The sequence below is a fragment of the Rhineura floridana genome, chromosome 8 (genome assembly GCF_030035675.1).
Source record: "Rhineura floridana isolate rRhiFlo1 chromosome 8, rRhiFlo1.hap2, whole genome shotgun sequence".
Taxonomy (NCBI): Eukaryota; Metazoa; Chordata; class Lepidosauria; order Squamata; family Rhineuridae; genus Rhineura; species Rhineura floridana.
Genome location: NC_084487.1, coordinates 31,575,009 through 31,638,989, shown reverse-complemented (window position 1 = coordinate 31,638,989; position 63,981 = coordinate 31,575,009). Strand labels below are relative to the sequence as shown.

Below are 63,981 nucleotides of genomic sequence, written 5' to 3'. Positions count from 1 at the left end.
CAGGCGCCTTTCCGGGTTTCAGAGTGCCAATCAGAAAGGAAATTCACTCTGTGTAACCGGTGGCCAAAAGGGTTGGGTAGGAGAGTCCGCAAGAGGGAGAAATATTGAGGACTGGCCATTCTGAGTTGTGAATAGGTCAGCGAAGTATTGCTCCCAAGTGCTAGCAGGAATATTACAAGAAATAGGGTTGGAAGAGGTTAGGGCATCAGTGACAAGCGACCAAAATGTTTTTGAGATTTTAATCTGGGAGGCATTAATCAGAGCTTTCCATCCCTCAAGAGTAGCCTGTCTTTTTTTAACGGTTATCAAATTATATTGTTTTTTGGTAGAAAAATATTCTGGGGGGAGTGAGTTTAGGTTGTCTCTTCTGTAATGAAGGTATATATTTCTAAGATTCAACTTGGCATCAAGACAGGCTTTATCGAACCACCTAGTGCGGTCTCTCACTAGGTGGGATTTGGGGATTGGTGGGTTAGATTTCAGTATCGTGCTCAAAGCCAAAGTCTTTGAGGAATAGGCAGTTAAGACAGAACAAGGATCAGGAGCATCGATTTGGTTTTTAAAGCTCCGTCCCTGGTAAGAGTCTATAAAAGAGGTGATCTTGATTTGCATCCCGGTTGTCCGTTTAGTTCTCCAGTGCTTCAAGGATAAAATTTTATCCTTAGGAGCACATTCAACTACCGGGGAGTCTTTTGTGGGGAGCAGGAAAGAAAAATTTAATGGAAGATGGTCACTATCTTGCCTGAACCCCACGGCAAAATTAAAGATATAACAAATCAGGGGGTTAGGTATCAAAACATAGTCAACTACGCTGCTGCCACGGCCTGAGACGAAAGTAAACTCTGCACTATTGTCAACCTGCGAGAGGCCATTCAGGATTGCCAAGTTAAAGCAACTGGCCAGACGGGTGAGGCAGATTCCCCCATAATTCACCTTCACATCCTTGGATGACCAGTCATTTTTAAAAAGGAGGTCTTCCGTGTCAGCAGCTCTCCAAAGTCTAGAGGGAAAAAGTGAGTTATTATTGGAGCCTATCCTTGCATTGAGATCACCCATTATTATAAGAAGGGCTCTAGGATAATGGGATTCAAGACCTACTATATATTGTTCAAGGTCCTCCCAAGCTAAAGAAGTTTCTTTCCTGGAGGAAAAAGGGGGGATATAGACATTGATTAAGAGGAGAGAGGTAGATGAAAAAGTCATTAGAGCCGCTATTGCAATATTTCCACAAGGGGGAAGCTTTTTGATGTTTACGCAGAGGGTGGTAGATAGCAGTATTATCAGGCCGGCCTTAGGCCTACCTCTCCTATTGGGGGGTTCGGCAAGGAGCTCAATTGTTGAATAACCATCCATAAGGAAGTTTTTAGTACACCAGGTTTCCTGGAGGAAAATTACATCAAAGGTATTAAGAAAGGCAAGGATATCACATTTATCTTGTTTAGAAGCCCATCCTGCGATGTTCCAGGAAAGAAAGTTAAGATGGGCTTTAGTGTGGATACTTGATTTCCCAGGCTTAGGTGGATGGAAAGGTGGGGACCCTGATTTTAAACTGGGCAAAGGGATGGGAATGAGTTTTAGAACTTTCTCTTGTCAGTTTACTTCAGAGATCAAATTGAGTTCCCCAGTTGTATCCACATAAACGGACCCAGTTTGAATTGGGAAGGTAGCGTACGTTGATTCCTTATTGTTGAGAGTAGTCATAGGAGGAATTGGTGGTGAAGGGCCCAGCTCTTCCGGGCCTAAATATCTGGATCGTAACCAATCTGATCCTGACTGTAAAGGTCTAGATGGGCGATCCTGGGGATAATCCTTTGGGGGTTCAAGACACTCTGCTACCGTTGAGATGGTGTTTGAAGGGGCTCTAAAAGGAGCTGTGGTAGAGATATTAGGTGCCAAGTGTGTTTTAGTCCAGGCGATCAGAGGGTCCAGTTCCCGGGGTGTCGGAGGCTCCAGGGGTCAGGATGGTATCGGTACACACTCCTGTTGGCTGCTGGGATTATCCTGGGACATGACATGAGTAAGTGTGTCCCGTAGGCGGGAAAGTCTTGATGTTATCTCCCTCTGGGTTTGTAGTGGTAAAGATGCGAATGATTCTAAAAGGTCTGCTTCCTCTGTAATATGGATTGAGTCAAAGTTTAAGGGAGAGTCCAAAAGCAAATTTTTCCCGGTAGGCTCAGTAACAGGAGGTCTTTGGATGGTTTGTAGATTATCTTGGCAAATTGGGGGGTCAGATAGTATATTTTTTCCTTGAGGATGTTGGATAATGTGGAACAGGTCAAAGCGTTTTTGGTTCACAAATAATCGTGTGGGTATTATTCCAGCATAGTAGAAGTAATCCTTAGCTGTATACAAAAGCTGCGCAGACTCACAGGACCCAAAAGTTGACATAACACATACATGATGGGCATTGTATGATAGATATTTGATACCTGTGATGTCTTTGATGGAGCCACATTGGGGTGCAATCGTCTTTATCAGACGTAGAATAAAGGCTTTTTGTAGGTGGAAGGTCTGGGCACCTGATGGCTTCGGAAAATTTGAAAGAATCACTCTCTGGTGGCTTAAAGTCAGCTTCCAAAGTTGGTTACTGATGGGATTGGGAGTGAACCTACGTTTGACTCTATCATTAAAAGGAGAAGCATGATGTTGTTCCATGGGTGGTTGTCTGGCACCTTGAGTACCATTTGGAGGAGATAGGGGAACTGATTCAAGTTCATGACAGGTTGCAGAAAGCGGGGGCTCACTAGGGTCCCCAGCTAATCGAGGTATGGGAAGAGGATCCAGGATAGGTGGATTCTTGATAGGGCAATCCACTTGGGCATGCTGAGTAATTGGTCCGTTCAAGGAAGTTTTAGAAGAGGTTGCTTTGATTTTCCAAGCAGATCAAAGAGCTTCTTGTAGTTTAAGCCCTTAGTTTTGGTGTAAGGTTTCAAGCCCTTTCCCTTTAATTTGATGTTCTTACTCTTTTTCTGGGGCTGGGATTTGGATTTGACTTTTCCACTGCGAGGTTTAGCTGATTGGTTTTGCTCTTTACTTGGCACTAAAGCGGGGTGAGGCGCTTGTAGAAGCCGGGTGGGAAGATGTATTTCGCTACCAGGGTTTTCTCCTTGTTTGTAAAATTGATAGCCCAATCCTCCATGAATTTGTCTAATTCCTTTTTCAAGCTATCCAAGCTGGTGGCCATCACTACTTTTGTGAGAGAATTCCATAGGTTAACTATGCATTGTGTAAGAGTACAGTAGGGCCCCACTCATACGGCAGGTTACGTTCCAGGTCCCCACCGAAAAGCAAAAACCACCGGAAAGTGGGGCCCTACTGTATTCCAGCCACTGCGCTCCAGCTGACAGCGATCAGCTGTAGCATGGGGAGCTCCAGCCGCCACGGTACAGCTGATCGCCCTGCTGGCGCTGCTGCTGCATTAGTGGAACGTTGAAAAGCGGGGCCCTACTGTGCTACTTTTGTCTGTCCTAAATGTTCCAACATTCAGCTCCATTGGATGTCCCCACATTCTAGTATTGTGAGGGAGAAAAACTTCTCTCTATCCACTTTCTCCCCACTGTGCATAATTTTATACACTTCTATCGTGTTCCCTCTTACTTGCCTTTTCTCTAAACTAAAAGGCCCCAAACGTTGTAACCTTTCCTCATAGGGGAGTTGCTCCATCCTAGTAATCATTTTGGTTGCTTTTTTCTGAACCTTTTCTAGCTCTACAATATCCTTTTTGAGCTAAGGTGACCAGAACGATACACGTATTCCAGAGATAAGGGCTCTGCTGGCCCCTAGCATAGGTGGTGATCATGGGAGACTTGAACTCATAGTTTTATTTGAAAGGATATTATCATCATTAAACCACTGAAGCACACTGGCCAAGGAGTGACAGACAGGGTGTCGACAGGTAATTTCCAAGACACAAGATACTGATGCTGTCGCATTACTAATGTAAAAAGCTTTGAAACACATCTCTCAAATGGCAAGAAAAGGTTTGTGTAATTTGTTACAGAATTACACACATCCCATAAAATATTTTCAGACTAATCAGGCACAAAGCGTGTATGTGTTAAAAGTGAACTTTAATAGAGTAAAAAAAAAGACCATTACAGTATGTACAAAAGTCCTCCTTGGGTTCCGCAGAAGCAGTGCCAATCCACAAACTTAAGCGCTTTTCCTCTTACTGAGAAATGAAGAAAGCCACAGGTACAATTTACACTGCTAAAAGGAAGGTGCTTAGTTGAGCTTAGTCAGAAGAGGTTGGCCACCAATCAAATCATATTTATGCTTCATCAGAGATAGAGTCATCACAGTCTGTGCTGTCTTTATGGCCAATATCAAACTGGTAGCTATATACTCTTGTCAGCTGAAGACTCTGCAGAATCACCTAGTGAAGGGTGCCACTCTTAATTATTATGCAACACACTATATGTATATATTTCTTTTAACTGGGAGAAGAGGGGATGGACTCTTTCTTACCAACACTCAAGAGGTAGATTCAGTCAGTACACCTTCTTACTAGAAATACTTCCAGCAATCAAGCACAGAAGTATCATAAGCAGTTATAGGACCAGACTATACCTGGGAGAAATACAATCACCTCCTGCTGTGCTTTTGGTGTTTCATTTCAAACTTACAATGGAAAGTCCCAAATTGGATTGAGGCAACAGTTTTGTGGGGAGAGCTTTAACCTCTTTACCCAATCAAGGTCTCTCTGTCCCCATGCCCGAGTTATTAGCCCCACTGGTGGAATGTCAGGGCCAACTAATACTTAGCCCTTCCCTCAGTGGCACTAAGAATTAGCTTTGCAGGTAGGGATGAGAAGGGAGAAACAGTTAACCCTCTTCCATAGGGCTGCTATCCTGATCCAACTCAGAAAAAAAAAGCAAAGACCTTTTAACGTGTTTTGTTTTTTTCAGTATCAGGGGAACCAAGCTCCTGCATGTTGATTTGGTAGCCTTTAATCATGGTCCACTGTGGCAGCCAATTCCTCCAACAGAAGCAGCTGGCTTGAGGATGTATATATATTTACAGTATACTCCACTTGCTCCACAAAAAGCTTGTGTGATTCTCTAACAAAGCAAGCAGCTATTTTTCATGACAGCTCCTCCAGCTGTTATTTATGGTAGATGTTTTGGTGTGGTTCACACGTGTCTGTTCGTCCTTTGACTTGCACAGGTGAAGGGAGCCATCACAGCCCCAAACTTTAATAGTGCCCAATGTCACCTCAAGCACTGTACTTCTCCAATGTTAGTTCACACATTCAGCTGCCACGGTGCTGAATGATCTATGTGAACTGTGCAGACTATCCAGTGATATGGACTGTGCTTGTTTATAAAAAGTGCACCATATTCACCATGGAGTGTGGAGGCTAAAGCTGATGGAGATTTAAATATTTCAGTACCATGGTGATAACCCCTCTAGACACACACACAAGCTTAAAATAGCTATGGTGTTTTATGGCAAAAGACCTAGAAAACCAGTAGTGATCTCATAGGCAAGGCAGTGTGCATTGCATGTCATACAAAGAACTAGTAATCCCCCCATTAGCATTTACATAGCAAACTGCACTGTTTCTCCTGTACAGCAAAGGGAACATCATTCATATACTGACAGCAAACTCATTTTCTCCAAGTGCCTATCCTTACACAGCCAAAACAGCACACACACATACAAGAGGGAGGTACCAGGAGGCTTGGGGAAACCCCAAGGATACTGTGCAGAAATACAAAAACAATTTAGAGAAAAAAACTAATGGAAGCCCCTAAAACAACCCAATGAACTGAGCATGCTCAGTGCACATGGAATGCTAGCAGGCAAAGGAGGAGAGAAATTGAGTATGCTGGAAAAGGTCACGGTTGCCTAGTTGGAACCATGAACAGGAGCACTCCACACTGCAACATTTGGTTGTAGGTCCCACTTGTAACTCCTATTTACGATTTGTGAAATAGATAAAATTACAAACCCATCACTGATCTGCCCCCCCCCCGGCAAATTGACCCGACTCTTCCTCAGTTTTCCAAGCATTCAAATTTGATACTTCAACCAAGGCCTCATCTTTAAACTTTTTAAAAGAAGAATAAAATAATATATACAAGACAAAGCAGAGAATATTGATGTAGTACAGGGGAGCTTTCAGTTTGAATCCCGCTCTGGTCCTCAAGTTGATCAAGCACCAAGGATAAAATTGCCTCCTATGGCTGGTGAGAAGAATGGCCATCCATCCCTTTAAACTTCCCACTGGGAGTTCTACTGTTATTTAATACTGCAATTGCAGTCACCATAAGCTGCCTGCAGGGCCTGAAACGTATTGCATACTGTTTTTCCCTATGGCATGAGAGCATGCGGTTGGTGTTTGGGGGGAGAGGGGGGACAGAAGGAAAAAACTGCACATGTGCAAAGATAGACATCTTGTATCGGGATCTGCAGCAGATTAGGTACCTACACTGTTCTTGAGGGATAAAATTCTCTTACGCACATGGAAGAAACGGAGAAACAGCCACTTGCTTGTTCATCTAGGACAAGTAGCACCAGGCAATTTGCTGAACATTTCCTACTTTTATTCCACATCCCTGGTTAAAGGAAGATGACCTATACAGGCAAGAGCCAGGGAGGGCAAATTTTTAACATTTATATAGCTCAGCATGTTTCCTCTAAAATAGCTGGTTTCCAGTTTGTTTCTGATGTAGTTCAAAATGTCATATTTTTGCTCTTCTCTTGAAGCTTCTGCTTTGTTATTTAAAAAATCTCTCTTCTACTCATGTTTCAAGGAGTTTCCTGCTTTCCTGTTGTGAACAATCATCTTAATACTGTTACCTAAGTATAAAAGTGTCAGAAGAATTAATTTCCTTCCTCTCCTTTTCTTCTAAAGATGGAAAGATTATAAATGTTTGCAAATTTCAAGCTGCGGAGCAAACTATTCTCCTGTCCAACGTCCACCCTGACTGGCATGAGGCAGCCAGGCTTAGAAATTGGTGCTCCTACACTTGCCAGCTTTTTTTATTATTAACTAGCCCTGCTCCTATGCCTTTACCAAGCAGTCTACTCCTGTGCATAAATTAAGCAGGGAATGTTTTCCTAGCACAGCTGCAAACTGACATGAAAGCCTTGCTCAGGTACTTTTCTGTGTCTCAGGCTAATGTAAGAAGGCAACCAATTTACGCTGACCAAAAAGTTAGCCTGCTCTGACCAGTTACTTCCTTTCTGCAGAACACTGCTTTAAAACTCCTCCTTAAGCCCTGCATGATGTCCTATTCCAGAAATTTACAGCAAAGTCACAGGTGTATGGCCCCCAATCCATGGGGTATAATACAGAAATTCTGGTAGAGAACAGACCCCTACGGCATCTTCCCTTTTCTATGTATAACCTATCGGGCCCTGGTTCTGGATCTACTTAGCTCCATACATGCTATTCTAGTAGTGTGTGCCCAGCTGCAGCTTAGCAATTTGCGAGAGAAGCAGGACATAGGCAAAGATCCTAGACCCAAAAGGCTTGCTTTGTGTACAAAACAGCACCACCACATAATGGATACCAAGGGGAGAGACTGCAGCAACTGATGATTCAAGTCATTTGTTAAGTAAAGCAGCAACAAAGCATTTCAGTTCTTATCTTTCACTACATAAAGTAAGTTACTCCAGTCGCAACTCCCTGCACGGGAAAAATCGTCTCTGTAGAACAGCTTAGTATGAGGTAGGAGGAAAGGGTTAAGACGGGTGGGGAACCTGTAGCCTTGCAGATACCATTGGATCACAAATCCCATAAGCTCCACCCACCATGGGCCAATGGTCAAGAATGATGGCCATGGTAGTCCAACAACATCTGGAAGGCTACAGATTCCACACGCCTGGCTTAAGACATTGAAGGAATGTGTCTTCTATACAGAAAAAGATGACTGCCATCACTTTTACGGCCCACAAATGGATTATTTCATCTCATCCATCCTTCTCTTAATATATGGTTTAAAAAAAAGTACTCCCCACAAAGAGCAAAAGCAACACACTAAAAGTCCAAAAGAAGTTCCAAAAAGCAAAGTGGGAAAGAAATATTGTAAAGACAGCTGTTAGCAGAATATAAACTGACTAGGTCGAAGAAATCAGAACCAGAGAAGGCTCAAACATAGTGTCTGTCCTCCTCCAGTGAAATCCAGCTCCCCCCACCCCTGCCCACTCAGCAAAGAGTCACTCTCCAGTTAGAACAGCTGAGACCCATCTGACAGGTCAAATATGCACTATCTGAAAAAGCAGGAATGCCAGGCAGTCTCAGAGTCTAGGGGAGAAGCAAGGCGGTGAAGGTGCTGCAGAAGCAAGCCACAAGGCAACAGATCCTGAATTGGTGCAAGTTACTGCCCATGGTCTGTGGCACAAGTCAGACTAAATTCTAAACCCAGAAGGCTAAACAAGACTGAGTGTTGCAGCCAATTAGCCATGATGCATAAAGCCCAGTTTTTCCTGCAAGCAAACCACTGAGTGGCTGTGCAGCGTGGTCACTATTATCTACCTCTCCTCAAAGGAATTACTTATCCCCTCACTATAGGACAGCAGAACTGCAGGGAGAGATTTACCACCACCCCTCAGTGCTTGTCAACTACCTTTTCAGTATAATCACACCACCACTGCTCCAATGGGAGACTCACAGAGAACCTTCATAATGGAGATTTATGTGGTTATGGTGAGAAGCCTAGACAAATTCCTGTGTAACAGACCACACAAATTGCCTTGTGCAAGAGAGGCAGCTCCTGAAGTTGTAACACATAGACTGCATACATCATGATGGTCAGGTAATAAAAACAGAGAGCAGAGCTCATTGAAGCAGAAACAATCCAAACTAAAGCTGAGATGATGCTTTCTATAGCTGCAGATTGTGCTGGCAGATTTTGCAAAGCACTGCTGAACATAAGGGATGAGGTCAACTGCTCTGGCTTCAGATGGGAATCGCTTGGCACTGGACCTTCCCTCTGAACCCACAGGGTGAATTGCAAGGTTAATCATGACTCAGTGGGGACTAACAAGATATCCTTTCAAGTAGGATCTACTAAACAAAGCTAGGCAAAAATAGTAATAGTAGTAAAGATCCCCCCTGCTACTCAGTCAAGAAAAGGAATGGACTCTTCAGAGTTATTTTGCTTTTGAGTAACTGGGCACCGGATAAAAGTAAACCTGTCCCATTGGTGCCACGGCAAAAATCAAACCCTTTCAAGCTTGACCACAATTGAACTAGAAACATGTCATACAGGTAGAATTCAAGGATCTTAACGTGCATAAAATAGATCATGGGTGGCCCCTCCAGATTATGTTGGATTCCCAAATCCCATCAACCCTAACACACACAGCCAAGGAAATCTGATGGGACTGAGGAAGGTCAACTAGTCAAATCATGAAGGCTCAGAGCAGCATTTTTTAAAAAATCACACTGGTCCCCAAGAGAGTAAAGTGCTTTTCCCACACACCAGGTCTGGTTTAGGCTCTCAAAATGCCCTTTGTTGTGTTGTTTTGGGAGATGGAGGGAAGGAAGGGTGGAAAGGAAGCAGACCACCAGTTTTACACAAATCAAAGAGAAACAATATGCTTGAGCAGCCTATCCTAGAAGAGAGAAATCACAACAAGTTATCTCTGAAAATGATAGTTAATAGCGGGAGGGGAAATATAAATAACACTTTCTGTAGGGCGTTTTCTTAAATAAAAGGCAGTCCTTGATGATTCAAGCTGTGGCGAGGTCCAGCAAGGCTGCCTCCTGCTTCCTGTAGGGCATTCCTTTCACACGTGTTGTGTTCTCCGTGTCCCACTCATCTGGCTCCCTCCACTAAGTACAACAAGGGTTATCAATGACCAGCATGACATCAATGCCATAGACTTCCAGTAGGTCCATGAGGAAGCTACGGTCACCTTGGGGGTCCAAGCCCATTCCTCGGGCATGGTCAGCTGTCAAGGTTTTGTCCTGGGTGGCTGATACCTCCATCAGTGTCTGAAATATCCGGTTGTTCTGCTCCATGAAGAACCTTCAGAGATAATGTGAAAGGGAGGTGTGTGAAAATGTGTGAAGCCCACAGGAAATCCATTGCCCAAAGACACAGACTGGGTATTTATTGCTTGCCCTCTTGGTTATCCTAACCAACATGGGGTCCTCCAGACATTTTGGACCACAACTCCCATCAGCCCCAGCCAGCATGACCAGCGGGCAGGTATGATGGGAATCACATCCCAAAACATCTGGCGTACACTGGTTTGGGGAACACTGCATTAAACTGTTGGATTTCAAAACAGGAACTGGGGCCCAAGGTGATACTTCTAAGAATATTGAGGATGGAAAGAATTCTCAGGAAGAGGCACCTGACATATCAAGGAGGTATCTGAATGGGTGTCACACAGAAGGCGGAACAGACCTGTTCTCTGCTGCTCCAGAGGGCAAGATTAGAAATGACGGGTAGAAATTACAGGGAAGCAGACTCTGGCTGCAGCTGAATGGAACCGTAGTCCAAAACATCTTGAGGACCCCAGGGTGATGACGGCCACCCTAGTCAGAAGTAGGTTCAGCTAGCCAGAAGCCAAGCTTGCAACCAGTTAAAAGCTGACCCACTTGGCACATGTACTTGCAGAAGAAATGGCCGCCTGTATGTAGCCTCCCGAGAAGCACATGGACAGCTAAACCTCAAAACAGATGCTGGAAGGAGCACTGACAGGTCAAATATGCTGCCCAACATGTTTCAATTAAAATATCTTTCTCAGGAGTGACAATCTGCAAGTTCTTTTTTCCCCAAAAGGTGCTTGCTTCTTCTTTGGGGAAGGGCCATAGCTCAGGGGTAGAGTATCTGCCTTGCACGCAGAAGGTCCCAGGCTCAGCCCCTGGCATCTCCAGAGAGGGCTGGGAGAGACTCCCTGCATGAAAACCCTGGAGAGCCTCTGCCAGTCTGTACAGGCAATACTGAGCTAGATGGACCAATGGTCTGACTCTGTAGGCGGCAGCTTCCTATGTTCTTAAAAGTTCTAATTTCTATTTCTTTCACTTGGGCATCGATATTCTACCTTTCTAGTGCTTATGTGGCACTTGGAGCAACCAGCAACGAGAATCAACTACAGAATATAGTAACTTTCTATAAATACTATTATCTCGTCTCTAAACCGTTGATTCTATCTGTATTTTGATAAATTCTAACCTGTCCAGGCTTTTTTTAAGTCTGATTTTATCTGCATTTTCTTGTGAATATTTTATAGTGTTTTATGTCAGCCGGTTAGAGGTTTCTGATTAAGTGGTACATAATTGTTCTTAAATAAAATAAATAAAAATTAAAATACATAATAGAAAAAACCCAGACAATGTTGCATAACTGAAAAAACAGACCACTGCAGTGGAGAAAACAGAGGCATTGGATTAAAAGATAATAATAAAGTTGCCTGTCTGGAAATGCCTGCCCAGACAAAAAGGGTTAAAAGCTCCTTATGGCAAAAGCACCACAAGAGAGGGGGCCAACCAAGCTTCATGGGGCAAAGAATTCCACAGTTTAGGTGCAGCCACAGAGAAGGCCCTTTCTGTCCCCATCACTTGCTGAGCAGCATATTTGAGTCAATACATTCTCTCCTCCAGCTACCTCTCTCTGTGCTTCTCTGGCCATCTTTGGTGCTGCCCTCCTTATCTCTTTTTGCATCTACGGCTTCCCACTACATGATTATACCTAGAATTACCACTTCTTTGCTGCCCCAGATTTAAGAGGAGCTATCAAGGGACTCTCAAGCTAGGCTTAACCATCAGGTCATCGACTCTGGCTGACAAAGGCACCTGAGGGCCCTCCTTTGCCAATCCGTCTCAAAAACATTTTCCTGGAGATTGAGCATTCTGCATGCAAGGCATTTTGTTCCATTCCCACACCCTGGCATGCTACTGGGCATGCTGGGAGCATGGAACCCTTGAAAAATGCCACTGCAGAAGCCACTGGAAAACCACATTCCTCATGGGCTACTTTTGTCACTTGGCAGGCAGTGTTCCCAAGGGTAGGGATGAAGATCTCCCCATACTTGCCACCTCTTCTGTAGCTCCAGTAAAGAGAGGTAGAGTGGGAGAAGGATGGTGGGAGTGAGGGTGGGGTATTGTTGTTCATGTTGCTGCTGCTTACTGGGAGGCACAGGGTGACATGGGAGGTAGTGGCAAGGTCGGTGTGGTGCAACAGGGCCAGTGCCTCTGCCTATGTGTTTGAACCTCCCCACCGCTTCACCTCACCCCCTCTACCTACCAGTAAACAGCAGCGATACAACCAACCAGAAGTCAGGTGTCCACTACTGGTGGGGGCTCAATCCAAATTCAGAATGGCTTGGAAATAAGCCAAGTTAATACCTGATTTTTTTGGGGGGGGGGGGAAGCTCCGCTTATTTCTGAGGCAAACACAATTCGTGCTGAGATGTGTGTGCATGCAACTTGCTCATCACCGGCATGAACTAATGCTCTAAATCAGAGGTGGACTGACCCTTGAGGCTTGCAGGGTCTATTTTGTTTGTTTTTACTAGAACCGCAAGATCCACCAACAGGAGTGTGGTACAAAAGATATACCAACAGAATTAAAGGATTTTGAGCTCAGGAATTTGTTTTGAGTTCCAGAACTGAAGAAAGTCTCAGACTTCTTCCTTCTAAACACGAACCTGCTCTTGGTTACCCCCAAGCTTTCTTCATTTCAGCAGTGCAGTTCGGGGGAACGGGGTGGTGGTGCTCTTTTGCTGCTCATGTTGTTACATAATTGAGAGTCCAAAATCTTTGCTAATCTACTGCAACTCACCAAATATCTATCATTTAAGTTCAGAGCCATCTTCTGCCCACCCTTCTAAAAAATTGCTCATGAACAACTCACAGGATGAAAAGGTCCTCTTCACAAGAACTGCAGTCTCCATCCACTTCCTGGGAGTACATCAACATCTGTCTGAATGATGGAAACATAGCTGTCACATCAAGATTTCCATACCTGCAACAGCTCCCCTATAGCTTTCCAAAGGCAATTCAGTGATGGTATTGATCTATAAAGATCTGGAGAGCTGGGACCTTGCATATCTCAGGGACCATCGCTCCCCCTATATCCCAACTTATCCCTAGATGACCAAGAACAGCTTCCTGGCCATTCTATCCACACGTATCCAACCACAGCAGTGGTAGAGAACCTCAGGCCCAGGCACCAAATGTGGCCTGTGCAGTATTTCTATCTGGCCCTTGGAACTCTTCCCAGACTACAGCCCTCAATAACCCTGCTCTGTGCCCTTCTCTTGCCTGGCTCAAATGTGTCCTTGTACTGCCATAATGCCTCTTCTTGGCTAGATGGAAGACAGAGGGATGTGCGTGGAGTGTAGGTGCCTGTAGAAACCTCTGATTTTCACTGTACAAAGAGGTAACATCTGTTGCTCCACCCACTTTTGCCTCTGCCCCTGCTCACTACTGACGTGGCCCCTGGAAGGTTGCCCATGAGGGAATTTGGCCCTCAGGCTGAAGAAGGTTCCCCATTGCTGAACTTACAGCAAACTGATGAGCATTTGGTGGATGCCTGTGGTTAGAGGAAAGGCTACGTTTAAACAGCAGACTTTTTAATCTGCATTTTTTAGAATTTATTTTCATCTTCCTGGTCTTGAGTCTGGTCTTCTCAAAGACCTCTGGACATATGCACTGGAGGCAGAATGAAGTGACCAGAACTTGGGTATAATACAGAAACAAGGCTGAGAGTCCTACACTTAAGCAACTTCTAAATTCAGGGGCTACCTCTGATCATTAAGCCTCCGGTACTTTTCTTTGTCTGCACTGTTAATTTTCAGGAGGGGTTGCAGATGTTCGTGGTGTGTCTTCACATTCTGGTTATCCACATAGACATCATAGAGATCCTGCTTTTCCTCAAAGATTTTCTCTGTCGTGCCTGCCGAGGATAGAGAACAAGTTAGTGAAATCAATGGAACAGGTTAGTCACAACTTGACTGCAGCTAAATCAGACTGTGCAGGTAACTTTTTAAACACCATGGCAGTCTTTTCCCCTTGCTTGAAAGAAGAAACTCAACCACACACTATCCATGCCACCCCTCTACCAGTAATCCACAGCTCACATGTCACCTATAAAGCCTCTGAATGACCCCTCGAGTTTCCGTTCCAAACTGTCTGCTTCTGCACCTCTCCATTCTGGTTTTGGTTGTACAATGCTTTTACCAAGTTCATAAGCAAGAAACTTATCTCACCAATCCTTACCACAGTCCTGTAAGGTGAGCTAGCATTACCCACTTATTTCATTTGGGAGCAGGGGCCCAAAGGCTTGGAGGTGGCAGCTTGCGTGCTTGCTTCAGGCTGTCCACTGCATTCACAGCGGAGGTGTACAGGGATCTCCCAGCTTGTTCTCCTAACCCAGGGATGAGGAACGTGGGGCTCTCAAAATACTTTTGGACTCCAACTCCCATCAGCCCCAGCCTGCATGGCCAATGGTTAAAAATGATGGAGACTGTATTCCAGCAACATGCTAACCACACTGGGTAGCTCTTGGCAACCCAGGCTCAAATTGTTCAAGGAGGGGAAGGCACACTGGACAAAGTGGAAAACACACACCCCAAGGTGGATCGCACAGAGAAAGCAGAAAGAAAGTAGAATCACACCTGTTGAAGGCCGGAGAGCAGGAGAATATGGCGGAACAGGTATTGAGGGAGGCAAACCAGACATTGCACTCCATGCTTTGTTTTGATTTTTAAAAAGGGGCCCAGACTTGATGTTCACACATCCCAAGAGAGAATTTATATCAGGGACAGCCAGCGTGGGTACCCTGCAGATGATGCTGGACTCCAACTCCCATCAGCATCTGTCAGCATGGCCAATGGTCAGGGATGATGGGAACTATTTGTTGTAATGTGCCTTCAAGTTGATTACGACTTATGGCAACCCTATGAATCAGCAACCTACTATAGCATCTGTCGTGAACCACCTTGTTCAGATCTTGTAAGTTCAGGTCTGTGGCTTCCTTTATGGAATCAATCCATCTCTTGTTTGGCCTTCCTCTTTTTCTACTCCCTTCTGTTTTTCCCAGCATTATTGTCTTTTCTAGGGAATCATGTCCAACAATATATCTGGAGAGCATCATGTTGGCTAAACCTGATTCATATATTTCAGCCGAAATAAGTCCCCCTAATGCTTTTCCTTGAGTGCAGCCTCTACAAGTGGTGGTGCAGCTGATGTGCTATATGTCTGGATCCTCCCTACATAGAAGAAGGGGGGAGCTCCCTTAAGTGTAGAAAACAGCATGCCACGATTAGTCTTCTTGCAATGCAGTTTTTTTTCCGTATCAGCCTTCTCCAGCTTTGGGTCCCCACATGATGCTGGACTCCAGCTCCCAACTGGCCATTCTGGCTGGGACTGATGGGGTTGGAGTCCAACCACATTTGAGCACCCAATATTTATTTGATTTATTTATTATTTGAATTACATCCCGCTCTTCCTTACAGCAGGAGCCCAGGGCAGCAAACAAAAGCACTAAAAACACTTTAAAACGTTATAAAAATAGACTTTAAAACACATCAAAACAAAACAACTTTAAAAATATTTTTTTAAAAAAAGCTTTGAAGAGGTCTTAAAAAAGATTAAAAAACATTATTTTTTTTAAAAGGTTTAAAAATATATTAAAAAGCAATTCCAACACAGAAGCAGACTGGGATAAGGTCTCAATTTAAAAGGCTTGTTGAAAGAGGAAGGTTTTCAATAGGTGCCAAAAAGATAACAAAGATGGCGCCCATCTAATATTTAAGGTAGGGAGTTCCACAGGGTAGGTACAATATTGGGGAAAGCTGTCCTATCAGCAGGGAAATTTTGGTTGTTGCTGTAAAGTATTCAGACATGCAGCCTCTTGCTATCCTCCCCCTCTCTGAAATGGTACAGTCTTAGAAAACCTTTAATGGTTAATGCTATTGAACATATAAATTACTCCATAATCCCATTGTGCCCAGTGTTAAGGCAAGGCTGTACATAATAGCTGATACTCTATTTCGGTCCAAACCCCTGAATGAGGAGAACTGCAGAATCCCAGGACCACAAAGTGAGCAAGCACATGCACATGGAACAGGGGTGAGGGACCTTCTTGTGCCTGAGGGCTGCATTCCCTCATGGGAAACCTTCTGGGGCCACATTTCAATGATTGGCAGGCCAGAGGGAAAAGCGGGTAGAACAATGGATGTGACTTTTTCCTTTGTACAGTGGGCTACCTTTCAGACACACAAAAGTCAGAGAGTTCTAACACATACATGCACATCCATTCATCCTCCAACCAAGCAAACAAGAAGCATCATTGGTGCTCAAAGATAATATTCCAGCAAGGCAAAAGCACTAGATGAGTGTGTGGGACAAGGGCAATGAGGGCTGTGGCCTTGGGAAGAGTACTGAGGGCTGGACAGAAAGGCCTGGGGGCGTATTTGGCATGCCTTCGGGCTTAGGGCGGTATATAAATTAAATTAAATAAAATAAATTAAATAAATGCCTGCGCTTCTTTACCCAATATAGGATAAGAACATAAGAAGAGCCTGCTGGATCAGGCCAGTGGCCCATCTAGTCCAGCATCCTGTTCTCACAGTGGCCAACCAGGTGCCTGGGGGAAGCCCGCAAGCAGGACCCGAGTACAAGAACACTCTCCCCTCCTGAGGCTTCCGGCAACTGGTTTTTAGAAGCATGCTGCCTCTGACTAGGGTGGCACAGCACAGCCATCATGGCTAGTAGCCATTGATAGCCCTGTCTTCCATGAATGAAGGATGTTGCATACTTACAGGCCACGTACGACACTTCCATCTCCAGCATTTCGATGTCAGCCACATTGACGTAGAAGAAAGGCTTGGACTCAGGAACGGCTCCACCAATGCCAGGCAAGGAGACATTGGCCAGGCAGCAGCAGCAATAAACTGCAAGCAAGGATGGAAAAGCGGGATGAGGAAGTTTCATCAGGGCATGAGGGTCACTGTGGCTTTCAGCTTCACCACTTGCTTCTGGAAATGCTGATGTGCTTGGGAACCTGACAGAGCACATTCCACACAGCATTTTATTGCGGATTTGGTGCTGCTCACGCATGCAAGTTTTGCAGCATCCGCATGACATCATCCTCAACAAAATGCCTTCCCATATCCCTGACCCGCTTAATCCACATTTACCATTTCCTTTAAAAAAAGAAAAAAAGAATCAGATTTTCCACAGAAACTGTAAATCTGGATTATATTGGGGGAGGGGGAGCTATGGGATGGCATTGCATTCTGAGGAAGACGATGTTGTATGGATGCTGCATGAGGAGTACCAAGTCCACAATAAACTGTCAATGTGGAAATGCTTATAGTTTCTGGAAAGCCTGCCCACATGAGCAAACAGCCACAGCCACAAGAATCTTCCAAATGATATTGCTGGGTGAAATGACCTTATCCCAACATCTAAAAACTGTTGTTGTTTGCATTTTTAAAAAGCACAAGAGGGCTCTCTATATGAACCAATTTATGAGGCATCAGTAGGAAGATTGTTTCAAGAAGGCATAGTGTACCGGATATGTCTCTGTGTGTGCGTTTTGTGTTGGTTGTAAAACAGAAGTTGTCCTCCCCGCCACAACACACACACCCCTTGCCTCCTCGGGAACAGGTTAGATCCAGAGCTTGGAAAGTTACTTTTTTGAACTACAACTCCCATCAGCCCCAGCCAGCATGGCCACTGGATTGGGCTGGTGGGAGTTGTAGTTCAAAAAAGTAACTTTTCCAAGCTCTGGTTAGAACATTTGACCATCTAGCTCAATACTGTTTACTTTGTCTTCCAGTGGCTTTTTAGGGTCTCAGGCAGAGAAAGGTATTTTTCATCACCTGATACCAACGGGGAAGTCCCTAGTGCAGCTGATCCCAATGGGGCTCACTGTCAGCACCGGCAAGCTCTGCTTGCAAAGGAATAATCAGAAGCTCACTTTAAGCTCCTGATTGTTCCTTTGGAGCTGCATTGTTATCTGCTCCAAATGTGGTATCACATATGATGCGAGGTATGGGGTAGGTGGGTGCTTTTGAGGAAATGGCCTTGCATCCTAATTAGGCTTGTGGGCTGGAAGTTCCCAACTCATACCTCGGGATTATACGGAATTGAATGAAGCCTTTTAGGACTCCTAGTCCAACCCCCTGTTCATTGCAGGAAATTCAGAGCTAGAGCATCTGCAACAGATGGCTGTTCAACCTCCTCTCCAGGAAGGAAGAATCAAGCCTTCTCCAGGAAATTGGGGCTACTGCCAAATGGCTCTTACTATCAAGAGGTTTCCTAGTGTCTAACCAAAATCAACCATTCTGTGACTTAAGCCCATTAGCTCTTATCCTGTCCTCTGGGCAGCAGAGAACAAGGGTAGAGACAGGCTTATTGTTATGCCGGTTCCAGTGCACCTCCACCTCCCTTTTCTGAAAACAGTGGCACACAATGCTAATCAAGCTCTGCCCCTTTTTACTCTAAAACAGTGGTTCTCAAACTTTTTTGGTTTGCGGTGCACTGTAAAACATAAAAAATTTCTGGCGCACTTCATGTACAAAATTAAAAATATATTAATATATTTTAAACTATGAATAAAAATAAATCTCTATACAAATGGGTTTCTTCTCATTTTTAAAATATACTTTCATAATATTCGTGGCACACCTAGCCACTTCTTGCGGCGCACCAGTGTGCCACGGCGCACCGTTTCAGAATCACTGCTCTAAAACCTGGTTGGATCAGCTCAAGTGCTCTTTTTAAATTCAGCTTCAGACAGATTTCTGAACTGATTTATAGATCAACCCATTGCCCCTCCAGGTGTTGCCAATGGAAACGCTTTGCTGCAGGCTCAGGCAGAGACAGTGATTGGCCCAACACTTTGCTGTGGGCAGTCCTGAAAGGTCTGAAGTCAGCAGTGGGGAAGGGAGGTGTGTCCAGCCAAGGTCAGAGTCACTTCAAAACACAGCCAGAAAAACCATTCTTGCTGCTCTTGAAGCGACTAGTGCGCTCACAGTCCAAGTCTTTGCCTTGTTCTTACGTACCAGCTCTTCAGGTATTTAAAGACTGTTATCATGTCCCTCCACTTAGTCTTCTCTTCTCCAGGTTAAAGACACCCAGTTTCTTCAACCTTTCTTCACAGGACTTGTTCTCCATATCCCCTATGAATTTTCATTGCCTTCCCATGAACCCATTCCAATTTGACTACATCCTTCTTGGTGCAAAGCCCAGAAATGGACAAAGTTGTAAGTATCTTAGAAGACTTAGAACACCCCTTTCTTTCTAGGGGTGTTCACACATTACATTCAACACACATATAGTTTGGGCCCCTGTGTACAATATAGTTGAGCTGTACTAATCAACGAGTGTACACTCTTTCACATAAATACTTGTACATGTAATGTGTGAACAAGCCTTCTCTCACACATGCAAAAGGGAATGCCTCTTCTAACATGGTACAAATTCTGCTTTTACCTTCAGAGTTATTGTTTTTGCTTACATGTAAAAGTACGCAGAATCAATTGATTAAAACTCACAAAACTAAGATCAAGGACTCAACTTACTCAATTAAGATTTCTGTGATGGGCAATAGCTCTACTTTCCCAGTTACAGAGAAGAGCAAATGTACTTGGGCACCCTAGGACACCATGTCTCAAACTCAAAGAGAGATGTCACAATAAGGTTGCAATCCTATAGCCACTTACCTTGGAATAAGCCCCATTGAACACATTAGGACTTACGTATGAATAGACATGGGACTGTGCTGTAAAGCTCTATAACTTTTCAAAACAATTCTCTTTTCCTTGTGAGTGACATTGTGGGTAAAGATTTTACCAAACTTTGAATAAAATTCAGCAAGGCCCTGGGGAACAAAAAAAACTGTTTTGCAGGTTGGTTCACGCCCACAGGCCACTAGATGGCCTTGGACACACTGCCCATACATCTCTTTAGAATAGGGTTGGGGAACCTGTAGCCCACCAGATGTAGCTGGACTCCCAATGCTCATCAGCCTCAGACATGGCCAATGGTCATAGATGGCAGGAGTTGTACATCTGGAGGGCCAGAGGTTCCCCACCCCTGCCACAGCATTTAGGATTTTTCCCTATTACATTCTTTAGTTTTTCAGGTTTTTAATTTCTCTTGTCTTGTATTTTTTTAACATTCTTTTTATTCAATTTCTTATGTGTACAGATCAGTTTCTTTAAAGAGATATAGATACCTACTGCAATGTACTAATATTATTTATTTAAAACATGTATACATATATAAATTTTTAAAATCACACCATGACAAAAAAATAAATTAAAAAGTTTCAAAATTATATTTAAAAAAGGGTTTAAAAATTGGAGTAACTGAGATTAAGGTGAGCTTTAAAAGCATAGAATGTAATATATCTGTACCTAAACATCCATTTCGCTATCATTACTATTGCTTTATAGATACACATATTGAACCACAGATCTCATTGAAGTATTTAAAAATAGAGATTTAGAAATTCAATTTTGATAGAAAAGTTTAGCCATAGTAAATTCTAGGTACTACCCAAAGACATCCCTCCATAAAGAGACATGGGCCAATGGTGGACAGAAATTATGCTCATCCACGACTTCATAGCTTATAAACATAAACCACTTAATATTACAATTATCTTTTTTATTTGGGTCCCACCTTACCAACCTTTGGTGTGTTAACTTTTCCATCAAAGCTATGTTCCAAACCTGAGACTATCATGAATCCATTAAACTGCAGTCAATCTCTTTCCAGTGATGAGCAATTAAGATTCTTGCTGCCACAAGAAAAGTGTAGTGATAAATTATCTTCTTGGAAAATAGATAAACAGAGCCGGAAGAGAGTCATGGCTAATGTTCTGCCCTGCAATTAACCCAATCTCATGAAATACTTTTTTTCAAAACGTCTGAACAGCAGTGCACATCCACCACATGTGAAAATAATTCCCCACGCTCTACACCCGCTCCAATGCATTGGTGCTACACTATTATTAATTCTATGCAGTTGTATTTTGTATTTGCTGGTTTTGAACTGTATTATTATGTGGTGTGCGTCACTAATTAATTCACACTTTTGCACACTGTCCTGGAATCTGTTGGTAAAGGGCAGTTAAGAGACATTTTAAATAAATCGCAATTTGAAAGGAGAAGCAAAATCTGTCACCAATCATGTTTGCTAACTCCAACCACCTCTCCCATCCCCCTCCATACCTCTATAGCAGACCACACCAACAGGAGGCGGCGAAAATATCAAAATGCGTTTGCGAAGCAAGGCGAACTTCCAGAGAGTAAGGATCTGCTCGCCAAAGAACTTGATGAACTGAGACATACAGCCTGCAGGGTGTGTGATCTGCAGCCAAAGGAAAACAGAGCAGAGAATTAGTGACAAAACAGAAACAAGGTGGCTCTGATTTTGGTGGCTGGGCTAGCAGCAGCTAAAATACAAACAGCAGCTCCAAAAAAGGAGCTTCTCATGTGCAGAGGCTTCCATCTTCTCAGGCAAACAGAGGCAAAGTTGTTTTTCCCTGAGGGAAGCTGCTGACAGGCAACAAAATAAATAAACCTATGTCATGCTTTAATAGACCTAAACAATTGGATACAGGTAAGTGGGAAATAAAAAAGAGGCTCTTGGGCTTTCACTTTGTGCCTGTATGTTATTGTTCTTTCATGCTGATTGTTTGTTTTTAGCATTTTTTCAGGTTATTAAATCTCAGCACAATATTTGAACAGAACAGGATTCCCACTTCTTGTTCTGTTACAAGCTTTTACTTTCCAACAGTCAAAAGAAATATATAAATATTTAAAAAGACTCCTGGGCTTCAAATTCTCCACAGTAGTGAAGGAGGTTTATGTGTTAAAGAAGCTACAATTTCCATTAATGGTATTCTACCAATGATAGCTGTTTTGCCTCCATTATCAAATATATATGCCTGAATATTTACTTACTTTACATTTACTTTGTAATTAATAAATTTACTGTCGATAAGTAATCTCTGGTTTGTTGAAAGTGCACATTGTGAAAGTTGGATTGCCTTATTTTCTTTGAGGCAAATCTACCCTAAGGGAGACCCTCCCTGTGATGACATGCAATGCTTGTGAGGCCCTACAACACCAGAAAGGCAGAATATCTCAGCCTGTCCTGATCTTCCACTGATCCACACTGTTGCTAACGGCAACAGGAGCACTTCAAGTGTAGGTTGCTCAACCCACACTAGTAGTCTACCATAGGGCATCCAAACGGATAGTTTGAAGGCACCAGACTTAGATAGCTATACCTCAGAAGACAAGCAGGTCTGGGTCCAGCCTGTACTTGGCTGGGTGACTAGGAACCCCATGGAGACCCTTCCTCTGAGCTTCTTGAAAGAAAGGTAAGATATAAAAAGCTGCAGGGATATATCAGTAGGGGTGGGGGACCCAGATTCAAATCCTCACACAACCACAAAGCTTACTGGGCAACCTTGAGCCAGACACTCACTCTCAGTCAATGCTTCCACACATGATTGTGAGGAGAGACAGAACAGAAGAAAGATCCATGTATGTCATTCTGAGGAGAAAAAATGTGTATGCATGGGGGGGGGATAGGGGATCCAGATTCAAATCCTGACTCAACTACAAAGCTCACTGGGCAACCTTGGGCCAGATGCTCTCTCTCACCTCACAAGGGGTTGTAGCCAATGCTAGTCCTACTCAGAGTAGACCCATTGAAATTAAAGAACACTACTAGCTTAAATCCACTAATTTCAATGGGTCTACTCTGAGTAGAATCTAGTTTGATACAATCAAAGGTTGTAAGGATGCATAGGCAGAGGAAAGATCCATGTATCTCATCCTGGGTTCTTTGGAGGAGGAGCAGGATAAAACCAGAATAAACAAATAAATAAAAATACTTTTCTGTGGCATACCTGCTCTTCTTCACTACGCTAGGAGACACTGGCATGATGGAAGAGGCCTCAGGAGATCCATCTTGGCCACAAACTAAACCTACTTCAGGCAAGCTGAACAATGTAGATCATTGGCTCACTCTGCACTCATGCAAAGCCCACTAACCCCAGCCTATTGCTCACCTTCATTTCTGGGTACATGTATCTGTGGATGGAAGGCAGCCAGTGGACGGGTTGCTGAGGAACAAGGGTGCCAGCAGGGAGAACTCCTTTCTTGTCATCATAAAATGCTTCCAAGTGAGAGTAATGCCCTGGCATCTCCAGCTGATGTCTGGAAGGCAAGTGGATAAGCAAGTCTCATTATGAAGGGTAACCGCAGAATAATCCTCCGTTAATGGAGCAAGCATTTTGCACTGGCAGCACCCACTAGTCCTTCTCCAGGGCCAGGGAACCCTCTTGCCAGTTCTGCCATTTTGGCCATCATGAGATTCCTTTCTGATCTAATAGCCACAGCAAGACAGACAGCACAAAAGCACAGGTAGTGTTTATTTACCTTTAAGGAGCTTTACCATGCCAGTTTGAGGCCCAAGCTTTGTTTAGTAGAGGTGTCACAAGTTGAACCCAAAGCACACCTTGCCCTAACAAAACCTCAAGGGGAACCATGCATGTGGCTTCCTTCCTAGAGCACGTGGTCCTTGATGCAGAAGGGCATTCATGCTTAAGCACATACCCCCAGGTGAACTGAATGTGGGCATATCATCATTTATTATTTATTTCATTTATCAATCGTTTCCTACTAGGCATCTCAAAAGCAATTTATGACACAATAAAATAATATACAAAACAATTACGACATATAAAAACAGTTCGTTGCATATATAAAAACAATTTAAGAACAAAAACACAGTTTCATATAAAGCAATTTAAAAAACAGCAACGGTGACATGTATAAAATCTATTTGAAATCTAATATAGATGCCACCTGCGATAACAACCTCCACTTAGAAGGCTTGTTGAAAGAGGAAAGTCTTCAACAAGCACCAAAAAGACAAAAGAGATGGCCTCACTTCCACATACCGTTCCTGGGAAGTGAGTTGGCAAACTTGGTCATCTAAGTCGCAGCCAAAACAACCTCACCATGACATCCAGAAAAACCACCACGACATCCCAACATGAACCAAAAATTGTCCCTAAGCCACTTTATGGTACAGAGACGACCAACCAACCTCCCTCCCTGCTTCCCTTTCCCCAAGAACTTACCTGACCTGGTTCTCCAAGAAGTGCATGTATCTATATAGCAGGGTGTAAGAAGGAGAAAGAATCCCTACAGATTTCATACGGGCACCACGTTCCAACTCGCTCTCTACAGGCATGTTGGCAAAACAGGCCAAGCCAAAGCAAAGGCCTTTCCGGAAGTAACTGAAAAGGAAGATTGGCCATAATGTAAATAAACAGACAGGGCGACGGAGGGTGTAGAGAACATCCAGCGACAGCAGGATGGGGCAGGGAGGTCCATTAAAAGCAGTTTTCCACAAATCATGCACACCTGCCCCCATGCCTGAGGTCATATGTGACATCAGGTGTGGAGCAGGTAGAGACACAGCTGCATTGGCTGCACACAGATTAGTGGTGCCTCAAAGCACTGTCTGGGGCTCTTTGCAAGCTTGCATTCTGGTGATCATCACCTGAAATACTGTGACCTCAGATGATTTGGGCGGCTTTGCCCACCTCTCAAATTCAGCCCATCAGGGGTAGTGAAGATAAGGAACTGGTCTGCTGGGCAGATCAGGTTCCATACCACTGGTAAAAAGGATAGGAGGTGGATAGAGAGCCAGTGTGGTGTAATGGTTAGAGTGCGGGATTAGAACCTGGGACAGCAGGGTTCGAATCCCTTCTCAGCCATGAACCTCACTGGATGACCTTGGGCCAGTCACTGTTCCTTAGCCTAACCAACATCACAGGGTTGTTGTGAGGGTAAAATGGGGAGGAGAGAACCATGAACACCACACCTTGAGCTCCTTGAAGGGCATATGTTGTTTTAGTGTTGGGCTTAGTCCTTGGATTAGACTAGAATCCTGCTTTTATTTATTTTAAATATTTCTATCCCTGCCCTTCATCAGTGTGAGTGCACGCATGCGTCTGTGTGCCTGTGGCTTAAAACAAAGCAATCTAAAAGCAAGAATGCAATAAAATTGGTACAACAGCAGAGTGCAAATTTCACAAAGAATGGGGGAAAAAGACTCCAAAAGCTTGGGGGGGGGAGGAAGGGGGAGAGGGAGAGAGGCACCTAAAAGGCTATCAATAGCTACGCAGTGCTTTTGGGGGGGGGTAAAAATGAGGTGCTGGTACTCATACTTTGATAAAAGTGCTAAAAGTGTAACCCCTATGGATTAGTGGTTTGCCCCAGTGGGTGAGAAAACCTTAAGGAAGGGGCTAAATGTGTGAGTTTTAGTTCAGAAAGAGAGGAGAGCTGGAGAGAAAAGGAGCTAATGCCATGGAGCAAGATGAAGGCCCTTGACACCGTGAACTAGGGCTTCAAAGTTTTGTCTATGGGAGCTTCTGACCTTCTTGGACTTTTCTGCAAACAACTCCTGCACTGGTGCCTTGTTGGATGCATGGGACTTTGGGAACTGTGTGTGTGTGTTATATTCTGTTGGGATATGTTGTATTGTTGTTGCTATTTTTGTTACCTGCTTTAAACTTGCAACTCCTTCCAATATTGTAATTGTATTTGCATTGCTCCTTTATAAAGCAGCCCCCCAGAACCCAAGAGACTGGTTCACCAGGACAAAATGGCTACCGCGGACAGCAAAAAAAGAAGAGGTGCCAGTACGCCATACCAGTGGGGGAAAAAAACACTGGGTACTAGTCACCATGATAATGTTCTGTCCCCACTGTCAGAGGCTGTATCCCTCTGAAGTTGCTAGGAATCACAAGGCTGGGGGGAGGGTCTGCTGCACTGAAGTCCTGCTTTTGGACTTCCCATGGGCATCTGGTTGGTCACTGTGAAAACAGAGTGCTGGACTAGAGGGGCCACAGGCCTGATCCAGCAGGTCTTCATATCATTACAAAGTAGATACTGGAATTCCAATATGGAGTAAAGTAGCGATGAGACAAAACTTGCCCCTCACCCTGGACAGGGAAATAATCAGAGACAGGGACAATGTTTAACCTTCTTTCCTTTCCCTCCATGAGTTTGGGAAATGGCAGAGTCCTGTTCATTCTCCTCTTCCGATGCCAGATAGCCTTGGCCTCAGTCCACAGGGATCCAGGGTGGGTGGGGTGGAGTACACTGCACAGAGCACTGATACAGGGTCCTTGAAATATACAGGTCCTGCCTGCACACAAACATATTCTGCCCATCATAATTAACGTTCAGGAATTTTTGCTAGCCTACAATGGTAACTTCCTCATCCATGTAACGAGAGGGCAGTATGAGTTGCATGCTTTATGGACAATGGAAAGATAAGTGCAAATGAGCGGCATGAGCAAGACGCTGGAAACGTCCTGTATACTCACATGAAATCTGACTGAATTTTATGGGACCCGCTGGCCATGGATTTGAACTCAACACCTTCCAGGTCAATATCTTGCGGAAGACACCATTCGACCATGTTACCTATGGAGAAGGGAGGGAAATGCAGCATGAATGCAGACCTGGACACTAACAGCAAGCAATTGGCCAGCCAGCTTGGCCTGAAAGAATCATGCAGACACGCATACAGTGGCTGATGCTACAGAATTTATTCTGCTAGCCACAGGGAAGAGGAGGAAGAGTTACGCATGCAAACTACACCTCACTATCTAGAACAGGGGTCACCTTTTTGGACCAGAGGACACATTTCAAATGTTGAGAGTGTGCTGGGGGCAGCAGTCACAAAATGGCTGCATGGAAGAGTGGCATAATACAAAATTAGATAATAGTAATGGTGAAGCTTGCCCATAATTGTACTTCCATACTAGAAAAGGCTTGACCTGTTGAAATTCTGCCTGCTATACAGCCTGTTTCCCCCCAATGCCAACCCTAAACCAAAGCCCAGCACCCCTTTACCTAGAAGTAAGCCCCATGAAACACAAGAGTCTTACTTCTGAGTAGATATGTACACCATTGTACTGTAAATTTATACACATCATTCTTAATGAGTCCCTGGTCTTTAGCTCCTGCAAAGCATGAGTCATGCCTGAGTCTTTTTGCAAAGTCTTCACATTTGCCTTTGGGGGGGGGCAGTTCTTCAATATTCACTCACACTTACTTAGTAGTAGTAACTCACTTATAAATCACAGCTCTGACTTCACTCATTGGCAAATAAAACTGACAGGCAGGAGCAGCCAGGCCGGCTCATATCACAGAAATCGCTGAGTACCTGCACATTTTGCTCCATAACTTTATTTCTAGGAGCTTTCACAGCAACTGTTGCAAATTGTAGCATTTTAGCCTGTGACTGCAGATTGCTTATCTCAGATGGGTAATGGGGAGAAATGATGAAATCAGATTTTAGGCCCCTGTTAAGTAGCAACTTTATTCCCCCAAAAAACAGTATCCACTAAGATCCATACATTGGAAAAGTTATCAAGCCCACAAAGATGCCAATAACCTCATCATCATGTTGCTGCCAACTGGGATGCATTTTATTTAGATATTTCTTATTGCATATACAATCACTGATCAATAAAATTATACTTAGCTGTTGAAATCAAGCATTGCCTTTCATGTTCCTTAGGGGTATTGAGGAAGCTCTGTGCCTGGTTAAGCAGTATTATTTGCTTCATGAAAAACAAAGGTTCACACAGGAACTTTCACCAGTTTTAACTCAATAGACAGCAGAAATCACATTATTTTTTTCCAAGAGCTGCCTGCACACTTAAACATTCACATCTTGCATATTGGTATCTTAAGACTTCACTAGAGAAGTTGTTCCTTACCCCTAAAATGAGCACCTTTCTTTTAATTCCTCCTTTTACAACAAAATATCTTGAAGAGCATCTGATCGTTCAGGGATGGGGAACCTGAGTTGCTCTCCAGATGATGTTGAATACCAACTCCCATTAGCCCTGCTCAGCATGGCAGATGGTCAGGGATGACGCGAGTTGTAGTTCAAAACATCTAGAGAGCACCAGGTTGGGGAATGCCATCTGGCTGAATATTAGGTTTACAGACTACTCTTCTCTGATCTTCCAGATGAGTAAGGCGGCTTAAAAGGAGAGGAAAGTATTTCAACCATAATTATACCCCAGACTAGAGAATGTTGCAAGGGCATCAGTTTGCTGGCAGCTTTGGCGATTAATAGTTGTGTGTGTGTGGGGGGAGAGAGAGAGAGAGAAGCCTATTTTCTAGGATGAAACTCTCAGCTGCCTGGAGCACATTTTGCCTCCAAATTTGTGTTTATCTTAAATAAAACAAACACAAGGAACAGGATGGGGAGGTAGAAAGAAAGAATACTGATGCAAAACAGGGGTGTGGTGTCAACTTGTTAAGCCACTTAGCTGCATATTTGCATGTTACAGGTTTAAGCGTATAGTCATTTCCATCCTGCGTATTACCTTTCTGTTTAACTATAAGTGAGGACTGATCTTGATTAGGGGTGTGTGCACAGTAGGCAGGGGCGGGCGGGTGGGCGAGCGGGCGGGCGAGAAGACTTGGTGGTGTCAGCATGTTCAAACATTTGCAGTAAATTGTTAAAAATGGGGTGCCAGGAAAAGGTGCTTTAACCACACCAGTTGGGTAGGCCCAAGAAGCTTAATTTGGAATTGGATGAAAGGATGTACAAAGCACTTATTATTTTATCTGAATTTGTATGCTGCCTTTCAATCTGAAGGTTCCCAAGGCAATATATAACAAGCCATTAAAATATACAAATCCATATGAAAACCGCTTAGAATCGATCATATTAAATACCAAAAAACCCACATCAAAAAAGAAAAGAACCAAATTTATAGCAGCAATCCAGTTCTCAATCTGAGAACAGGGAAAACAAATGTATTGTGAATTAATTTCTAAAAGTAAATTATATTGTGGATAATTGAGTCCCTACAGCAGCCTTTCCCAACCAGTGTGCCTCCAGATGTTGTTGGACCACAACTCCCATCTTTCCTGACCATTGGCAATGCTGGCTGAGGCTGATGGGAGTTGTGGTCCAACAACATCTGGAGGCACACTGGTTGGGAAAGGCTGCTCTACAGGGAGGGAATTCCACATCTGGGATGCCATATCAGAGAAAGCCCTGCCCCACAAACTCTGGATATTGGTGAATTATAAACAGGGTCTCTCCCACAGAACCTTAGACACAGGCTGGCAGGTAATGGAGATATGGTCCTTCAGATAGGTTACTCACACCTGCTGTGCTGCCTGTGACCCCCCAGATGTTGTTGGGACTCCAGCTCCCATCAGCCCCAGACAGCAGTCTGGTGCGGGATGATGGGAATTGTAGTCTAGTAGCATCTGGAGGGCCACACTTTTGCCACCCCTCTAGTACAACCTGTTGGAAATATTAAGTCTTAAAGCACATTCTCCTATATTGACTGTCCCACACCCTGAAGCCTGACAAACCTCATTTTTAATTCAGCCTTGCATTTAAGCATTTGCCTGGTAGCTATAGATGACAAAGGAATTGTATGCAGACAAGACTAATTTCTTGATGCAGGCTATCAGAGTCAGGGCTGGGTGCCTCTTTCTTCCCATCTGCAAGCCTATCCTAGCCAAAAGAACTTGTAAATATTTGGGGGGGGCAGTCCAGTAACTTTTTGTGAGCTTATTCACAAAGGTATTTTAATTAAAAATAAGATTTCAGAGGCCTCAGGGCATGTTTACAATTCGTTACTGTACCCTAAAGGCTCTCTAGGACTGAACAGGATACCAGGAAAAAAAAACACTCAACCATATTGGATTTGAAATTGTTTTTACATATAGAGTCATTTTTAATTGTTTGTATCTATGGAATTATTTTGAATTTTAATGGTTTTTGCATATGGAATCATTTTAATTGTTTGCACATATAGAATTGTTTTATATGTATATGTGTGTAGTATTGTTTTTAATTTTAATGGATTTTACATATGGAATCATTTTTACTGTTGAAGTTTTTACTGTGAAATGACTTCGAGATATATTTATCAAATTTATACCCCACCCTTCCCCACAACAGGAGCCCAATTCATGGAAAGTAATTGATAGAAATCCCCTTCCAAGGCCTACATGAAGTTGCTCCTTTGTTTGCCCTTTGTTTCCAGGAGCAATCTGACAGATTTGTATCTTTTCCTCCCCCCCCCTTGTTTTCTTGCCACGTCACCCATTTCACGCTCAGAGAGCAAGGCAGTGAGGCAGCCCCTGCCTGGCAGATGCAGGTAATTTTGGCAAATGGTTCTTAACAGATGGTCAGCCTCCTTTGGGGAAGGCATTGTCTTGCCAAGTTACACCGTGTATATATATATAATGTGCCAAGTAGGAAGAGGTGTGGTGTGTCAAGTAAGCTCAGCGGTTTAATTAGAAGCTTCCTAGGATTTTAGTTCTGTTTGTTTTGAGGCTGACATAGCTCTTTCAAAGAAGAATAGGAGTGCTTCTGTTTTTAGGTTCACTTGAACCTCTTCAGGTGTACCATCACCTGTTTGAACACTGTGCAAAAAAACCTAAACCATTAGAAATGTTCTGCTGGTTGTTTCCCATCTCTTCCCCAAGAGCCCCACTGAGACAGGATAAGTAACACTGAGGCTGTTCAAACATAATGCCAAAGCATAGTTTGGGCATGATATGAATGGGGCACAAGCTAGTGTGCTTGCTTCCCTCCTCTCCTCATGTGTGGCAATTAGAAACACCTTATTTTGGTTTATAAGCAAACCATAGTTTGCTGTTTTGTCTCAACAGGCAACCTACGGTTTGCACTGACCTGCAAAACAGGACAGGACGACACCTTGCGTGAGGAAAGGGGGAGGAAATCATCATCATCATCATTTATCTGCCCTTTACCCTCAGGTCCCAGGGTGTGTTACAACTATTTAAAATGCACCCTATGGCTAAAAGAGATTTGGAGATAGAGTAGTTTCTCTATTACACATTATCCACCTCCCCCACATATGGCAGCACTGAAATGGAAACCATAAGGAAGGAAGGCCATGGAACTCTTTTTGTCTTTTTCAATCTTTATAACTGCTTCATACCTGTTTCCCTTGATGACAGAAGCCATTATAAAAATCAATATAAATCTGTAATATAGATATACCAATACCTGGTGTCAGTAGCGACAAAGCACAGATCAACAGCGGGGACCTCTGGCCTGCGGGGGCTGCATAGGCCCCAGCAGGCCCATGAGGCTGCTTTGGCCAAGCACACTGAGCTGCCCTACACCTGATATAGGCCCCAACTACACTGTACATTTAAAGCAGTATTGTCACCTTAAACAGTCATGGCTTCCTCCAAAGAATCCTGGGAAGGGTAGCTTGTGTAGAGTGCTGAGAGTTGTTAGGAGACCCCTCCTCAAAGAGCTACAATTCCCAGAGTGGTTTAACAGTCAATTGTAGGTCTATGAGGGGAATAAGGGGCTCCTAACAACTCTCAGTACCCTTACCAAACTACAGTTCCTGGGATTCTTTGAGGGAAAGCCATGACTTGTTAAAATGGTATGATGCTACCTTAAATGTGTAGTGCAGATGGGGCCACAGATGGCAGGCTGGTCAAGGCAGAGCCAACCCAAAGCATTTTGCTACCCAAGGCAGAGCCATGGTGGTGCCATTTCAGTCAAAGTGCATAGCACCCAAAGCCAGTCAAGGCATTTTGGCTCCTCAGGCAGATTATTCCACAAGCGCTTCTCTACTCCTCCTCCAGCAGTGAAAATACAATAATAATAAATTAACAATGAACAATTTGCTGCTCTTTCATGGCATTCAGAATCAGCCACTTGAGCAGCTGCCTCACTTTGCCTAACAGTAGGGCCGGCCCTCAGCTCTGGTAAGGAAAAGACAGGGGTCACTGTGCGGTCATTTCAACACCAGCTGATGCATCTGCCCTCTTCCCACATACACAGTTAAACAGCAAATGTCTGGTTCAGCTAGGCCCTATCTGCACTATTCATTTAAAGCAGTATCATACCACTTGACTTTAAATAGTCATAGCCTTCCCCCAAAGCATCCTGGGAACTGTAGTTTGTTAGTGGTGCTGAGAGTTATTAGGAGACCTCTATTCCCCTCACAGAGTGACAATTCCAAAAGTCCCCTGGGAAGAGGAATTAACTTTTTAAACGTTTTGAGAACTGTAGCTCTGTGAGGGAAACAGAGGTCTCCTAACAAATCTCAGGATCCTTAACAAACTACAATTCCCAAGATTCTTTGAGGGAAGCCACAACTGTTTAAAGAGTTATGATACTGCTTTAAATGTATAGTGCAGATGTGGCTCTAGTTGAACTCTTCCCCCTTCCCTACTACAGCATCCACCTCTCCCTTGGACAACTTTTACAAACTCAATAAGCACAGCAGAAAGACTAGCAGGGGTTCTGAGGAATGCACATATCTCTACACAAATAAAACAACAATAATATTCAAAAAATGGAACGCCATGTGCATCAAGGAGGAGATGCACCCATAAATTACTCCCACAACACTTACACAAGTGCATTCCATACAGTACTCACAATAGCTATAGATACACAGACTTGGGGAAAAGACTTACTCTTCCCACTACTAAATGATGCAGTTTAAGTGGTGGGATTGTGGTGTCACTGCAAGCTCTACCCTAAGGGAGACATCTAGATCTTGCACCAGGTATTTTATTGCACAAGAAACATTATCTAGGATCTTTGTTTCTAACATCATTCCAATAAATACCACAGAATGCTGCCCTACCTAAGACATACACTGAGGGACAGCCAAGATACCCCCCCCCCCAAGACATGAACATAAGGAGAGCCCTGCTGGATCGGACCAAAGGCCCATCTAATCCAGTATTTGATTCTCACAGTGGCCAACCAGATGCCCATGGGAAGCCAACAAGCAGGACAATAGCAGACTCCCACTGTTGTTCCCTAGCAACTGGTATTCATAGGTAGGGGTGGAAGGATCTGTCCATTTCGCTTCTCTGTTTCCCATTCTTCCAATCTTAAATTCACTTCTCCAGGTTTCTGCAGTAATTTACGGTTTAAAAAAACCTCATGAAAGTTCTGCAGCATTTAAGTGCAGATTTCTTTTAATAAACCCATTTTTGTCTGCGGTTTTGACTAATGTACACATTTTTGCAAGCAATTTCTCCTAATATAATGCATTTGTGTATGTTATTTTCACAAATATATTCATTCTTATGCCCATTTCCCCCTAATATATGCATTTTTAAAATATGGTTTGGTTGGAGAACTGCATCCCAAAATTTGGATCATGACAAAAGGATAGCTAAAATATCACTCAACCTAATCCTTTTGAAGGATGGCTGTTTTGGTTCTTATATTGTTTCAGAAAGTGCAAATTTGATAAATTCAGCTTTAAATGAGAACTGAATCTAATTTCTCCCCCATTCCTATTCTGCCTCTGATACTGGAGGTTATAGCCATCATGAATAGCAGCCACTGCTGTTAACAATACAGCATGTATGAGGAGCGCAGGAATATTCCATCACAAGGTAACTAATGCTGGCATCTGGAAGGACTTTCAATTAAACCAAAAAGGGAAAGTTGAACAATAGCCGATTAGAACTACAAAATTGTGGTCAGGGAAGGAGTAACTAGGCAATCCAGACTTCCTTAAATTCCTCAACATTCACTAGAAATGTAACTGAGAGGGGAAAGGAGGGGAAAGAGAGAGTGGACTGATGTTGTCATTCACTTCCTCCAACAGAAAAGGAGGCAACAGAACTTTGGCACATGAGGGGACCTGAGAAAAAGTGAAGACTGGCTGTCTTTTATTAGGTGGTGTGATATTTTAGCTATCCTTCTTGCCATTAGATCTTTTAAATTATTCTTTTAAATATCTAGAACTGGCATCTTGTTTTAAACTTCCTTGTACTTTTAAATGCACTTATATTTACATATTCAGACAGTGCTGCACCTAGATTATTTGTGCAATTTGGCATGACAGAAATCCACTAACAGTAATAAGAGCTTTTCACTGGTGCTTAACCCAGGAATACTAAACCCCCTCGTTCTCTGGTTGAGGGAGGCACTCCTGGTGACCCTGTCTACATTTACTAACGAGGAGAAAGTGTTCTCAAGTGTCCCTTCCTTCAAGGACTCTTTTATTCTACAATTTTGCAGGCCTGCAAATTTATATAATGGAAAAGTTCCATAGTTACCTTCAAAGCCCTTCACAGCCTCGCCCTCCCTGGGTTTGCTCCCATATCTCGATATATCCCTGCCTATGATCTTTGCACCTCCGACTCCATCATCCTCAGCTGCTCAAAGGTTCTCTTGCTCCGGTACTGCCTATATATACGCATTTCTTCAAGACATCCCAGAAACAGAATTGCACCTGCAACTCAGAGGAGGCAACAGAGGGACAAAAGGAAGATGGGGGCAAAAGTAAATGTGCAAAAATGTAGGAATATCGGAAGCTGTCTTATATTGAGTCAGACTACTGGTCCAACTAGCTCAGTATTGACTACACTGACTGGCAGCAACTCTCCAAGATTTCAGACACGGGACATTATCGAGGGACCCTGGAGATGGCAGGAATCGAGACTGGAACCCTCTGCATAGAAATGAGATGCTCTACTACTGAACTAAAGCTTTTCCCCAATGTGCTGTGGAAAATTAATATGGTGACTAGATTCAGCCTCATGGAACTGCTTGGAGAACTAAATCAGGGAAAAAAAATAAGGGTGGGGGAAGCCTTGGACAGGCATCAGCAACAGGCCCTGCCAAGTTACCCAGGATCCCAGATGCTGATGCTGTCCCTGGCTTGGGACAATATGACCACAACCAACGTGAGCCTGGAGTTCCTGGGAATGCCGAGGGGAAGAATCAGTAGCAACCATCAACTAAGACTGGCAAGTAAGCCAAGCTAAAATGTGTAGACCTTGATAACAGTGCAATTATGTCTGTTTCCTTAGAAAGGGAAGAGCCTTTTCAGTGATGGCTCCATGCCTGTGGAATGATCTCCCCACTGAAGTGCATCTTGCCCCAACCTTACATTCTTTTAGAGTCCAGGAAAGAAAAACATCTTTTTTTGTCAGACTTCTAGAAGCTGATGGGTTAAGTTATTTTTATAATGCTGTTAATTACATAATTTACAAGAATAATTTTAATGTTTCTGTGTATTATTATGTTTTTATATCACCTTATAAAAATGGCTTGTGTCCATTTTTGGTGAAGGGTAGTATATATTAATTCGATAAATAAATAAATATCACTGAAAAAGTCTGAAGTCACCCTTCCAGTACTTGCAGGGGAGAAAAAGCAGCCTGCATTAACTACCAAACAAGAGGTTTAGAGACTACCACGTGCTTTTTGAAAGTGCTTCTCATTCTGCCACCCCACCCCCAATACAGGAGCCATGCAAACAGCACTAGAAGCAACAACCCAAGGACAAAGAAATAGTCATCACATACCTACCTATGACCTATTCATTACAGGTTCCATAATCAACTCGGCAGACTTTGCACCACATGGCTAGAAAACTTGCAAGGCATTTAAAGAACCCTTGAAGATGAGTGCTGTTGAAGCAAAGCACTAATTATCACGCTTCACAAAAGCAACAAGCCACTCAATAGTCTCTCAAGCAAGGCAAACTCAAGCAGTGAAGACAGACCTAGATACATATATGCAAACTGCCTTGGGTGAGCATGGGCAGAGAGCTGACTGAGTCCCCCCCCCTCAAAAAAAAAGCCAAAACAAGACAAAAGTTACTTGGATTTGCTTGTTAAAAGTGAGCATGACGTGAGTAAATGCTGCATGGTTGGTGAATCAGCTGACATGCAGTCCAATCCTTCAGGATTTTTATTTAAGTTCAATAGGTCTTTTTCCACTCATTTGAACATAGGATTGCAACTTTAGGATTCCCAGCTCATTTTAGTAAGGCCTAAGAGGCTACATTTTAAATAAAACATAACAGCTCTGCTGGATTGGACCAAAGGCCCATCTAGTCCAATATTCTGTTCCCATAGCAGCCACCCAGATGCCTAATGGAAAGCCCACAAGCAGGCGGTTGGGCCCAATGTCCTGTAGGACCCTGCAGAGTTGTGTAGCGGAACAGAGAGTTTTGAGTGAGCTTATGTGTGTGTGTTTGAATCTTTGCTAAGATTCTACCTTCCCTGCAAATTAGTCAGACAGAGGCTTTAAGCTTTAAAAATAAGAAACAACTACTTTATTCTGGAAGTACAGTAGGGCCCCGCTCATACAGCGGGTTACGTTCCGGACCCCCGCTGTAACGCTGTAAAGCGGATCCCATTGACTTACATTGACTAAAATGGCGCCCGGCAGCAAAAAAAGCCATAAAAGCAGAACAAGCGCTGTAAAGCGGGGCCTTTCTACAATTCACAACCGCTGTATTAGCGGAACGCTGTAAAGCGGGGCCCTACTGTACATACTTGATAGGAAAGAGTCCTATATCTAGCTAACTAGCTAAGTTGGAGCAACGAGCACTGTGCCCAGTACTCGCCTTCATGCTGGTGGAGAGGGAGAGACAAAGGAAAGATGTCTGCTCCCCTCTCAAGAAAGAAGACTGGAAGGAGGGAAGGAACTGAGATCAACATCCTTCTGCATGTCAGTCTAGCACGAAGGAAGAGACAGCAGGAGATCAAAGGACAGGTATAGCCTAGCAACCAAGAGGTCTCCTCTCTAGCTACGCCTTTAGCCCCATGCACCCTCAACCCACAAGTTGGAGTTGAACCCCATATATTCCAACTAGGCTTAATGGACAATATAAAAACTGACAAATCACCAGGCCCGGATGGCATCCACCTGAGAGTTCTCAAAGAACTCAAATGTGAAATTGCTGATCTGCTAACTAAAATATGTAACTTGTCCCTCGGGTCCTCCTCTGTGCCTGAGGACTGGAAAGTGGCAAATGTAACGCCAATCTTCAAAAAGGGATCCAGAGGGGATCCCGGAAATTACAGGCCAGTTAGCTTAACTTCTGTCCCTGGAAAACTGGTAGAAAGTATTATTAAAGCTAGATTAACTAAGCACATAGAAGAACAAGCCTGCTGAAGCAGAGCCAGCATGGCTTCTGCAAGGGAAAGTCCTGTCTCAGTAACCTATTAGAATTCTTTGAGAGTGTCAACAAGCATATAGATAGAGGTGATCCAGTGGACATAGTGTACTTAGACTTTCAAAAAGCGTTTGACAAGGTACCTCACCAAAGACTTCTGAGGAAGCTTAGCAGTCATGGAATAAGAGGAGAGGTCCTCTTGTGGATAAGGGATTGGTTAAGAAGCAGAAAGCAGAGAGTAGGAATAAACGGACAGTTCTCCCAATGGAGGGCTGTAGAAAGTGGAGTCCCTCAAGGATCGGTATTGGGACCTGTACTTTTCAACTTGTTCATTAATGACCTAGAATTAGGAGTGAGCAGTGAAGTGGCCAAGTTTGCTGACGACACTAAATTGTTCAGGGTTGTTAAAACAAAAAGGGATTGCGAAGAGCTCCAAAAAGACCTCTCCAAACTGAGTGAATGGGCGGAAAAATGGCAAATGCAATTCAATATAAACAAGTGTAAAATTATGCATATTGGAGCAAAAAATCTGAATTTCACATATACGCTCATGGGGTCTGAACTGGTGACCGACCAGGAGAGAGACCTCAGGGTTGTATCAATCAATCAATTTCTTTATTGCATAGTCCATAGACCTCCGCAATCAAGCGAATAAAACACATTCAAATAAAACGTAACAGCAACAATACATAAAATCAGGACTTAAGCTTAACCAAGTTCTTCCTTATCTGCATGGCCTGATTTAAAAATTTGCCTACACATAAGGTAACAGATTCATCTGAGCCCTGAAGAAGAAAAGTTAAAAGTGTATTTTTAGGCCGGCCTGGAAAGGATAAAAGAATTGGGGATAAAAGATTATTTCTGAGACAATCATAAAAATTACAGTAGAATAGGACATGCGAGACGGTCTCAATCTCGTGTACGTTACATGGACAATACCTAAGGTTTCTTGGGGTCTTATCAAACCTACCCTCGAGAAGTCTTGACGGGAGGGCATCAAAGCGAGCCAAAGTAAAAGCCCTCCTGTATTTAGGGACGGTAAGCCAATATAAGTAACGCATCCCATCAGCATGAGGTAAAACACTCAGGCCCAGCACCCGAGGAGAACAAGGGCCAGATGCCTTGGCCAGTAGCTCTTGATTGTCAATATCTGTTAATCTGCGTTTTACCAGAGCTTTGGCCGCTGTAAATTCCATGTTTAATAGTTCTAAAGGAGAGAGACCAGCTGACACTTTTTCCATGACCAATTTGGGCCATGCTACGTTAAAAAGAGGATTTAAGGCTCGCCTAGCATAGGATTCAGGGGAGAGTATGGAAGAACAGCGGAGCCAGAGATAAATGGTATATAACCAAGATAAACAGTGAAGAGAGTTTAAACCTGCTTCCAGCAAAAGTGTAGCCCCAGAAACACATCTGGGGACACCAAAGATAGTTCTTAAGAAAGGATAAAGGATGCCATCCAAGCACCCTTTGTGGTATGGAATCCAAATTGGGGCCCCATATAACAATGACGGGATAATTTTAGCTCGAATTATACGTATGGCTGCCGGAACATATTTTCCTCCATTGGTAAGATAAAAGCGAGTTATGGCTCCTAGATTTTTACTCGCTTTAGCTTTTATGTAATCAACCTGAGAGGTCCAACAGCCTGACTTGAAACCAGATCCCAAGGTATTTATAGGAGTTTACCTGCTCAATTCTAGTGGAGCCTAAATACCAAGGGAATCTTACCTTCCTCTTGGAGAACACTATCTCCTTGGACTTAGCATGGTTAATGGTTAAGATGTTATCATTACAATAGGCTGCAAAGCCAGAGAGTAGCCTTTTCAGACCCAGCTGGGTTCGTGATAGTAGAACTGTGTCATCCGCGTAAAGCAGGATATGCACTTTGTCGTCACCTAATTTGGGGGAGTGAGATTGAATGCCATCCAAGGCTGAGGGAAGATCGGCCAGATATAAGTTAAACAACATGGGAGCCAGTACACAACCTTGCCTGACTCCTTGTGTAGAATGTATCGCATGAGAAAGATGGCCTTGGGGATTACATCGAACCCGAATCGAGGTATTATGGTATAGAGCTGCAACCTCGGGGTTGTAGTGGACAGCACGATGAAAATGTCGACCCAGTGTGCGGCAGCTGTGAAAAAGGCAAATTCCATGCTAGCGATAATTAGGAAAGGTATTGAAAATAAAACAGCCGATATCATAATGCCGTTGTATAAATCTATGGTGCGGCCGCATTTGGAATACTGTGTACAGTTCTGGTCGCCTCATCTTAAAAAGGATATTATAGAGTTGGAAAAGGTTCAGAAGAGGGCAACCAGAATGATCAAGGGGATGGAGCGACTCCCTTACGAGGAAAGGTTGGAGTATTTGGGGCTTTTTAGTTTAGAGAAAAGGCGGGTCAGAGGAGACATGATAGAAGTGTATAAAATTATGCATGGCATTGAGAAAGTGGACAGAGAAAAGTTCTTCTCCCTCTCTCATAATACAAGAACTCGGGGACATTCAAAGAAGCTGAATGTTGGAAGATTCAGGACAGACAAAAGGAAGTACTTCTTTACTCAGTGCATAGTTAAACTATGGAATTTGCTCCCACAAGATGCAGTAATGGCCACCAGCTTGGATGGCTTTAAAAGAAGATTAGACAAATTCATGGAGGACGGGGTTATCAATGGCTACTAGCCGTGATGGCTGTGCTCTGCCACCCTAGTCAGAGGCAGCATGCTTCTGAAAACCAGTTGCCGGAAGCCTCAGGAGGGGAGAGTGTTCTTGCACTCGGGTCCTGCTTGCGGGCTTCCCCCAGGCACCTGGTTGGCCACTGTGAGAACAGGATGCTGGACTAGATGGGCCACTGGCCTGATCCAGCAGGCTCTTATGTTAACACTTATGACCCGAGTGCAACAGTGCTTTCCTCTCTCGTGATTCTCAGCAACTGGCAGAAACATACTGCCTCTCACAGTAGAAGCAGAAAATAGTCATTGTGACTTTTAGCCATTGATAGCTTTATCCTCCATGAGTTTATCTAATCCCCTTTTAAAGCCAAGTTGGCAGGGGGCATTACATCTTGAAATAGCTATAATGCAAACTTTTTAAAGTTAGACAATACATTTTGATTTAAACAGACTTTTGGCCCAGAAGCAGACTTCTGAATATATTGAAATTGGTTTTAACTTGTGTTTTTTTAACTGATTTTTAAAATCTGCCTTGTTTTTTAATGGTCTGTTTCATGACTGATTTATTGTATTTTATTATAATTAATTGCATTAGTGTTGTTAGCTGCCCTGAGCATCATCCAGCAGAAAAGTAGGAAACAAATTTAATAAAAACACACACAGGTCACATATATTTCCAAAGAACTTGTTGCAAGTGGGAGCCCAGCTATGTTGAAAAACTTTTGACATATTCATGCAACAGGATGTGGAGTGGGGGAACAAACAGTAGAAGGCACCGACAGAAGAAAAGGGAAATATTGAGCTGCTCCAAGGAGTAACAAACACTCAAAATACTCACATTGCCAAAATCACAATGAAAATGGTACAGTATTGTATTCTATTCTGCCCATCATTACAAAGGTAAACTGGGGTTTAATAGTCCTGGTTAATTTGCAACAGCAAGGCTGGCTCCAGAAATATATGATGGTGCCTTTAAGCATGCGTAGAGTATTTCCCCCCCCCCAAAAAAACCCAAGTCACAGCAAACAATCTGTGTCCAGTTAAAAAGCAGGACATCCAGGGTGGATAGCATTTAGGAGCTTATCAATGCCACCAATCTCCCATTCCAACACCCATTCTCCCATTCTCTTTGGGGACCAATGTAAACCAGAAAAACTATTGTGGGCACACACCCCAACAGCCTTTTCTATCAGCTACAATAGAATGCTTCTTTCGAGCCAAACTTCAGTGGGTGGAGAGGAAAGGTATTTCGGGGCAAATGTGCCTCTATAAGCACCATGGTGGCAACACCAAGCAGGTTTCCTAATATATCTGCTTAAGAGGAATATCCTCCCTCTACCCCCCTAATGGGTAAAATTCATACAAAGCATAAGGACAGCCTTTTCTTCATCTCGGAAAGAGATGCCCTGCTGGATCTGACTAAAGGCCCATCTAGTCCAGCATTCTTTCCCACAAATGGCCAATGAAATGCCTTTGGGAAGTCAACAAGCAGGGCTTGAAGGCAACAGCCCTCCCCTGTTATTTGGACACTGGTATTCTGTGGAATGAACAGGCTGGCTCCATTTAGCCATCATGGCTGATACTCACCCTCCTCCATGAATGTGTGTAATCTTATCTGAAAGCCATCTAAATAAGCCAATGGGCCATCAGCGCATCTTGTGGTAGTATATGCTTGTAAGGTAGCGACAGTCAACCATGGTGCCCTCTAGATGTTGTTGGATTTCAACTTCCACCAGCCCTGGCCGGCTTGGCCAATGGTTAGGGTGATGGGAGTTGTCGTCCAGCAACATCTAAAGGGCACCATGTTGGCTGCCCCGGCTGTAAAGTGATGCTATATAGTAAGAAGAAATACACCTTTTCTGTCCATCCCAAATCTACACCATTGGGTGATCCCATACTCAAGTATTGTGGGAGATGGAGAGAGAGAAAATCGGTGTGTATTAAGGGCAGCAGAATGATAGACAGACAGACCAAGCGGAGCACCTGGAAAAGCTTCACCAGAAAACTTCACTAGAAAAAGCACAATTGTGCTCTTGTGCAATTCCCATTCATTTCAATGGAGCTTGCACAGGGTAACTTCCCAGAGAATTGTACCCCATGTTAATGTGCATGTGTGTGTATTATCCACACCAAGTCTCAAAGTGCATTGGTTTAGTGCCTAGGCCTGTTCTGGAAGCTTTTATTATTGCTGCTGTTGTTCAGGCTCCCAAAGCTGTGAACAGCTTATTAAAGCAAAACATGGTCAACAAGCTTCACCCACCAGTGGTCCACGAGCTTCATCCATGTGTCCTGTGGCATGTCCATATTAAATATTCATACTGATTTCTAATTGCATTTTTACTACTTCTTTTATTTTTATATTGTATTACACTTTGAATTCTATAGAATGCAAACTGTAATGCAGCAATACATAATATAAGAAATCAAAGAAGCAATAATGCAATTAAAAAACATACAGCACCTAGCACAGCATGTTATAATTGCTACAACAGGCAGAAAAATCATTATGTGGTACACCAAGACCATCAGCAATTTTCAAGCGGTCTGTGGGGAAAAAAAGTTTGGGAACCATTGACCTACTGCCTTCATTCAATGGATCTAAGACAGCCTGCATTTATCATTATTTCCATAGGGATCTTAAACTAAAACAGGAAAACAAAGAACAAGCATATCAACTAGGAATTTCAGGAGATGGTAAGAAATATATTTATTAGTGAGTTTAAATATTGTTAAATATTAGACTACCTTTGTTGAACAAGATGTTAGAACAAGACTACCTTTTGAGGACACAAGTTGATTCTGGTGTGAAACATTAAAGTCAATACTCGAAAACACAGTAGGGATTTTTTTTTTTTTTTGACTTCCGGGAAGGGTGACTTCGCTTGTGCCTGCTTTTGAGACGGGCTCCCGCCGCAGAAGCAGCTTATTCAGATATAAATCAGCCAGAACATTTTTTTTTTGACTGATGAAATTTCTCCCGGGCAGGGAGAAACGTAGAGATCAACCTCAAAAGCCTGTTTTTGTTGGGAGGACTGGATTTCATTAATTTATGAGAAAAGGTCCAGCCGGCAATGCTGGACAAACTTCCGAACAAGCTCTATCTGATTAATGCGATACGTTTATCTTTTCTTCAAAGAGAAAACGGACTAACAGGCAAGCACCCTTCTTTCTATTCTTTTTTTTACTTGGTTTAAATTGTTGCAGCAAAAAGAGATTTGTCAAATGAATCAGCTTTAAAGAACTTCTGGGTGAGCTATAACTCTTCTCTGTTATTCACGAAATTAACAGCTTATCTCTGTTTCTATTGCAAAAAGCTGTCCTGGAAGTGCATTCTAAAGATATAAACAGAAGAGGGATTTCTATTCCGAGGAACATTATATTGTCTGGGACTATTCTCTTTTTGGTCTATTTTATTTTGACGAATCTGCTTCTTCACGACGCCACTAACTGTTTTGATGCTGGGAACTAAATTTGTTTTGCATTCTTGAACATAGAGAGATAAGGCAGGCTGTTCTGTTTATACTGTGATGTCATCAAGCCTGGAATATTAACCCAATTGTTGCTGAAATAAGAAGCGGTTCTTCTTTATTTTTGTTTTGTTTTGTTGGTTTTAAAAATGGCAATCAAGAAAGTGGCTGAGAATCTGGAAGTAATTATGTTTCAGAAAATAATGGATGAGATTGAGATAACGAAACAAACCCTGCGACAGGGCAGTAAGGAGCTGAAAATTGAACTGAGCAAAATGACGCAGGAGCTTAAAGAAATAGGGGATCCTGTGAGAGAGGAGAATGAGATCAGAGATGAGAAAAGAAAAAATAAAGGGAAGATACAAGCCCTGGAGATTGGAACAAATGTGGAATTGGAAAAAGATCTGGAGTTTATGGATATTAGAAATAAAATCTACTGTTTGGAATTTAACGTTATCTCTGAAGAAATTAATGAAGATATTAGAGATAAAGTTATCAATGGCTTGGATAATCTTCTGGACTGGAATGATGTGATGGAGCTTGATATAGAGAAAATCTATGGAATTAACTGCAGCCATGTGACAATGGAAAAACTCTCAAGAGATGAGCCAGTGCATTCTGTAAAAAAGAAGAACAGAGATATGACTTTACAACAGTATTTCAGCAACTTATTCAGAATTGATGGCAAGAAAATATTTGGGATAGAGGAAATTCCCATCAGACTCTTATTATATGACTATGGCTATGACAGCAAGATTATTATGGAATACTGATAATGGAAGATTGGACACTGAAATTACTGGACTTAACAGGACTATTGAAGATGGAAGATGGAATTAATATGGATAATGGAATAATGGCTATTGAAATTATTGGACCTAACAGATTTTGATGAGATGGATTAATCGATATGTTTATTTGGACTATGGTTATGACAATAAGATTATTATTATTATTAACGAGATGGATTAATCGACATGTTTATTTGGAGAAAAATTGATATATTTCTTAAAGAATTGAAACCTCTCTTTGACTTTTTGTGGAAAGAATAAAGTAATGTTTATGAGATTTGATGATTAATTAAGATAACTACTGGAGGAAAGTGATTTTATAATATAATTTAAGAGATAGGATTGTTATATATTGTAGACCTATAACTGATTTGATCTGTGACAAATGGGAAGTCAACATTTTATTTTTTTGTTTAATCATTTTTGTTTTGTTTTGTTTTTTGTCTTTGAATGTTTTATGATTTTGTTTTGTATGTTTTATGAAAATTTGAATAAAAATTATTGTAAAAAAAAAAAAAAAAGAAAACACAGTAGGGATTTTTTAAAGCCTCTCTAACATGAGCACATCAAGTTACCAAAGTTAGGGTGGAAGAAAAATGGGACAGGAAGACTACCAGGGTTTCACAGTTCAGGTTCATGTCCTATCTCACTGGAGGCCATTCACACTGTTGATTATTTATTATTTATTTGATTTATATCCTGCCCTTCCTCCCAGGAGGAGCCCATCATCAGTGGGCAAAGTTTAAGCAAGGAGAAAGAGCAATGTGTTTTCTTGCTCATCACAGGACAGACTGGGGAAGCTCAGAGTGAGGTGAGGCCAGGAATACAAGCACGGCTTGTTTGGCACCTTGTACTCTTGAAGAAAACACATGTTTGTCCAACACATTTCCTCTCAATAAAAGACACTTTAGTAAGATTTCTCAAACTCATTACAGTTTGTGGGAAAAGGTCACATTACTTCTCCTAGGAAAAACAGCTAAGACCCCTCTCCCCCAGCCAGATGATATTTATTTTATTTATTGCATTTATATCCCACCTTTTCTGCAAGGAGCTCAAGGTGGCATACATGGTTTTCTCCCTCCTCATTTAATCCCCACAACAACCCTGTGAGGTAGGTCAGGCTGAGAGGTAGTGACTGGCCCTCAGTGAACTTCATGGGTGAGTAGGGATTCAAACCCCGGTTTCCCAGGTCCTAATCCAACACTCTGGCCACTACATCACACCAGCTCTGTAATGTTTCATACCAGAATTAACTCGTATCTTCAAACCCAAATAATAAATAACAAAACATAAAGACATTTCTTGGAGGATGCCAGGATGACTGTGATTTCTGGATATGTTGTGTACTGAACCCTTCCCACTTACATAGCCTGTTTAAAGTAGGAGGTAGAGCGTTGAACTAGGATGTGGGGAGATCTGGGTTTAAATCCTCACCCAGCCATGAAGCTCACTGGGTGACCTTAGGCCAGTTACTCTGTCGTGGGCAAACTCACTTCACAGGGTTGTTGTGAGAATAAAATTTGAGACGGGGGGGCAGAGTCATGTATGCCACCTTGGGCTCCTTGAAAGAAGGTGGGATATAAATACAGTAACAAAATAAGTTAAATTACCTGAGGGGCAAAGGCAGCCTTACTATCAGGTATGTGTGGGGGAGAGAACGCTTCACATGCCATTAAAGGCAGACAGGGGCTTCTGAGCATCCAGCACCAGGATATTTTCGTGTACAAGCTCCACCAGAAAAAGGACAACCATAAGTTATGTTCCATACTGATGTATGTGAAGAAGGCATTTCTGTGCGTGGCAAAAAAATGCCTTAAGAAGGGAAGGCTGCTCTATCAAGGCTAATGGGGCACTGCCCCACTAGCCTCAGTTTGCCCTCAGCCAGTCCCCACTACCTGCCTTCTCACTTATAAGCAAGGAGCAGTAGTCCTGATTGTCATTTGCTCTGGCTCTACCTTCAGCTGGTCTCCCTACCACCACTGGGGTGGCTGCCATTGAGGACACTGACTGGCATGGGGTGGAGACAACTATTAAGTTTTTCATTAGGAAAAGCCTAATGGAAAAGCAAACAGGTGCAAATTACCTTCCTAGACAGAGAAGCCATTACTGGTATTGCAGCGATCTCTAGATAACAGAAGGCAATGGGAAGGAGGTGACACATCCATAAATCTCCACGTACTGGTTGGTTTCCTTCCTGAAAAGGTATAACTCACCTGGAAACCGTGGCCTCAGATGTTCCCAGAAGCGGCTGAGCTACAGTGACTCGGTTAAGAAAATGGGAGACCCCCCGCACATGGCCAGAAAAACTCGGTTCTGACGGAGCGAAAACCCACAGGGTCCAAAGGTGGAGAAAAACGCACCAGGGATCCTCTTAAGGACTTGCTACTTGTAAAGCCAACCATCATACGCAATCCCGGACTGCAAAGGGGGGGAAGATACGAATCGGGGGCTCTTTCTCCATCTCTAGGGAAAGGGGAGCGGGAGTTCGCATCCCTGCCCTGGACGGCGCCGCCGGTGCTGCTGCTGCTGCTGCAAGCAATCCTTACCCGTGCGGGGGTCGAAAGTGACCACAAACACCGCCACGATCTGATCCTCCTCCACCTGCTCCGGTTTTTGCTGCTCCTGGAGGTGCTCCGCGGGGCCGGCGACTGGCTCCCCTTTGGCGCCGCTTCCCCATGCCGGAGAGGAACAAGTACGTCCCCAGCCACCGGGTTCGACCGGCTCCGGTAGGGAGACGGCCGGGCCCTCGGCCCAGGAGAGGAGCGGCGCGTCGTCGGCTTGCTCCACCATGGCCCAGCCAGCTGCGGCGCTCCGAGGCGAGGGGCGGCGCTTGGCAGGCTCTGAAGACGCCCTATCTCCGCCTCCTGGCAGGGCTAAGCCAAGAGAGCCAGACGGGGAGGCCTTGCTAGGGCTGTGGTCACCTGACGCCTGGCTCGGAAAAGGAATCCGGGCGCCCCGATCCTTTGGACGCGTGGATGCCGAGCGGCTGCAATCCTGTGCACGCGCGCTAACTTGGGAGGTGGAGCCGGAGCCTGTGGATATTTGTTTACACGGTTGGAAGTAAGGCACGCTGGGATCAGTGGAGTTTACTTCCAAGAAAACATGCACAGCATTGTAGCGCCTTAAAAGCACGATCCTATGCAAGCCTAGAGCAGATATAAATTTAAGGCTACAGTCCGATACCAACAAACCTGGAAGAAAGCCCCATTAAACTCAATGGGACTTACTTCTGAGTAGACATACATAGACATGCATAGCAAGCCCCTTTAAGGCTGCAGTCCTTTTCCTCCAAGGAGCTTATGGTGTTGTACATCCCACCTCGCATTTTATATTCACAACAACCCTGTGAGGGAGCTTAGGCTGAGAGATGGAGACTAACCCAAAGTCATCCAGTGAGCTTCATGGCATGGGGCATACTCTGTTCAGTGGATTTGGTGATGCAGAACCCCGAATCTGATAGAGAACGTCTATTGGACAAAGTGCCAATTCTGAGTAAACATATATAGGATTTGGTTGCAGGTTCCACTGGGTTAGATGTGCAGAAGATTGCATCCTAACTGCACAAACTACTCTGAAATGGGGCTTCCTTCCTGGTATGTTGGTTTACTCTGAAGTAAGTCCCCACTAATTTCAATATAACTTACACCCCAATAAATCATTTTAGGGTTGCAGTCACGGTCCTTTATTATTTATTTATTTTTAAAATGTAACCCCCACCTGTTTTTCAACGAAATGCTCAACACACACACACACACCCCTCCCCCAATAATCTGCGACCCCAGCAGAACACTGACTCTCATTTATCTTAACCCTTATCTGGGCATATGAGCCTGAACACTGCATAACATGTTAAACAACTGAACATCAGAAATGAAAATATATGTAAAGAAAACGAAAAAGGCAGGAGGGCAAAGGGAGGAAGAGGAGATGGGAAGGGAGGGTGGGGGGGAGGGAATAAAGTATTGTACTGTTTTATTGTAGTAATGTGAAACTCCTAATAAACTACATGCAAATAATAGACTACATGCTATACTACCTGAACACACCTGATCGCAGAAGCTAAGCAGGGTCAGGCCTGGTTAGTACTTGGATGGGAGACCGCCTGGGAATAGCGGGTGCCATAGGCTTAGAGAAAAGCAATAGTAAACCATCTCTGAATACCTCTTACCATGAAAACCCTATGAATATATCCAAAAACTTTCATAAGGTCGCCATAAGTCATAATCGATTTGAAGGCATATAACAACAAAAAATAACCTAATAAAATCACAAATATTAATAGATCATAACTATTAATTTCAAAGGCAATCATCATAAGAAAATCCAAAACAGCCATCAAAATGAAGGCATTGCCCACATTAACACCACACATTTATTTATTAGAGTTTGGTAAGGGTGCTGAGAGTTGTTAGGAGCCCCTTATTCCCCTCACAGAGTTACAGTTCTCAGAGTTCCCTAGGAAGAGGGGTTGATTGTTAACCCACACTGGCAATTGTAGCTCTGTGAGGGGACTAAGGGTCTCCTAACTCTCAGCACCCTTCACTAACTTCCCTTCCCAGGATTCTTTGAGGGAAGCTATGACTAAAGTGGAATAGTAGTGGAATAAATGTATGCTGTAAATATGCGCACAATAAACGAGTAAAAAGAGATCATGTTGAAGTTTTTTGTTTTTAAACAGCCAAGGCTTTACCAGCCACCTGACAATACAATATGGGCCCTGGCACACTTTGTGGCAAGGTGTTCCACAAGATGGGTGCCACAACCAAAAAAGTCCTAACCCTGGTTATTGCTTCCCGGTGTCTAGGGATCTGAAATAAGGCTTCAGATGATTATTTGAGATGATGGGGGGGCATATTCAAGAAGGTGGTCATTAAGATACCCAGGTCTCTAGCCATTTAGGGCTTTAAAAGTTAACACCAGCACTTTGAATTGGGCCCACAAACAAACCAGAAACTGGTACAGAATACAGAACTGGCATAACAATCAAAATAACTTAGCTGCAGTATTTTGCACTAGCTGCAGTTTCCAAACATATTTCATGGGCAGCTTCATGTAGAACACATTACAGTAGTACAATGATCACCAACGTGGTACCTGTGAGAGCACATGTGCCTGTAGATATGGTGTGGGGAACCTTTGGCCCTCCAGATGTTGCTGAACTACAACTCCCATCAGCCCCAGCAAGCATGTACAATGGCCAAGGATGTTGGGAGTTATAGTTCAGCAATACCTGGCAGGTCAGAGGTTCCCTGTCCCTGCTGTAGAGGCCTTCCCTGTTGCGCACAAATTCCTTTCCTCCACTGAAATTAGGTGTAAAAGAAGCATTCTATTTATAGTATACAGTAGTGGCAAATTCAGAGGTACAGGGTCCCTTCATGATAGCCACAGCCACTCTTCCCCCCTGTTTTTTTTTTGCTGCTGGGTTGCTCATGAGATCCTTGTTAATGCCTTCTCTTACAACGACAGACATCCCTAGGAGACAATAAGTATAAAAGGAGTGACTGTTAGCTACTAAGAAGAGTCTTCTCAGTGGCTGACTCGCTTCCTTTTACCCTGATTGGTTCCAATCAGCAGTAAATGACAAGGAAGCATGTTAGAAGACTCTTTTTAGTGGCTAACACATTCCTCTTTCATGCTGATTAGCTCACAGAATGCTGGAGACATAGGGACCCTGCTGGGACCTGGCTCTCAAAAAAGTAAGGGTCTAGGACACCCAACCCACAAGACTTGAAACAACTTGTGCTTGGTTGCAGTGTCTGTATGATGCCCACAACAGTTTCTCTGGTTTGCAAATGTGGCCACAGGCCCCAAAACATTGGCAATCCCTGCAGTAGTCTAATTTGGAGATCAATGAGAGCAAGCCCCATTAAGCAAAACAGGATAGTCTTCAGGCTGCAAGTCTCATCGAACTCTGCTTACTCCTAAAGCAGCATACCCACCATTCTTGTAAGGCATATGACTTCCCCCAAAGAATCCTGGGAACTGTACTGTAGTTTTGTAAGAGGTAAACTACAGTTCCCATGATGCTTTAGGGGAAATCATGTGCTTTCAATGTATGGTGTGTTTGCAGCCTCAGTAAATATTCATTTTGGGGGTGAGGGAGCTGCATGGATGTAAGTCCTTGCAGGGTGGACCATGAGAAAAACAAGAGCTATGCAGGAAGGAAACTGCTCTTAAGTGGCAAGTGTAAAACCTGAGTCCCAGCATGCACCATAAGTACAAACCTCCAAAACAGAAGGTTTAACAGGAAGGAGGCAACAGGAAATGGTATGGTGTAATTTTGAACTCAGGTGATGCTGTGCTTTTAATTGTTGGCTTTTCATGGTAAGGCAGCGCTAGCTGAGTGGTTATAAATTCTGAGAGGGCATTAATAAGGGGTATTTTCTTCTAGTCAGAATAGGCTATGTCAGAAGATGTTTGCTAGTTGGCTGGTTGCCTTTGCATCCGGTAGTTCCATGGGGCCTTCTTTCTGGAGATCAATGTAAAGGAATTATTATGTGGAACCTTTCTCTGACTAGTTTGTCTGTACTGACTGACTTTAATCCTTGTGTGAGAACAGCTATAGGGAAAATGCTTATTCCTTATTAATATGAGACCTGTATATAGCCACAAGCTATTCACATTTACTTGGAAGCAACTCCCACTGAGTTCAATGGAGTTTATTCCCACAGAAATATGCATAGAGTTTCAAGATTAATATAATAATGGTCTTATTCCTGAATCTCCTTGGTGTCTGTCTCTCTTTTTTTAAAAGGCCATTTTATTTTCCAATCATGTGTGTTTTCTCCTTGTGCCAGTATAACTGAAAGACAGCTGAAGATGGAGGCCTGTATCCATTGTGTAAAAGTTGAAAGCTAGCTCTTAATGGCTAGTATAAGTTTGGGGACAAATCAAGGTAGTCTCTGTGTGGCCTTGCTATGTGAAATTGAATGGTTGGGAAGGCTGGAAGGGAAGTCCTTAAGTACCTAGCTTTGAAGAAATATGCTCTAGGAACCAGGCAAGGTGTAAATTTTAATTGAGATGGATATTGTCTACACTGTATACATTCTGTTTCTTTCCAGCTGCAATGGATGACTGGAATAGCAGTAATGCATTTATCCAGAGGCTGGATTTTTCCAGCTGTGGAGAAGACACTGAGCTGGAAGAGGACAATAGCTTGCAAGAGGAAGAGCTGAGGAATGTCACCCCTCAGAAAAACTGGGACTCTGGAGACTGGAGAATAAACCACTCTGTGCCGGTTACTCCACAGAGGCAGCTAGATGATCTCTCTCTGACTTTCCCAAAGTCTTGGGCAAGTCCTGTGAGGGAATGCAAGGAATCCTTGAGGAAGAAAACTCTCCCTTTGGAGGATTATCCTGGAACTCCATTACACTACATCACATGGCAAAAGCTGCAGCTCTGTGATACCCCACATACTCCCAAGGTAAGATGGTCTCTAGTATATGTTATATGACATATAATTGATTAGTGCGGTGCAAGAATCTTGCTGCGTTAATCATACTTTCATTTTATCAGACTGGCTGAAAGATGTTCAGAGTGTTTGTGAGCATCCTTCCTACAAAATTATATTGTTGATGTACGTAAAGCCCATATTTCCTCCAAAGAACTCAAGGTGGCATACTTGGTTCCCTCTCCATGTTACATTCTCACATTCTCACAACAATCCTGTTAGGTAGGTGAGGCTATGAGCCAGTGGCTGGCCCAGGTCCGAGGTCATCCCGTGAGGTTCATGGCTGGAGTGAGATTTGAACCTTGATCTCTGAGGACCTAGTTAGACACTCTAACCACTATATTTAGTATTATATATAATACCATTTAGCCATTTAGTTTTATATTTGCACTCAAAACTATGCTTAATCTTAACTATGATTTATGGAAACAAACCAGCTTCATAAACCTACTATGATAGTAATGTGAGGGCATGTACACACTTGCATGATAATGTGGGTTCAATGCTTGATGCAAGTGCCTTTTTGGGGTGCTGTACATACAACATCATCCCCATATTGTCCCTGTCCCATGCTATTTGTCAATCTAACGCACATTTTGCTGGAACGGTTATAATTGCTTTGTGACGAGAATGCACTTCTCAAGTGCTTGCTGCGTATGTGTGTACACAGAGCACTTTCACAGGTCACTTTCTATTGGGGCAGACCTGCTGACATCGTGGGGCTGTGCCACTCCCCCCCCCCCATGGTTAACTTGACTGTGAATGAAATTGTCAAAATAGGAAGCTGTACAGTAACTTAGTCGCCTCCGTATACCAATATATATCCTGGCATATCAGTAATTCAACACACCAGTTTCCAGCCCTTCTCTTTCAAAAGACTGCAAAAAATAAATTAAAAAAAAAAGGTCTGTGGAAACACTAATTCAGGGGAGGGGAATTTGAAAACACACCCACTTGCTTGTACAGACAAGATGGGTAGTAGCTGCTGCTTTAGCTGATGCCATTGCACAAAGGTGTGTACAACTGCAAACTGCAATGTACTGTGGAAAAAACGACCCCTGTGCATTTCGAAGGCTGCATGTGTACACAGCCTAACTTAAAAGACCCCTTTTTTGTGTTTTAAATCTGTATGTTGACAAAGATCCTATCTGACAGGAAGTTGAAGCTAAATGTTCGCCTGCAATTTGCACAGGAGGAATAGCCACTGTGGTGCCCTCTAGCTGTTGCTGGACTCCTCGCTCCCACTATCCCAACGTTGGGTTACATCAGCCTTTCCCAACTAGTGGGCCACCAGATGTTGTTGGACCACAACTCCCATCAGCCTCAGCCAGCATTGCCAATGGTCAGGAAAGATGGGAATTGTGGTCCAACAACATCTGGTGGCCCACTAGTTGGGAAACGCTGGGCTAGACGGACCTTGGTGTGATTTAGCAAGGCAATTCCTTATATTAGTAACATATTAGCTCTTCAAAGCATAACACAGGGATGGGGAACCTGTGGCCTTCTAGATGTTGTTGGACAGCAGTTCCCATCGTCCCTGACCATTGGCTGATGGGAGTTGGAATCCAATAACAGCTGGAAGGCACCAGGTAGTCTACTCCTGGCATAACAAGGTATTGCTTAATGTGCTTTGCAAAGTATTAGTGAGTTTGGGAATAACTCACATTTATTGTCCTTAAGAACTTTCTGTTTGTTGCAGATTGAGCAGTTGTAGGGCCCCAATGGACTGGAGCGTTCTCCATTGACTACCTGTTGTGTTTAATCTAGAGCCTCTTAACCAAGACAGCTTTCCCTTCACCTGTGGGGAAGTTCACCTCCAAAGGGATGAGAAACTTGCGGTTCACTTCTTATGCCGACGCCGAGGAACCTTCCCCAGCTTCCTTAGTTAACATTAATCCATTTACACCCGAGTCTTATCGGCAGATGGTTTTCCATCCCAGTGGCAAGAGGAAAGCCACAGGGGAGCTGTGAGTGTTTTTCTTAACAATTTTCTTACTTGTATCTTCTGTTGGGTGTAAATGGGGGTACTGGGGTAGCCATCTTGTAGCCCATTGGTTTTCAAAAGTATGTTGTAGGAGCTCATCACTGAGAAAGTTAATAATGGCAGACATTCTACTTATGAGACCATGTCTACTGCTAGTTGCTGACATTCCTTTGCAATACACAGGGTGTTCTGAAAGATGCCTTCACATTGGGTCATGAAGGGCTGGCCACACTGAGCGAGCCCCCTGCAATCTGAATTCCCAGCAGAGGCTGCGCAGTCATTTATGGAGGAGGAACATGTACCAAGTTAGGCCACTGGTCCATCTAGCTCAGTATTGTCTGCACTGACTGGCAGCGCCTCTCCAGGGTTTCAGACTGTTGATCTTCCCAGTCCTACCTAGAGATGCTGGGGATTGAACCTGGGACGTTCTGCACGCAAGACAGATGCTGTGCCACTGAGCTAAGGCCTTTCTCCAGCTCTGGGACATTTTTTCAGAGCAGGAGTGATAACTACTCCCTCATGCCAGCAGTTCAAATGGCAGCTCTTCTTTGCAAGATTGTTTGCATTTCTAATTAAAAGTTCAAAAATGTGTTTTAGCTAGCTGAAGATCTTGTTAAAGCTTACTGTGTTTGTATAAAAATCAGTCAAGACAGCTGCCTGAATATTTGGTCTCTCCTTGGGCACATCGCTGTGAAGGTGAATCCTTCACTTCAAAATGTGCTGTTACCCCACTGTTGGGGATGCTGTAGCTCCCGGGTTTCCTGCATCAAGGAAGGAGTTGGATAAAACTGTCATGATTCCAGGAGCTCTTGGCAGAAAGGTTCTCTAACAGTAGGAAGTTTGAAAGACAGTGTCTTAACCCAAAGAGGGTTCCTCTTGTCTTTCCTGCGTGCAAAGGAGAAATTCAGCAAGTGTGTGTTGCTCAATAAAAGCTCCATTTTAGCAGCCTCTCTGTGCGACACTCTATCTGTTGAAGCACACAGCAGAGCTAAGAACTGGCAATCTTCCTGGAGGTTAGGGTGGAATGCTGAAAGAGTTCCACATTATATCTGTTCCTTAGTGTTAAATTAGACTGTTTGTATGTTTATAAAAAATTAAATGAAAAATTAGATTAAATTCCATGGATAGCTGGGAGGACTTGCATCCAGAGAGTATTGTAGGAGGCAAGAGCATAATGGTGCTCAGCTGTAAGTTAGGATACTGACAGCAGGGAATGGCACATCTAATCTGCTAACCTACTGTGGAAAGATGGTTTCAGCCTTCACTGATCCCACTGACAGCTGTCCATTGTCAATAAGTAATCAACTGTAACTAAGCAATCAACATAGCACCAGTATATGAGCTGGGATGCCAAAGGCCGGCCAAGAAGCTTAGTGGTTTTCATATCAACTGCAGGAGTTATTCCTGCATCTGCAGACATGGGAGAAAAAAAGGTGCTATTTAAATTAATATCTCTGCAGAGAGGAATGGAGAACTTCATTTGATCTGCATTTTTAACCTAACCTTCATCTCCCAGACTGATAACACAGAATGGAACATAACTATCTTCTGGATTTTGCACTTTTCTGAATTTTGCAATGCACCTGGTTTAAAAAAACAAGTACTAAGATGCGTTAAATGCTTTATTTTAGGATTAAATATGTTCAGAATATAATGTGATAGCATTCTATTTAAGTACATATTTAAATGTGTATTTACAAATTTAGGAGAGACTTTAAAATGACAGGTTAATACAGAAATGGGGTGGGACAGACTTAGGAATAAACACATGCCAAATTGACATGAATTGGAAATAGACTGATCTGTTCATCCTTATCTGCAGGCCTGTCAAGAGTTGGATGAGGACTGCCTTTCAAGCCAGTTTAGGAGTCTCAGGTTTCACAAGACTAGAATTGCATTTCATGTGTTTCCAAAGCCGCATCGTTACTCCATGTGTCTGCAGATGTTGGGGACTGCATTAATTTGAAATCTGAATTGATCCTAAACTAGAATGTAAATCTCTGTCAATTAAGAGCTGTAGTCTCTGTGTTCTTAGAGTGAATTTGCTTGTGGTCCCGTATGCTTATGCAGAAATGCCTGCCTAAATACTTCATAGAGCTTGAGCCTGAAGCTGGTGTTTAAATATTTAAATAGTGAAACTGAAGGCTTATGACTTCTGATTGCACTAAGATGCTTCTTCATGTGATTAAACTTATCATTGTAGGAATGATCCCAGCCAAAAAGGGAGCCAAGTGGAACAGGGGTTGCCAGCCAAGGTGAGTAGCGTGTTTGTTTAGGAAGGTGCAGAAATACCATCATGACTGTAATTTTACCTGTTTGATACTGAAGGAGAGAGAACAGTGTGCTGGCCTAGAGCAGGCAACAAAAGTATGACTGTAAAACAAAAAATAATCTTAGGACTGACTTTAATTGTAAACTTTTGAAGAAAACCCATGGAAGAGAATAATGCAATAGTTATCACATCACCAGTTACTTAACTGATTTAAATGACAACACAGTTTAGATCCAAATTATGGGTTGTATCAAACCAAGTTCTCCGATAGTCCCATTGAAATAAATATGTTCATTTATTAAATTATTAGTTACATTGACATAAGTTAACCATACCCATTGAAATTAATGGATCTGCTCTGCGTTTGATTAACACTGGATACAACCCTATCTATGCCTCAGTCAAAGGGGGCTTTCAAAAACTGAACAAATTCCAACTTACACAAAATGTTTGTTAGCTTTAGGGAAGGTATGGAGTAACTAAACTCTTAAGTTTGACCATATAATGTGCTCCAGGCTCTTCTTCTAATATCCTGGTGGAAATGTCCCCTCTTTTCCATTTCTATTTATTTTGCTATCTGGCTTATAATAAATTAAAGATCAATTCAAAGGATACTTTCTTGGAATCGATAACAATTAAAGAAGCCAAGTGAGGCCTCTGTAATACACAAGAGAATGGTGAGTATGTGTGTACAGTACAGACTGTGTTTTAAGTTTGAACCTCATGCCTCCTTTGGTGATGGAGGGAGGAAATAATGCAAAACCTGGTTATAATGTGAATCTAAAGTAAGACCCCACCCTCAAGCATTGTCCTTTATTAGTAGTTTGAGTCTTTGAAGCTCTTCATGATCTTCCTTTTAACTCAGGCCTTTAGCCCTTGCTGTGTAATGTCTTAGTTATTGTTGTTTGGGTTTTGTTTTTCTACTGTATGTTTTTAAAATCTGTTTTATGTTGTATGCTTTAAATCTGTTTTATATTGTATGTTTTTAAATCTGTTGCCCAGAGACTGCTGAGTATGAGGCGACTAATAAATGAAATAGTAATAATAATTCATGTAGATTCCCAGTTAGCTGTGCAACGACCAGTGATGGTTGGAGGCAGTGATGGCCACTAATCTGGATGTGATTTAAAAGAGGATTAGACAAATTCATGGAGGGAAAGGCAATGCATGATGGCTATGCTGGTACCTCCATAGGCAGAGGCGGTATGCTTCCAAATACCAGTTGCTGGAAACAGCAGGAGGTGAGACTGCTCTTGCACTCAGATCCTGCTTATGGGTTTCCCATGGACAACTGGTTGGTCACTGTGAGAACAGGATGCTGGACTACATGGGCCATTGGCCTGATCCTGCAGGCTCTTCTTGTGTCCTTATGTAACCCTGTAAGTGAGGTCAGCAATGTAGTTGTGGACTGAATCTGAGACAACTGTGGCTTGCTTAGGGCCTTCTAATGAGTTCATGGCAGAGGTGATAGGAACAGGGGTCTTCTCTGGCTCATAGCTCAGTGTCTTGACTTCAGTGATCCACTAGGGACAGGGTATTGGGCAACTTTGCAGATGTAGGAGGCCTAGAACTGTTATCGATCATTCAGAATTTGGGCACTGTGTGTGTGCAAAGAAGAATTTCTGCTTCTGTTGCGGGACAAAGTTATTATCATTATGCAGACCAAGAGACAGAGAGGTGGAGATGTTTAGCACAGGAGTTATCCCCTATCCTGGGGGCCTTATCCACGCCTCCCAGCCAGGTTTTATGGCACTCCAAGACACTGTAGATTTTGGAAGAGATGATAACAGGGGGAAAAATTAAACTAGACAATTTAAACTTCTCTGATCAGCCCAGTGCTGTGATGGGGATGCAAATCATCCCCCGTCTCATTTCCCCCCCCTTCACTTGATCTTCATGGATCAGCTGAGGTGGACTCTTAAGTGTGCATGCATGCAAAAGTGTGTGTGAGAGTGACTGTAGAGTAGCCACACCCACTACTGGCCTTTGGTCTCTGGAGACTTGGCTAAGGATGAATGTGGCCTTTGGCCCAAAAAAGTGGCCACTCCTGGTTTAAAAGACTTATATCTTGCATTTATTCCATTTAGGACACCTTTATATGATCTGCTGCTCCCCAGATGTTGTGGGACTCCAACTCCTATCAGCCCTTGTTAGCATGGACAATGGTGAAGGATTATGGGAGTTGTAGTCGAAACTGTCCAGAGGCGGTTAGTTTGGGGAAGGCTGTTTCATTTCTCCCCTAGTAACTAACAATCAAAACCCTCTAACTGAAATTCTAATGAAGATAAAACCATCTACAGAGCAATTCAGTGGGGGAGAAAGCAGGAAACCTTACAGAATGTAAGCCTGTTGTCTTTCTGTCATTTTGCCTCTGGTGCACAAATCTTTCATCTGCTTCTTTTCCCTTAAGTATGTGCCATTATTAGTATTTTATTCCATCAGGATTTTTTTTGGGTGGTGGTGGTGAAGATGTATCACCTTCTACCAGTGAGAAACCAAACTGAGGGTGCTTCTAGATGGCTGGCTGTGGTGATTGTGTTCCTCAAGTATGCAATGTTGTTTGTTCGTTTGCAGCATCTACTCAACATTGTTGCCATCAGAATGCAATTCCTTTTCTCCATTAAATCTTGGTATACCCTTTGTGGGTGAAATTGGATAAATTTTGAAAATGACCTGTCTGCAATGATCCATTTGGAAAATAAGCCCCATCTGGAAGCACTCTGATTTTGAAATGTCTCTGGTACCCATTTTCCTTTGGAAAAAGTTGCATGTAGACATCTCTAACTTTAAGTCAGAAGTTGGGAACCTATGGCCCACCAGAAGCTGCTGGACTCAAACTCCCATCATTCCTGCCTGTTGGCCAAGCTGGCTGGGGCTGATGGGTATTGAAGTGCAATATCTGGAGGGTCACAGGTTCACGGCCGCTTTAAAAACTAAAACAAAAAACGGAAGGCTTCTTCACACATTACACTGAACACAGATAAGTTGTCTCCGTGCATGCATGAGCATTTGCATGAGTGATTTATTTAAATCCATTTATAAATAAACATCTCAGAGATTCCACAACAGACAACAATATAAACATACATAAAATAATTCTATACATTAATTTTGTATGTAGAAGCAATTTAAAATAGTTTATGTAATCAAGTCTGCACCTGTTGATTTGTACAGATCAGCTGTTGTGTACACACATATACAGCCTTCCCCAACTAGGTGCCCTCCAAGGGATGGCCTCCACTTTCCATTAGCCACAGGTGTCATGTCCAGTTGTTGGGGCTGATGGGAACTGTAGTTCAAAACATCTGGAGGGTACAGTCTCTGGGGGATGCCTAGGGCTTGAGGGGCTACTATTTGATCTGGGGATATAAGGCAGCACCTTCTCTTGTGTCAACCTACATGCCATGTGGTGTAAAAAAAAGCTTGTCCTAGTCCATATCTAACTAGTCAGACTGGATGAATTTGAAATGTTGGTCTGTGAGAGCATAGGAAGCTGCCTTATGCCAGGTGAGACTACTTGTCCATCTTGCCAGTATTGTTCGCTCTTTAACAGAGGCCTTTTGTATCAACTTGTACTTAATTTTTCTGCATGGAGATGCAGGCTAGTGAGGGTGTGGCCTAGTGAGACTTTGGAGGGCCAGACAGACAGACCTGGCGGTCCTCATTTGGCTCCTGGGCTTGAGGTTCCCCACCCATGTTTTAGCTGTTTTGAGCTGTGTTTTTACAGCCTAGGTCATTTGACGTGTGTTTAAAAACCAAGATCAGTCTAATTGCTGGGGCAAAAACTGAGGTAGCTCAAACTCTAACACTGCACATCATAAGAAAGGTTGTCAAATGGAAAACATCACTGCCTCCTTGACCCCCAAAGTAGATGGATCTTGCTTGACACCTCATGGTATGTACTGATGTTGTCACTGGATTGATGCTGTAACTTACACGAAGAGTGAATTATGCAGCCAGTTTGCTGGCCCACATCCAGCCCATCACTGCCTCCAGACACCAGTCTAGCACCTCAATTGCCTCTCCTGATCCAGATGGCACCTTGCCCCAAAAAGGGATATTTGCCACTCGGCGATAGTTATGTAATGCTTCTGGGTCCAAAGAGGACTTCTTAGGGAGGGGACATACCACCACCACCTCCTTCAAGGCAGATGGAACTCTCCTCTCCTCCAGTGAAGCATTAATCACTCCCTGGAACCACCCAGCCAATCCTTCACGACTAGATCTAAGAAACAAAGATGGGTAAGAGTCAAGGGGGTAGGTGGTTGGCCACACTTCTTCAAGCAACTTGTCCGCATCCTCAGGACCCAATAATGGAAACTGATCCGGTGCAGATGGGACAGTGCTCTGGATGCCTTCACCGGACTTGCTCTAACAGTGGCATCCAACACAGTCAGAACCTGAGTGATTTTGCCCCTATATCAATGGCCCTTTTGGGATTTTCCACTTTCCTGGAATGGGGGGGAGGAGTTTTCGTGATTTTCTCCTTCACCTGAAAGGGACAGAATGGGAAAAAGACCAGAGCACAGTGTGTTCAACAGGGTGAGACACTGCTGGAAGCAGTGTGAGAGGTTTTAGGAAAGATTGCTCATTGGTGCCACCTGTTGCATCAAATGTCGTAGGACTTGGGCTGTGTGCTGCCTTCGGATCTGTCCACCTGATCTTTTCGCTCAAGCCAAATTAAAAGGAAAGCCTGAGTTCATGCAGCAGTGGGTTTTTCTCAGACTCTCTTCTAGAGAGAGAAAGATGGATGTGCAGCTACCAGTGAGGGATAGCAAAGATTAAAAGCTCTTCACTTGCCACATTGAACAAAAGATGTTGGGAAATGAGAACAGGAAAAGGTGGTAAACATCCACAAAACCCCCAAACTGAACACGGAGGTGGCCTTCAGCTCTAGTTCATTTTTGCCCTGAAGACTTATAAATGCAACTTGCCATGACTTGCTAAGCTTTCAGGCTTGGTTTGCAAAAGAGCCACTAGCTCAGGACTGTCCCAGCTGTTGAGTGAGGAGAGATTCCCTTGTTAATATCCATCAATACAGTCTGTCTGATAATGGCGAAGCTGCTCCTGCTACGTTAAGCCTAGAAAGGGGCATGGAATTTCAAATCAGGTTGGGAAAAGGTTGTTGTTTTATTAAAGGGTTTCCAGGTTGCCATTTGGTTTATTAAAGGGATGCTGTATTGTACTATATTATTTGGATAATGGGGCCTTAAAGATGCTTGTTGGCAGTTTCGGAAGACTCAAGAGACACTGCTGCTGACACCACCCTTTAAGTGGCTTTTACCTCAGGCCAAATTCCCTAAATCTCCACCCCAGCCAAATATTCCCACATCCCAGTCCAGCTACTGGGCACAATCTGCCTCTGTACCCCAAAGCTCCTCTAGTTGTACTCCTGGTTTCAAGACCTGCTTGTGTGACCTTCCTCTGGGAAGATCTTTACACAGGGCAGCCTCTCAGACCAACTCGGATACCAGCTTCCTTTCATGATCTTCGCCACAAAAGTATGGACAGCCACCTGTTGTGCATGCTTTAAGTTGGATTCCTGCATTGAGCAGGGGGTTGGACTCAATGGCCATATAGACCCCTTCCAGCTCTACTATTCTATGATTGTATGATCATGGCAGTCAAAAGCAATTGCATGGCAAGGGGAGCATTATGGGCAAAGTCAGGCACTTTTATGTTGGCATGGCTGTTGGCAGTATTTTGGCTCAGTTTACCCTGAAGGCTTTGGTGTTTGTGTCTCTCCAAGTCTAAGTCTTGTCAGTGCTACAATCTGCTATAAGCTCTTAGCAAAGAAATGGTGGTAACACTACAGATCTAAATCTGAACTGCTGTGGTATATGCGTTTTGCAAGATGCTTATGATTGCATTCTCCCTGGCAAAATATATATATTGGGTGCAATTCCAATGCTCTTTGGCTGTTTCCCCCTCTCAAAAATCATGGCCAGCCCTCCTCTCCAACTGCTTTGACCCTGCAAGGGAAAAGAAATGATTTGGGAATTCTGTTTCTCAAACAGCAGTCCCATGCTACATAGCAAACTGCTCTTGAAACTAAGGGTATTTTTCAAAGCAGTTTATGAAATGGTGTGGCAGAATGATGGTCTTCTGCTGAAAGGGTGGGGGAAGGATGTAAAAAAACCCAGAACCACTGGGTGACCTCAAGGCCTTGGGCCCACCAAAACTAGCCTTTTGCATTATGGTATTGATTTAATAACTCTACTTTGTTCTAATGAGATTTGGAGAGGCCCTGAAATGCCAATCCTCAGTTTGGCTTCTTTGGCGTTGAGTACATTATTTAGACCAGCCTTTCCCAACCAGTGTGCCTCCAGATGTTGTTGGACCACAACTCCTATCAGCCTCAGCCAGCATTGCCAATGGCTGAGGCTGATGGTAGTTGTGGTCCAACAACATCTGGAGGCACACTGGTTGGGAAAGGCTGATTTAGACCATTAGATTTAGTGTGGGGGACCTTTGGCCCTTCCGATGTTGCTGAACTACAAGCCCCATTCAAAATGGCCAATGGTCAAGGAAGATGGGAGCTGTCCAGCAACATCTGGAGGGCACCATGTTGGTTATTCCTGGATGGACATAACTGCATCCAAGAACCAGAACTGAGGCCTTGCATTAAAAGGTCTCTTCGAGCCCTGCTCAGACTGTGATAGGCAATCAGTCTTTAACTCTCATGGGTTATTCTTGGCTACCTCTAGAGATTCCTCTTACGTGACAGCAACATGGTTTCCCGCTACAAGAAGGAGTTTTTGGAGCTGGAGAAAATTGGTGTGGGGGAGTTTGGTTCTGTGTACAAGTGCATCAAAAGGCTGGATGGGTGCGTCTATGCCATCAAGCGCTCAAAGAGACCCCTTGCTGGATCCTCAGATGAGTAAGTGACACACATTGTTGAACACACACACACACACACACACACACCTTGAAATGGATACAGCCTTGGCTGGAGTCATTTTCAATAAATTCCCGGATGGCCTTAGAAACTGTACCACTGCTGGTTGATCTTATCCTCCACCCTCCCAATTTTTTGTTAAAGTAGACAGTGATGGGTTGTTGACATTCTTTCCACTATAGGAATATAGGAATCTGTCTTATATTGAGGCACATCAGTGGTCCATCTAGGTCAGTACTGTCTGCACTGACTGGCAGCAGCTGTCCAGGATTTAAGATAAGAGTCTGTCTCAACCCTACCTGGAGATGTCTGGGATTGAACCAGGGACTTCCCGCATGCAAGGCAGATGTTTTACCACTGAGCTATGGCCCTTTGCCATGGGCTTTAAAGCAATGTTCACTATTTTATGAAATCCAGAAGCAAGAGTTGGAAGGGGCCTATAAGGCCATTAAGTCCAATTCCCTGCTCAGTGCAGGAATCCAAGTTACCTGGCAGATGGTTATCCAGCTGCCTCTTAAATGTCTCCAGTGTTAGAGAGCACATCACCTCCCTGGGTAATTGGTTCAACTGTCATACCGCTCTAACAGTTAGGATGTTTTTCCTGATGTTCAGCTGAAATCTGGCTTCCTGTGACTTGAGCTAATTATTCCATGTCCTGCACTCTGGGATGATTGAGAAGAGATCCTGGCTCTCCTCTGTGTGGCAACCTTTCAAGTACCTGAAGAGTGCTATCATATCTCAAACTACATTGAACATGCTCTAATATGCTTTCTAGTGAGTGTGTGGATTAGTGGCATTTGAGATTGGCCAGGTATTTTAAAAAGGTCATGTGAAAAGCAGACTGAAGCCACTTTTTTAAAAAGCTGATATCTCATACTTGTGAGCTACCAATTTTGCCTTGTCCCTCAAAGTCGGCCTTTCCTTTGTCTATGTCCAGCATTGTGAACTTGTCTTGATACATTTTGTGCCATAATATTTAATTAATTCCCCTCCCTTCCTCTCAGAAGGAGCCCAGGGTGGCAGACAAAAACACTAAAAGCCTTTAAAACATCTTAAAAACATTAAAGACTTTAAAACAAAACATATTTAAAAGCATATTAAAATAAAACATCTCAAACATCTTTAAAAAACAACTTTAAAAACATTTTTAAAAGCAATTCCAGCACAGATGCAGACTCGGATGAGGTCTCTACTTAAAAGGCTTGTTGAAAGATGAAGGTCTTCAGTAGGCACCTAAAAGACAACACAGGTGGCGCCTGTCTAATATTTAAGGGGAGGGAATTCCACAGGGTCGGTGCCACAACACTAAAGCTCTGCTTCCTATGTTGTGTGGAGTGGACCTCCTGATAAGATGGTATTGGCAGGAGGCCTGCATGTTGAACAGCATTGTTGTGCTCACCCCCTTATCTGAGTGATAAGACATTCACTGGAGGCTTATGACAATTTGTAATATTTGAGTTTGTTTGCAGTATAGGTGTCCTCCAAATGTTTTTGAGTCCT

At 43.4% G+C, this 63,981-nt stretch overlaps 2 protein-coding genes across 7 annotated transcripts in view; one reads left to right on the top strand and one right to left on the bottom strand.

The window, feature by feature from the left end:
• Nucleotides 1–4,053: 4,053 nt before the first annotated feature.
• On the bottom strand, nucleotides 4,054–46,912 carry DENND11 (DENN domain containing 11). 3 transcript variants are annotated; one of them, XM_061638763.1, is made up of 9 exons: nucleotides 46,424–46,912; nucleotides 26,346–26,445; nucleotides 24,087–24,245; nucleotides 23,010–23,157; nucleotides 21,157–21,295; nucleotides 16,732–16,863; nucleotides 13,712–13,862; nucleotides 12,819–12,887; nucleotides 4,054–9,983 (listed from the first exon to the last, which is right to left on the bottom strand). In XM_061638763.1, exons 1-9 carry the CDS (start codon nucleotides 46,665–46,667, stop codon nucleotides 9,788–9,790), a joined length of 1,338 nt encoding a protein of 445 aa, XP_061494747.1. In that variant the 5' UTR covers nucleotides 46,668–46,912; the 3' UTR covers nucleotides 4,054–9,787. The 3 variants fall into 3 exon arrangements, with proteins under 3 accessions (XP_061494747.1, XP_061494748.1, XP_061494750.1); XM_061638764.1 differs by lacking the exon at nucleotides 46,424–46,912 and adding an exon at nucleotides 46,091–46,205; XM_061638766.1 differs by lacking the exon at nucleotides 46,424–46,912 and adding an exon at nucleotides 34,090–34,110.
• A 3,131-nt stretch (nucleotides 46,913–50,043) lies between these two features.
• The window catches only part of WEE2 (WEE2 oocyte meiosis inhibiting kinase), a 26,056-nt gene continuing 12,118 nt past the window's right edge, over nucleotides 50,044–63,981 (top strand). The window contains exons 1-5 of one of the 4 annotated variants that reach the window (XM_061638761.1): nucleotides 50,044–50,144; nucleotides 50,939–51,300; nucleotides 53,095–53,294; nucleotides 55,515–55,566; nucleotides 62,291–62,463. In XM_061638761.1, coding sequence (XP_061494745.1) covers nucleotides 50,944–51,300; nucleotides 53,095–53,294; nucleotides 55,515–55,566; nucleotides 62,291–62,463 — 782 coding nt within the window. In that variant the 5' untranslated portion in view covers nucleotides 50,044–50,144; nucleotides 50,939–50,943. Of the gene's footprint in view, nucleotides 50,202–50,224; nucleotides 50,359–50,938; nucleotides 51,301–53,094; nucleotides 53,295–55,514; nucleotides 55,567–62,290; nucleotides 62,464–63,981 lie in introns of those variants that run through there. The other 3 variants (XM_061638762.1, XM_061638759.1, XM_061638760.1) reach the window with 3 other exon arrangements.

What these genes read in the sequence shown, in the direction of transcription:
- DENND11 (XM_061638763.1), bottom strand. Translation starts at nt 46,667, where the DNA reads ATGGTGGAGCAAGCCGACGACGCGCCGCTCCTCTCCTGGGCCGAGGGC. An exon ending in TTCTTGGAGAACCAGGTCAG is followed by an intron (nt 23,158 to 24,086) that starts GTAAGTTCTTGG and finishes CTTGCCTTCCAG; the next exon opens with ACATCAGCTGGAGATGCCAG. An exon ending in GAAGAGGACCTTTTCATCCT is followed by an intron (nt 9,984 to 12,818) that starts GTGAGTTGTTCA and finishes TTATCTCTGAAG; the next exon opens with GTTCTTCATGGAGCAGAACA.